Genomic DNA, 61161 nt, shown 5'->3' with positions numbered 1-61161 from the left:
ACTACACCTTTCTCTTTCAGAATGCTGAAAATTTCTTTATCTTTTGATTACGTATTTTACTGTTTATATTTAAGTTTGTATCGAGGATGTATCCTTATAGCCAAATAATATGAGTTCGTATTGAGCGCTTAAGTTTGAATTAACCACATAATAATAATAATAATGATGATAATAATAATAATAATAATAATAATAATAATAATAATAATAATAGTCGCCCTCGGTGGTGCAGGCGGTATAGCGCTGGTCTTCTTTGCCCGAGGTTACGGGTTCGATCTCGGCCCAAGTCGATGGCATTTAAGTGTGTTTAAATGCGACAGGCTCATGTCACTAGATTTAATGGTATGTACAAGAACACCTGCGGGACAAAATTCCGGCACACCGGCTCCGCTGATATAACCTCGGCAATTGCGAGCGTCGTTAGATAAAAAATTTTAAATATTTAATAATAATAATAATAATAATAATAATAATAATAATAATAATAATAATAATAATAATAATAATAGCTGCTGCCAAGAAGTCAAGAGAAGGATAGCAATGGCAAAGGAAGCTTTTAATAGTAAAAGGAGCATCTTCTGCGGACCGCTGAAAAGAACTAAGAAAAAGACTACTGAAGTGCTTTGTGTGTAATGTACCATTGTATGGAGCAGAAACATGGACATTACGACGAAGTGAAGAGAAACGATTAGAAGCATTTGAAATGTGGATATGGAGAAGAATGGAGCGTGTGAAATGGACAAACAGAATAAGAAATGAAGCTGTGTTGGAAAGAGTGGGTGAAGAAAGAATGTTACTGAAACTGATCAGGAAGAGGAAAAGGAATTGGCTGGGTCACTGATTGAGAAGAAACCGCATACTGAAGGATGCACTGGAACGGGAGAAGAGTTCGGGGCACAACATTCACAATGAAAATTAAACATAACGTAACATAAACACAGACGTTTGCGGCCAGGTTATCAAATGCGATCATTCACAATGATTCACATAAACACTGACATTAACATTGCAGCTAGACGTTAACATGAAAGTTTGCGAACTCCAAACTTCCATGCTTATGCTTACGTGATTTGCAAACAGTAAGTTACACAATCGTGGAGCGCTGAAGTATACGACAGAATATGAGGAAATGGCGTCGCTGTTATGTTTCCATGGTTACCAAGTATCTTTGCGGTTATGTTTACGTCCCCATCATGAATGGTGTGATTTTACCGTAATGTTTACATTCTTAAGTTAACGTTTACGTTATGTTTCATTTTCATTGTGAATGATCCTTTAAGAGGAAGGCAGAAAATAGGAAAGATTGGAGAATGCTGGGTTTACAGTGAAAGACCTGTCCTTGGGAATAATAATAATAATAATAATAATAATAATAATAATAATAATAATAATAATAATAATAATAACAATAATAATAATAATAATAAAATATTTAATATTTTGCTTCGTTCCATTCCCACTCTGAGTACACCCTAATGTTTTCGAACGATAACTGGACGTTGATAATAAGAGGAAGTCCTTGATAATTCGATAATATTCCACAGAATTACCGCGTTGGAAAAGACACGGCAATCTCAAGACAAGGGACAACTTCAAGCCAAAATGGCAAGTAAATCTCCACTCCCATTCTAGAAATTCAGCATGCATTCGTTGATTTATAGTCAAACACGCTATCGCCTCAGCCACAGAAGAGCATGATGATATAAATAATCACCAGGATCATTGTAGCAAATATGTCGCTCATAAATTTGTTTGTATTACGCAATGCCATGACAACGAGCCTTGAAGCCGAAATGAAAAATGTGCTCCATTTTAAGAGCAGCCATCCCGCGTTATCTCAACATGGAAGTCACATTTAAACAGCTGAACGTCGCAGATAACTGACCTGTCCGTATTCTGGAGTGACGCAACCCTGACATTTGGAATCCTCGGCTTCCATACATTATTACAAGAGATTTAGTCCTTCCACTCGCCGACTTCAGAATGTACGTCGGTTAACACGTTCACCGAGAAACTGTAGAATATTTAACTATGAGAACTACAACAGCTTATGACAGACGAGAGTCCGAGAAACAGACAAAAAACTGAACTTCTCATCTCCAGTCTTCCACATTTCTTCCTTCTGTAGGTTTCTCTTCAAGCAATTATTTTTTTATATTCTTCAGCACTTTGTTCAATTTTATTCACACCTTATCCTCTTTACATATGAGACTTTTTTTAGCTATGTTCCTTCCTCTCTTTATCATACATACATACATACATACATACATACATACATACATACATACATACATACATACATACATACATACGTGTTCTGTCCCAGGGCAGGTCTTTCACTGCAAACCCGCATTCTCCAATCTTTCCTATTTTCTGCCTTCCTCTTAGTCTTCGCATATGATTCATATATCTTTAAGTGGTCTATCATCTGATATCTTCTTCTATCCCGAACTGTTCACCCGTTCACCATTCCTTTCAATGCATCCTTCAGTAGGCAGTTTCTTCCTTTTTCTCTTGATCAGTTTCAGAATCATTCTTTCTTCACCCATTCTTTCCAACACAGCTTCGTTTCTTATTCTGTCTGTCCACTTCACATGTACCATTTTTCTTCATATCCTCATTTCGTCCACATCTATGGAGTAACGGTTAGCACGTCTGGCCGCGAAACAAGGTGGCCCGGGTTCGATTCCCGGTCGGGGCAAGTTACCTGGTTGAGGTTTTTTCCGGGGTTTTCCCTCAACCCAATATGAGCAAATGCTGGGTAACTTTCGGTGCTGGACCTCGGGCTCATTTCACCGGCATTATCACCTTCATCTCATTCAGACGCTAAATAACCTAAGCTGTTGATAAAGCGTCCTAAAATAACCTACTAAAATAAAATAAATATCCACATTTCAAATGCTTCTATTCGCTTGTCTTCACGTCGTAATGTCCATGTTTATGCCCCCTTACAATGCCACACTCTACACAAAGCACTTCTTCCTTAGATCTTTCTCTAGAGGTATGCAGAAGATGCCCCTTTTTTCTATTAAAAGGTTCTTTTGCCATTGCTATCGTCCTTTTGCCTTCTTAAAGCTTCCTTTGACATTGGTATCGTCCTTTTGCCTTCTTAAAGCTTCCTTTGACATTGCTATCGTCCTTTTGCCTTCTTAAAGCTTCCTTTGACATTGCTATCGTCCTTTTGCCTTCTTAAAGCTTCCTTTGACATTGCTATCGTCCTTTTGCCTTCTTAAAGCTTCCTTTGACATTGCTATCGTCCTTTTGCCTTCTTAAAGCTTCCTTTGACATTGCTGTCGTCCTTTTGCCTTCTTAAAGCTTCCTTTGACATTGCTATCGTCCTTTTGCCTTCTTAAAGCTTCCTTTGACATTGCTGTCGTCCTTTTGCCTTCTTAAAGCTTCCTTTGACATTGCTATCGTCCTTTTGCCTTCTTAAAGCTTCCTTTGACATTGTTATCGTCCTTTTGCCTTCTTAAAGCTTCCTTTGACATTGCTGTCGTCCTTTTGCCTTCTTAAAGCTTCCTTTGACATTGCTATCGTCCTTTTGCCTTCTTAAAGCTTCCTTTGGCATTGCTGTCGTCCTTTTGCCTTCTTAAAGCTTCCTTTGACATTGCTATCGTCCTTTTGCCTTCTTAAAGCTTCCTTTGACATTGCTATCGTCCTTTTGCCTTCTTAAAGCTTCCTTTGACATTGCTATCGTCCTTTTGCCTTCTTAAAGCTTCCTTTGACATTGCTATCGTCCTTTTGCCTTCTTAAAGCTTCCTTTGACATTGCTATCGTCCTTTTGCCTTCTTAAAGCTTCCTTTGACATTGCTATCGTCCTTTTGCCTTCTTAAAGCTTCCTTTGACATTGCTATCGTCCTTTTGCCTTCTTAAAGCTTCCTTTGACATTGCTATCGTCCTTTTGCCTTCTTAAAGCTTCCTTTGACATTGCTGTCGTCCTTTTGCCTTCTTAAAGCTTCCTTTGACATTGCTATCGTCCTTTTGCCTTCTTAAAGCTTCCTTTGACATTGCTGTCGTCCTTTTGCCTTCTTAAAGCTTCCTTTGACATTGCTATCGTCCTTTTGCCTTCTTAAAGCTTCCTTTGACATTGCTATCGTCCTTTTGCCTTCTTAAAGCTTCCTTTGACATAGCTATCGTCCTTTTGCCTTCTTGGCAGCAGCTCATGTTATTGTTTATAGTACACCCCAAGTATAAACTACACTTTGGACACTGCCCGCTACTAAAGACGATGTTCAGTATCGGAGACGCCCTCGGTCTGTCCCAATTGTGCCCAAGAGTGGCCTTGGAGTGCCAGCCTCCAACTCCTCTGTTATCGATAGTTGTGGTAGGAAAACAATGGAGACCTCTGTTACTGACGAAAGTGAAAGAGAATAAAAGCAAAGCAGAGACAGAAACCAGGCGCCCGTGTGAGGCAATCAAATAAAGCGCGTGCGAGTTAATCATCCGAGGACCCTCCGTACAAATTGTCTCTGGTCGAGCAAGTCTGATGTTCGGCCACCAGAACAGCTTCATAACCTGAGACCACGCGCTGTGACATACTGCCATCGTAGGATGCCTTCGTACAAGGCCCAACTTTCTCTTTAACACCTATGTACCGTAAAAGAGGGAAATACCTTGTACGGCACATCACGTGATCCCACACATATTCTTAACTTGTGACTATCTTAAATGACTAACTCGAAATTCAAGAAGTTACACTATCCATGCTCCTCTAGTTGGTCTATTCCCCTCGTACTGCTTCACTTCTACTGGGTGTAACAGAACTATTCCTACAATGAATAATTTAATGTTTTCCGTGACATCTTTCGCCAAAATGACTCCCTACGGAGAATGTTACATACTAAAATTATTTATCTTGAACCATTCAAAATATATGCCACATTATATAAGCATTTTACTAGCTAGCTAGTGAGTACAAATTAAACTTATAAAACAAAAATATTTCTAGCCACTACCGTAAGAGCCAGGCTCGTGTACGGTGTGGTCTTAGCCAATAATATAACATAAAATTTACAAGGACAGTTTACTAAATACAGTAAGTAACTTAATTCAAACCAATAAATAACAAACAAGAGCAAGAATAAAGAAGAAAGAGAAAAAGAGAGAAAAACACATTTAATATAAATTGACAATCAGACAGAAGCCAGTGACATTCAATAAAAACATGAATATAGTAGACAGAAATAAAAGGTAAAAAAAAAAATACATTTGTTGATATTATATATCATGCATAATTTTATAAATTTCTTTTTTAAAAGCTTCAATTTTAAAATATTTCAAATTTGGAAAATGGTTTGTAATTTTATTATAAAGTCTTGGGCCGAAACTAGCACCATGTTTAAGAGCTGCACTTGTATGACATTTAGGCTCAATTAATAGGAAAGTAGACTTTTGTCTTCGAGTACGATATTCATGTCGATTAGATTGATGTTTTATTTGATTTCTGAAGTAATAAGTTAGTAAACTATATTTATAAATTTCTTCATTGGTTAATATATTAAAATCTGTATAAATTAAATTTGTTGGGTAATCCATATTTTTCGTCAGACAAGTTTTTATTAATCTTCTGTGTAATAAAATTAATGGATTAAGTACAGATGATGCTACTCCACCCCAATTTATTATAGCCTACCATATTGTATTAAGGATTGTACCAAAGCTAAAAATATTATTCTCAATGCCTCCTTAGTGATAAATACATATATTTGTATATTTATGGGATAAAATAATTATAATCGATTGAAAATTATAATTTTAGTTTACAATATAGCCAGATGTTTAACTTTAATTTGATACCTCAAGAAAGTCTTTTGCCCAATTGGAAGTCTACATTTTGTCCGTCGGAAGGATAATAAATGTCGGAAAATGTGGAATAGGAGAAAACAGACACTGAAGATGGCGCAAGATATAGAAAATATAGTGCGCTGACATTATAAATACCGAGATAATTATGAAATTATTAAGATAATTGATACAAGTTACATATTTTTTAAAACTAGAAGAAACGAGCTTCTAGATGAGGAAAAAACATTTACCAAAATTTTGATGAAATCTGATATTTCTAAAGTCGATGTACACCTTAAATAAAGTTATTAGCATTCATAGACGGAGTTGTGTCAGTATTTTGCGAAAACGTGTCCTTTCGGTCCCAGAGACCTTCGAAAAATAACGTTATTCAACGTTAAAAATGCAATAGAAAATTACAACTTCCACGTCCAAAGTAAATCCCGAAACCAGAGACTATCAACTGCTTCAAGAAGTTTAGCAACACCAGATCAGAGTCAATGATTGTCAGTTGAATGCAGTGTCAGGGCGATAAGCATCATTTCACAAGCAACAAACTTGATATTCAGGTCAGGTATGATAGTTCTGTACTGACTTATTCTCATAGCAATAATATTTCTTGTATTGAATGTTATTACACAATATCAATTAGAATATATTAAAAGAGAAACGAAACCCCATGCCAGGTTGAGATACGAGATTAAATTCGGAGCATGCGTACTTTGGCATGTTGACTACTTCCCGATTCGAAGCTGAACCTGATATTGGCTTGAGAACAGGACTTCCTGGAAACAAGCGTCGAACCAAGGTATAAGTCCTGCGAATCTGTGGTATATCTTAGTTGTGAGTTAAGTTCAAAGCAAATTACGATTGCTTTATTGTACAGCAGTGATTTCTAGCTTTTAAAGTCTGCATAAATTCTCTCGATTTCCGTGCATAACTTGATCTGCTTCACGAATGAACACAAAATTTACTAGTTTTACAACAATATACTTGGGTCTAATGGAAGGTGAATGGAGAAAGTTACACAACGCAGAAATGCACGCATTGTATTCTTCAACTGACATAGCCTAATTAGGAACATTAAATACAGACGTTTGAGATGGGGAGGGCATGTACCACGTATGGGCGAATTCAGAAATGCATATAGAATGTTAGTTGGGAGACTGAAGGGAAAAAGGCCTTTGGGAGGCCGAGACGTAGTTGGGAGGATAATATTAAAATGGATTTGAGGGAGCTGGGATATGATGATAGAGACTGGATTAATCTTGCACAGGATAGGGACCGATGACGGGCTTATGTAAAGGTGGCAATGAACCTCCGGGTTCCTTAAAAGCCATTTGTAAGTAAGTAAGTATATTTGTTGCCATGCTGGGACTTAAGTATACGTACTTCCATTTCTAATTAATTTTCTTAGACTACTTCTTCTACTCCAAGGATATACTATTAGCACAGTCTAGTATATACAGTCATGAAGCTTGAGTTGTTGAGGGTACTAGGAACAATAGACTGTGCCGGTACTAATTTTAATTTAATTTTAGTTATTTATTTAATACTTTACACTTGAGCTACTTTAGGCATTGCAGCCCGAAAGAGCAGAAGCTCGTGCTCGGGCTCAGTTCAGATCAATTATACAAAATATATCACAAAATTAAGAGAGTTCATTGAGCACAATAACATTAATAAATAGTAAAACACATACAGCATGTAATAATAGGGTCTATATACAAATAGAAAATACAAAAGTACATAAATATTAGAGTATCAATTTTTAACTCAATTAGCTTAAACAATTAAATAATTTATCTAATTTGTTTCTTAAATCTATGTGTGTTAAGTGTACTTAACTCACTAGTTCGCATTGTCTATGATGAGGCGATATTAGCGATCCTAGTTGTTAGCAACTATCTATGGATGCGTATTCTCTACGTATTGAGCTTCGTGACTGTATATACTAGACCAGTGGTCGTCAGCACTCGCTGAAATGGGTAAAGGGTAAGCGGAGCCGTCCCGTGTGCTCCGTCGTGCAGCAGGAAGAGGTAGAGAGCATACCCGCTAGAAAATACGAGTGCACCATAGTGCAGTGTGTTGTTCGCTGGTAAGAGACTTAAAAAAAATTAAGGACGTAGCTTTAAAAATGTCGAAAATAGAAATTTCACCCATCACCCTCCTTAAGAAGTGTATTACTTCCCACGTAATCTAATTCGAAATAAGAAATAGCCATTCTGCCGATATCAACCTAAGATTCAAGATGTTTTCAAGTAGTACCCTAACATTAATGCTTCACTCACTTCAAAAGTTTTGATGTCTGCTACTTTTAATCTATTTAATTTCTTGGCCTATGACTTTTGGCACTGAAATGCACAAAATGGCATGATATCTCTACCAAATTTCGTTGTAATTCTATCATACGTTCAGGAGATATTAAGAAGAAACGTAGAGACATGATTTAATAACCTATCTTTTTTTTCTCGCTTCTTTTTTCTGGAAGTAAAATGAGCTCATAACAAAGAATCCGGAAATTTCAAAGGAGTACTTGGCTAACATTGTTGACTCGACAGAACGCGCAGGTGGTCAACGCAGACTTCAATATTGTCTCTCACCTCGAGATGTCGACATCCTCACCTACCCACATTCACAATCAACTCCAGTTTTTGTTTCGCAAGTCAGCGTACGGTGTCAACGCACGCGAGAGGGCGTTGCTGTGCAGCGCGATTTATTCCACTGCAATCAGGGGCGCGCAACGCACAGCACATGACGCGTGCAACCCAGTCCGAAGGCTACGCGAGTCTCGCTGACGGAGAATGGAGGATCAAAACCCAGGTGATTTTGTTAGATTCGCCTCGAATAAAGCTACTCTGAAGCAGAATTTTGTTTCTTATTTCGACTAGCTTGATTAGCTTCCTGATTAAGAGGTCCCGGGTTCGATTCCCAAGTATCATAATCTATGACTCTTCGCCCCGTTTTTAGGCCATGGCCTCCCAAATTCTTCCTCTCCATTCTTCTCTATCCCTTCCTGCCACCTTTCAGTTCCGCAATCACAGCAAACTGGTAGTATCTTCTTCAACCATTTCCTCCCATCTATTCCGTGGTCTTCCAACAGGACTTTTTCCTCCATATTGCCCCTCTAAAGTTCTCCTTGGTATCCTTCCCTTCTCCATCCTGACTATGTGTCCTGCCCGTTGCAGTCTCCTGATCCGTATGAAAGTTGATGAAGCTATATCGTTGTATAAGGTGTATAATTCATGATTATATCGCATTCTCCATTTTCCTTCCCTTACTACAGGTCCAAATATCCTCAACACCTTTCTTTCGAAGTTGTCAACTACAGTACGATTATTTAGTCCTGGCAGTCGCCGACAATGTGCGCCTGCGTCAGGCGAGTCCATTAAGTTACGCCAAGGGGTGTTCGGGTTAGTCAGTCGCTTGCATTCAGAGCGATCGGATGTCAAGCGTGCGGTATAGCGGTATATTTTCAGTACAGTTAGGCTGTACTGCATTTCTTTACTGACCGTTCGCCCTTATCTCTACTCCGGAGCTCTCCCCACTACTCCTGTTACTTCCCCTCTTTCGCGTCGTCGAACTGTCAGGACTAAATAATCGGTCTATACATTCTGTGATTTTTTTTTTTTTTGGTGAAAGTCCAATTTTCACTTCCATATATAATTACTATTCGTACCCGTGCGCCCCGCTGCACCCGTTAGAAATAAATATAAAGTAATTACATAATTAAAATAGGACATTTGATCCAGGGAACATTCGTGTTTGATAGAAGGATAAATCGTTTAATATGTTACTTAATTTAAATTGCATCCAAATAATTAAAATGCGATCATTTTGGTCCAGAGACCACTCATTGGTGCAATGACAATTCCTTTAACATGTTTCTAATTTTTATTACATGCAACAATAGTTTAATGAACATTGACATCATTTAGATTTAATGTTTATACTTTATTTTACTTGTTATAGGTTTCCATTGAATTATGGTAATAACTTAATTTTAACCCTTGTTTTCTACGTATTCAGTAAATGGCGTTTGGCTCACTATGGTTCTGAACCCTTCGAATAACTTAAATTATATTATATAATATTACATTACATATATTATATTATATTATATTATATTATATTATATTATATTATATTATATTATATTATATTATATTATATTATATTATAGGCCTATTATATTATATTATTTCAGAAGTTACTGTAATAACATTATAGCATTATGTCCATCTAGAGAAACTACACTTTCCAATGGTGAAATAATAATTAATTATACAAATCGGTTAATTTAGCTTCCGATATTACTTCATATAAACACAGAAACATTCTCTGTAGGCTATCTTTCATAGCTTTCGATTGTTGCTGTCCAAGGCCCCTTATAGACGAAGTCATTTTTTTTATTTCATTATACTGCCTTAGATGGCAGTTATTTTAATTTTAAAACTCATTTATCTCATTAATATCAGTCCTATCAAAATTTTTCAAGGAGTAAAATTTATCGAAAATTATTTTTAAAGAAACTTCTGTTATGTAATATTTTTCACAAAAATCAATAATAAGCGAGATATTTCGATTTATTTAATTCAGGCCCCCTTATAACCACCCTTTTAAATAATGTATTTTGAATGCGATATAGCCTAAAATCTAAGTTACAACGAACTTAATTTATATTCCAATTTTCATCGAAATCCGTTCATCCATTATCGCGTGAAAAGGTAACAAACATACAGACAGACAGACATACAAACAAAAATTTCAAAAAAGCGATTTTCGGTTTCAGGGTGGTTAATTATTAGGACCAATTATTTTTGGAAAATCGAAAATTACCAGAAAATTTTCGGCTACAGATTTATTATTAGGCTAGTATAGATACTACGGATCATTGTTTTACATACGTAGTTCAATTCGACTTCTCCAATTGGCTCCACGATACCTAATTAGACGGACTCCCAAGTATGCCGAAGATTAATTTCGAGAGCATAGGGTCAGGAGCGGGATGGACCTAGCCTCGACAAGTGGCGAACCCCGATTAAAAAGCCGAGTAATGACTTCAGTGAGCACTGGAAACACTGACCATGCAGCGGCCGTTTCTGCCTGTAGTTACGCAGTTGAAAACTACTGTACATGGCAGATGCTCGGCCTTGACCTCCTGTGTAGCTCTTGTACCAAGAAGTTTAGTATACTATTCCTATATCTCTCGAACTCCTATATGATTGCGGTAATTTCTAATGTAGAACCACGTTTTTCTCCTCGACTGATATAGAGAAGTAACTTAGGAAATGACTGTTACAAAAAAAATGCAATCCCCCTTCTTCTCCATACATTCCTTATCCTCTCCTCCTATCTCCCTTGCTTTTCTTGTATTCCTCTTGTCCTTTTCTTCTACTTTGTGTCTTTTTTCCTTGTTCTCCTTGTCTTCCCATTGTTTTCTTTGTATTCTCCTTGCTTCCGTTGTACTTCCCTTGTTCATCTTGTATTTCTCTTGCTCTCCTTGCAATCCCTTTGCTTCCGTTGTATTTCTTATATTGCCCTTCTCTTCCCCTTGTTCTCCTTGCCTTCATAATATTATCCATGTATTTCCGTTGTTCTTCTTGTATTCCTTTTCTTCCCTTTTTCTCCTTGTCTTTCCTTGTTCTCTTTGTATTTACCGTGTTCTTCTTGTATTACTTTTGCTTTTCTTGTATTCATCTTTTTTTTCCTTCTCTTCTCCTTGTTCTCCTTGTATTCGCCTTGCTTTCCTTGTATTTCCCAAGTTCTCGTATTCCAGTTATTTTTATTCCCCTTGTTCTTCTTCTCTTCCCCTTTTCTATTTTTATTCCCTTCCTTCTCTTTCTATTCCCTTTGTTCTTCTTGCATTCTCCTTCTTCTCCTTGTATTCCAATTGCTAAGCTTGTACTCTACTTGTTCTCTTTGTATCCCAGTTGTTATCCTTGTATTCTCCTTGTAGTCCATAAATTTCCCTTGTTATTATTATATTTCCCTTGTTCTTATATTCTTTTATTCTTTCTGTTCTCCTTATACTAGGCCTAACTCTTTACTCTTTGTACTCCACTTGTTCTTCTTGTATTCCCCTTGTTCTCCTTGCATTCCAATTCCTCTTCTTGTATCCTAGTTGTTATCCTTGCACTGTCCTTGTTCTCCTTGAATTCCCTTGTCTTCTTGTACCCTAATTGTTATCCTTGCATTTCCCTTGTTCTCCTTGAATTCCCTTGTCTCCTTGTATTTCAGTTGTTATCCTTACATTCCCTTTGTACTCCCCTTGTTATCCTTGTATTCCACTTGTTCTTCTTGTATTCTCTTGCTCTCCTATATCTCCTATCCTAGCAATCCTATCCTATCTCCTATCCTAGCAATTCCTGCCCATAGAACATCCCACTATTCATCCTCTTTTACTGTCTCAGTCCCCCGTGAATGGAATTCTCTACCTCAGAAGATTAGGGGCTGCCAGACAATAACCACTTTCAAGAAAAGGCTAAACGATTTCTTCCGGGCGCAGTCAAATTGAAGTTATAATTGTGATCGAGTTTAATAATTTAATTTAATTTAGGTATGACTGTCATTACTATTATTATTATTATTATTATTACATAATTATTTTATTGGTGTTGTGAAGATGAAAAGAATTGTCATTGTATTATATTAATTATGTATTATATTGTCTTGTATTGTAGTATTGTATTGCTTTGAATTGTATTGTATTAATTATGTTATATTCACAGCATTGTAGTAATTTTCTATCATACTGGTTGAGTGGAAGAGAAGGCCGAATGGCCTTAACTCTGCCAGTTAAAATAAACCATTATAAACCATTATTATTATATTCCCCTTGTCGTCCTTGTAGGCTATTCTCCATGCTCTCCTTGTAACCCACTTTCATTTCATTTGTTCCCCTTTTTATCCTTTGTACTCCTAGAATATTCAGAAGTAAGAGTACGTAATTGATTAATAAACTATTTAATATTCAGTAATAACCAAAATGCTGGTGCACAAAAAAGTATGTTGCTATAATATGGAGCGGAACCCTGGATATCAAGCAGACAAGAAGAAAACTATTAATAACTGAGATGGTTTTTTGGAGGAGGAACTCTAGAAAATCATGGATAAAGTTAGAAATACAAAAATTAGAGTAATTATAATAATAATAATAATAATAATAATAATAATAATGATTTATTTTAGCTGGCAGAGTTAAGGCCGTAAGGCCTTCTCTTCCACACAACCAGCAAAAAGTGTATATACATATGCATGAACTTACAAAGAATTCAACAATTTGATTTAGATGAGAGTTACATGTATACAAGAGTTATTTACGAATTAAACAGCAAAATACTATGAACTATTAATTAAACACTGAAATAAACTGTGTAGCAGAATTAAACTAAAATACATAGAATGTTAATATATTTCAAATTATATTAGATAATAGAAAGAGATAATTATGAGACAATTTTGAAAATGCAGCACAATCAGGATGATGTCTAAAGAAAAAAAGCAACAGTGTAGTCTGTATTATTTTAAATCAGTTTGATTGGAGTGAAATGCTAATAAGGTTATCTTTTAAGCTGTTCTTAAAGGTGTTTGTTGTCTTGCAGCCCCTAATACTTTATGTTAAAAGAAGTTATTTTAGAGGGGATAGGAGAAAGAACATTAAAAGGTCCTTGAACATGTGAAAAGCATGATAAGTGACAGAATATCAAAGAAGATTCAGGACTGGGAAGCAGAGGACAACAGAAGACGGGGAAGATCTAAGAAACAATCTAGCGTATGAATGGAGTCAGAAGAAGTATAGATTATAGAGGGTGACGGAAGAAGACACGAAGAGCAAGAACTTAGGGAGAAACAACTGCTAATTGGATACAGAAGAATTACTGTGCTGTAGAAATCTCCTAAATAAAAAGTATTATTATTATTATTATTATTATAATTATTATTATTATTACTTACTTATTTACTTACTGGCTTTTAAAGAACCCGGAGGTTCATTGCCGCCCTCACATAAGCCCGCCATTGGTCCCTATCCTGAGCAAGATTAATCCAGTCTCTACCATCATATCCCACTTCCCTCAAATCCATTATAATATTATCTTCCCACCTACGTCTCGGCCTTCCCAAAGGTCTTTTTCCCTCCGGCCTCCCAACTAACACTCTATATGCATTTCTGGAATTATTATTATTATTATTATTATTATTATTATTATTATTATTATTATTATTATTATTATTAAGAATAACAGTGTTTGGAATTGAACGGGTTACATCAGCTGCTTGTCTATACGGATGACGTGAATATGTTAGGAGAAAATCCACAAACGATTAAGAAAAAAAAAAACGGAAATTCTGCTTGAAGCAAGTAAAAAGATAGGTTTGGAAATAAATCCCGAAAATACTAAGTATATGATTATGTCTCGTGACCAGAATATTGTACGAAATGGAAATATTAAAAATTGGAGATTTATCTTTCGAAGAGGAGGAAAAATTCAAATATCTTGGAGCAACAGTAACAAATATAAATGATACTCGAGACGAAATTAAACGCAGAATAAATATGGGAAATGCTTGTTATTATTTGGTTGAGAAGCTTTTGTCATCTAGTCTCCTGTCAAAAAATCTGAAAGTTAGAATTTATAAAACACTTATATTACCGGTTGTTCTGTACGGTTGTGAAATTTGGACTCTCACTTTGAGAGAGGAACAGAGATTAAGGGTGTTTGAGAATAAGGTTCTTAGGAAAATATTTGAGGCTAAGAGGATGAAGTTACAGGAGAATGGAGAAAGTTACACAACGCAGAACTGCACGCATTGTATTCTTCACCTGACATAATTAGGAACATTAAATCCAGACGTTTGAGATGGGCAGGGCATGTAGCACGTATGGGCGAATCCAGAAATGCATATAGAGTGTTAGTTGGGAGACCGGAGGAAAAAGACGTTTTGGGAGGCCGAAAAGTAGACGGGAGGATAATATTAAAATGGATTTGAGGAAGGTGGGATATGATGGTAGAGACTGGATTAATCTTGTACAGGATAGGGACCGATGGCGGGTTTGTGAACCTGTGGGTTACTTAAAAGCCATATGTATTATTATTATTATTATTATTATTATTATTATTATATTTCTTTCCAGTCATTTACATTCGTAATTGCTTAAACAAAAATTATACTTTTCGGTAAAGTAAACTGTGAAAGTTGTGAACAATGTATACGTACATGTGTCACTACAGGACTCTCATTGACATTCAAACGTTTTAACTTTCTTCTTTTTTGTTGTCAGTACACAACAGTTGTTGAAATAGTAAACATGGGTGCTGGTGCAAATAACATGTTTCTGTTTGATTTTGCATGTCAAACACGTCAACTTTCCGCTTTTGTCGTTTGCTATTATCATATATTTTTATGTTAGAATAGAATGGCAAACTTTAGTTCCGAAACGTCATACAGGCTACATCACGTTTGATATCCAAATCAGTCCACTCTACTAGCATCCAATAATAATAATAATAATAATAATAATAATAATAATAATAATAATAATAATAATAATCTCTTCTATCATTTTTCCTGTCTGCTTTTCTATTCTTTCCCTCCTACCCTCTCCTATTTTTTCCTCCTCTCTGAAAGACGCACACACACTCTTTATGCCTCTCTCTCTCTCTCTATCTCTCGGCCTTACTCTTCCCCACTCTTTATCATCTTTCCTTTCTCTTTCCTATTCTAACGTTCTCTCTCTCTTTCTATATCCCTCTCCCATCCTATTTCTCTTTCCTATTCTACTTTCCTCTCACTTCCATTCTTTCTTATCTATTTTCTCTCCTATCCTTTCTCTTACATTTTCTCTCTCTTATTCTTTCCCTCTCAACCTCCCTCTCCTTCTGCATCTCTAGAAGTCTTTCTCTAACTCTCCTATCGTTTATCTTTTACATCCTCTCTCATATTTCTCTCTCCTATTCTCTTTTTCTTATCTTCTCTTTCTCATATCCTTCCTCTCTTATTTTCTCTCGCTCTTTATCTTTCTCATATCCCTTCACGCTTACCTTCTTTCTCTTCTATCACTTCTCTCTTACCTTCTCTCTTCTATCCATTCTCTCTTATCTTCTCTTTCTCATACCTCTTCACTCTTACCTCCTCTTCCTCATACCCCTTCACTCTTACTTTCTCTCTTCTCTCTCCTATCCATTCTCTCCTATCTTCTCTTCCTCATACCCCTTCACTCTTACTTTCTCTCTTCTCTCTCCTATCTTCTCTTTCTCATACCCCTTCACTGTAGTGAATACCTCAGAAAGTGACCTCAGTGTCTAAAGTTTAGAATAGTTGTTTCCCCTTTCTTTGGATTAAAAGTCACTGGTTCTATATTGTAAGGTAATATATTTGACGTTATTGTGTGTTTGGAACATTTCAAGTGAAGTATCGTTTTAGTGTGACAGACATTTATGAAGACGAATGGAAAACTGACAGACTACGAGAAACAATTCTAAGGAGCATTCACATGTTTTGAAAAGTATTTCAGCTTTTGTACAGAAACCTTGAAAAGGCTTTGAAAGTAACTTAAATGGTAATTCAAGCTGCCTCACAGCTCACAGGTGGGGCTGGGCTAGTCATAACTTATCGGGATTTGTATGCCCTAATTGTTGTCACAATTCTTATGTTTTGAAGGGAACATGTCCCATGTCACATAACTCAACGCGTGAGGGACGCTAACGAAACAGGTGTTCCCCCTCAATGGCTGTTGTTCCCTATAAAAGTTTTGACTCGCCCCGACCCCTAGCTCATTTGTGACTTCTTGTTTCCGCGCTCACTTGCGTATTCTGTGTTTCTTCGCTCATTTGTGACTTCTTGTTTCCGCGCTCACTTGCGTATCACTTGCGTATTCTGTGTTTCTTCGCTCATTTGTGACTTCTTGTTTCCGCGCTCACTTGCGTATTCTGCGCTAGTCGACGCTAACATTTTGTAACTTTGTATTTGTTTTCATTTAAGACTTAAATTCTGTGACTAAGCTTCAGCTATCATTTCGGCCTGATATCATTAGAACCGTTAATAAACGTGAGCTAGCACAGTAATCCTTCTATTTATTTCTTCAACTCAACTCAACTCATCTTCCAACACCTGGGGTCGTCGCCGGTACATCGAGAATTACGTACAACCTACGTCTTCGAAGGAAGTCCGTCGATCCTGGGACTGCAGCCTGGGACACGACATCACTCTTACCTTCTCTTTCTCATACCCCTTCACTCTTACTTTCTCTCTTCTCTCTCCTATCTTCTCTTTCTCATACCCCTTCACTCTTACCTTCTCTTTCTCATACCCCTTCACTCTTACTTTCTCTCTTCTCTCTCCTATCTTCTCTTTCTCATACCCCTTCACTCTTACTTTCTCTCTTCTCTCTCCTATCTTCTCTTTCTCATACCCCTTCACTCTTACTTTCTCTCTTCTCTCTCCTATCTTCTCTTTCTCATACCCCTTCACTCTTACTTTCTCTCTTCTCTCTCCTATCTTCTCTTTCTCATACCCCTTCACTCTTACTTTCTCTCTTCTCTCTCCTATCTTCTCTTTCTCATACCCCTTCACTCTTACTTTCTCTCTTCTCTCTCCTATCTTCTCTGTCTCATACCCCTTCACTCTTACTTTCTCTCTTCTCTCTCCTATCCCTTCTCTCCTATCTTCTCTTTCTCATAGCCCTTCACTCTTACTTTCTCTCTTCTCTCTCCTATCCATTCTCTCTTATCTTCTCTTTCTCATACCCCTTCACTCTTACCTTCTCTCTTCTTTCTCCTATCCATTCTCTTATCTTCTCTTTCTCATACCCCTTCACTCTTACCTTCTCTCTTCTTTCTCCTATCCATTCTCTTATCTTCTCTTTCTCATAGCCCTTCACTCTTACCTTCTCTCTTCTCTCTCCTATCCATTCTCTCTTATCTTCTCTTTCTCATACCCCTTCACTCTTCTCTCTCCTATCCATTCTCTCTTATCTTCTCTTTCCTGTTCTTTCTCTTTTCCATCCCCTCTCTCTTATCCTTTCTCCCATCCTGTCTCTTATTTTCTCTCTTCTATGCTATTTCTTTTCTTTCTCTCTCCCATCCTCTCTTTTATCTTTTCTATTTCCTCTCTCGCCTATTTTTTTCTTTCTCTCTCTTCTCCTTATCCTGTACTTCCTTCTTTTCAACCTCTCCCCTCTCTACTGCTTTCACATTTCCCTTCCCCTCTATCCTTTCTACATACTCGTAGCACACAAACCATATCAACAAGCACAAGCAGTGCCTATTTCAATGCAAAAATTAGTCTTCCAGACCGGACAACTTGCCGCCGTAGTCATCAGCACACACGTACTTAATTGCATAACGATATTCACTTGTCTTTTACAGAAATTAGTTGCAGCCATGGCAACGCTCTACACCGCACAAGGCTAAATCTTTCCACTTCAATTCCAGAGCAGTGAGACAGTAATCCAGTTGGTTGCATGGAGCACTCAGAGCGACAGACCGTTCCGCTGTCGCGCGGGGTAATTGCCAGCACTGGGTCAAGGTACAGCTGGGGGAATGCGATCCCAGGCGGGGTGCGGACTCGGAAAGGTCAACGCGGCAGTTTCGGAATGCTGCCCGCTATCAGATCCATTTCACTTCCCAGCTACTGCTTAGAACATGGACACAGCATGGTCTGTCAGGTGCTCGACTTACTACTTTCTACAGAGCGTTCAGATCGGTACCCGGTCTGGAACACGCGCATATGGACATGCTTGTATGGCCGGCGTAAACTGTCATCATCGATCCGTAACCTCCCCAGCGCGCATTCCATAACGCGAGTCATAGGCAGGATGCCTTAAGGTAAGCGTTCACTACATCGTATCGCACTGCTCGTACGAATCGCAAGCAACGGATATTTTAAGTGCAGTGCGTTCACTGTAACGGCTCCACCTCATCGCCTCATCGGATACCCCTATCAGCTGTTTAAAACATGACGTCGTACGATATTGACATTACTGAAAGCAAAGGAGTTGAGGTTAGGTCTATTAATTACGTCTGTTAGCGAATAAGAATTTGTAATTGCTTCATGCGTCTTAATTGAAGAGGAAGAAAATAAAAAATATTGGTTACATAATATATTTGCAAGAAATGACTTGATTACTGTAATGGGAACGCCTCAAATTTTATAATTCTTCGCAATTTTCTACACGCGAAATAAGTTTTCCGTCTGCCATTTTGGCGCGACACTGAACATGGCACAACATAATAGTAACAGTTGAGCAATTAAAATTGATTTATTAAAGAAGGCCATGATCGCACGAATCGGAAAAGTTGCCCATCCGAGAAACGTGGACGGATTTGCCGTGAGGCGATGCGTGCGATACGATGTAGTGAACGCGGTTACATAACAATTACAGCAAAGATAGTCTTTTTCCGATCCGTGCGATTCGTCCGATGCGTACGATACGATGTAGTGAACGCTTACCTTTAGACCACGACGCCACGGCGTGAGACTAACTGAACTGTATAGGTAGCCTACAATAGGTATGTTAGTGCGAATTATAAAAGGGGGGGGGGAGCTAGGGAACATGCGTGGATGCGCAAATACTTAAGAAAAAGTGTGTGTTGAAATATTAGAATTTTATGGTTCTTGAAAAATTACATTGAAAATTAACAATAGCGATGATGTTATACACGAGGTAATATATATGTTATAGAGGATGTTAAAAAAACATTCAATATTTGGAGAAGTGGCAAAAAAACAAGGAAAAAATGTCCGATAAACATGGGTTCTTCATTCCAATTTTACTTTTCATTCAATTCATATTTCGCGCTGTTATGTAGGGAAAAAAAGTGTGTGGTAGACTTGTATATTAAAGATATTGAGAGTACTATCATACCCATGCTGTACTTTGATATTTGTTTTCTCGATTTTCCAATTTTCAACATTTTGTAACATTCAAAATGCTCTAATGAATACAGTTTTATCCAATCTCAGTGAAATTTTGCACAGAAGTCCACAAAAGCATGTGAAGTAAACTGACACATGTGTTTTCTCCTGCTATTGAAAGTATTCAAATCGTCATGTGTTGACGATAAGTTTTATAAAATTGAAAATTAATTGAAAAGGTAAATATTTTTTTTTATCGAAAAGTGATTATAAAAATAAGAAAAGCATGTGTCATATTTTACATACATCAGGAATAAATTAAATATAAATTTAAAGAAAAATTATGTAAACTTTGAAAATTCATATTATTGTGGTGTACCGAAGTACATATGATATTTCCGTGCAGAAATTGTTATATGATGAGGAATGGAAGGAGCGAAGAAAAAAAAAAAGAAAAATAAGAGGTGGACTTAAACTGAGAGGATTCAATCCAGTATTGGAAGTGGAATTCGGTATGGCTTAGCGGATAAAGCGTCAGCACATAGAGCTGAAAACCAGTGGCGGATCCTGCATATTTCTTAAGCGGAGGAAAGAAGTTAACTGCGCAAAATGACACCTTGAGAGGAACATGCTACAAATTAGCCCACATGCATACATGTAAGACCAGGTAGTGTTAGGGTTGGCCTTCCCTTCTGTATAGCAATAATCTGTTTTTGTAAACTGAATATCCTAAATTGTCCAAAATATGTTTTCACTTCCATTCATTGTTGAATAATTGCACAAATTAACAATTACAAGGAAATTCACAACCTCACAGCATTTTCGCGTACACTACAGCATCACATGTGTTGGAAGAGACCAGCTACTAACACGTAACCGGAGCCGTTTTACTGAAGTGGGAATGAAAAATAATCTGTTAGGAAAGCGAGAACACTGCATCCACCCACGTGGTCTGTGTTGCCACATGTATATTTTACAAGTTCAGTATCACATGCTTTTGAAGAATGTCAGTTCTTGTAAAGTCATACTACCATTATTGTTCAAAGCTGCCGGTGGCCGATTAATTTTTTTATGTTAAAAATAATGTAGTTTGGAGTATTTTCACTTTCAAATATATTTGTATAAACTGACAACTTGGCTGTTGTCCTGTCTAGTAGACAATGAATTGAATTTCTGGCGCCAAAAAGCTCTGTGATATTAAAGTAGAACTACTTCCTCTTTGTTTTATATAAATCCAACTTCAACTTTCAGATATCCTCGAAAGTTTCAAACCATGAATAGTAGCTTATATAAATTGCAATGAATAATATATTTTGATTCATAATTTTAAAAAAGTTTATATGGTGTCTTTCATAGCGTTGCATTAAAACTGTTTTTATTGTGCCTCCTCCTAGATGTGTTATAGTCTGGTTGAATGCAGCATCGTTAGATGGCAGCAGTAGCGAGCTTGCTGCACGACCAGTCGGTTTCTATTTTGTGCCCATGCACTGATTCAGAGGATCTCCTCCCTCTCCGTTCATTTACTTGCTTTAAAACTCTGCTTCTTTCTCTGGCCGCTAGTGCGCTGTTGTCTATGTGTGTTAACTGCAGTAAAGGAGGAATGAATTGACATTCCTCCACACAAACAATCTAGCATCTTTCTCACAGTTTTCTAGCAGCACATGAGTGCACGTCGTTTAAAACTCGATCAACCGAGGTTTTCTTATAGCTGTGAACTTAAAAATTATCGAATCTTCCTCGAATTTCAAGGCATATTTCTCCATTTGGTATTTATTTTCAAAAGAAGAAAAATGTGAGGAGGACGTCCTGCCTTCCCTCCCCCATGGAACCGCCACTGCTGAAAACTCATGTTCAAGTCCCGTGCTGGAGAGAATTTTTCTCTGCTCCATCCATCACATAATGCAGAATTCCTGCACGGAAATATATGAAGAGCTTTTTTTCAAAACTGAACATGTCCAAAAATTACGAAATTGTGTTTTAAATCGATTATGGTAGATCTATCTGACATTTAACTTGATGTTTTAAATCGATTATGGTAGATCTATCTGACATTTAACTTGATGTTTTAAATCGATTATGGTAGATCTATCTGACATTTAACTTGATGTTTTAAATCGATTATGGTAGATCTATCTGACATTTAACTTGATGTTTTAAATCGATTATGGTAGATCTATCTGACATTTAACTTGATGTTTTAAATCGATTATGGTAGATCTATCTAACATTTAACTTGATGTTTTAAATCGATTATGGTAGATCTATCTGATATTTAATTTGATGTAAATTTATTTTTCAAAGAAATTGAATATATCCCATTGAAACAGCATTGTGAATATTGATTTTTGCATCAAAGCTGAAGATATCCATCCAGTTCATTTCTTCCAGACATTTTTTCTCGAAACTGAACATCTCCAATAATTACTATATTGTTTAATAGACTTTTTAAAAGCAAAATAGCACATGTCCAACTTAGTTGTAACAGATGCTTAAATTTCACGCTATTTTCAACTGTTGTCAATGAGCGATCAAGATCATTTTGGAGCATTTGAACCTTCCAACAATGAGCTACAAAAATGTAATTATTTCAGCAGTCTGCGGCATCGCGTTTCGGCGAATTCCAGTCAGCTTGCACTGCATTATGAAGTATTGCTGTTATTAAAACTATTATAATGGATGTTTCTGTTTGAGAAACGAGCAGTGGATCAAAAAGAAGGGAAGATCAAAATCTTTGGTAGCACAGAAGAAAAAAATGAGAAGTACGGAAATCCTGATTCTCAACTAATTCAGTTAAAGCAGAAACCGAGACCATGCTCGCACAATAGTAAGGCTTTCAGATGCAACGTATTAACATCAAGTGGCCTGATAAAGAACAGGAATAAGTTGTAGTCAGATCAGGGAAAACACACCGAGACGTAGCTCTTCTGCATTTTATACCAGCTTGTGACACACAGAGGGAGTAACCAAGGAAAGAAACAAAACGAAAAACTATGTTAAGGGGAGTTGGTCATTATCGCATGCAAAATAATGGTAAAAATTGCCTATCTTCAAGCAGTCATAAATATAATACTATTTATCAGAGGTCTTTCATTTTTGTTAGCTATGTGTGTATACATATTAAGCTTTAAAATGAAAAAGAATAGTTACTCTAGAGTAAATCTTTATCCTCAAATTAATTTTTTTAATTAAGCACAATTTTTTTTATAAATTCGCTACATGTCTGTGATTAGGTACACTCTATTCACTTATTATAGCACATATTGAATTGAAAATTTGACCACTTACTGCTAATAGATACTCAAACATACCCTACTAAAATTATTCATGTGTCTGTAATTTTATGGGCATAGGGCTTATAGCAATCATCACCGTCAATAAATTTAAAAAAAAATTGAAGATTAGTATAAGCCCTATGCCCATAATATTACAGATATTTTAATAATTTTAGTAGGGTATGTTTTAGTATCTATTAGCAGTAAGTGGCCAAAATTTTAATTCAATGTGTGCTATGATAAGTGAATAGAGTGTACCTAATCACAGGTATGTACTGAATTTTTATAAAAAATATGTTTAAATTCAAAAATTAATTTAAGGGTAAGATTTACACTAGATTAACCATTCTTCTTTCATTTTAAAGCTTAATGTGTAAACATATATCACTAAAAAATGAAAGAGCTGTGATAAGTACTATTACATTTATGACTGCTTGAAGATAGGCTATTTTTACCATTACTTTGCATGCGATAACGTCCAATTCCCCTTAAATATTGTTTTACGTTCGACTGCACATGGAATGGTTGGTACTTGTAAGAACTTATTTTGTTTATGAATAGGAATATCGAAGACAAGACTCTTGCGTGTAGAAAAAGTAGTGAATAGTGGAGAAATTCCCAAGGAGAAAAGAGGAAGTGACAAAATGTCCATGGCTCACATATCTAAATAGCCTGGTAACGGAACTATTTTTGTTCTCCTTGTACGGAGGAGAGACCTGAAAGCTTATACTGCAGCCTGAGACTTATTGTGCTTAGTACTCCTATTATTGTGAATGATTGGGTAACCGAACGGCCGCACTCTTGTAAACGTACAGCACACTACACTGTGAACTTAACCCGGACTATTGTATAGATGATGATGATGATGATGATGATGATGATGATGATGATGGTATGTCAATTAATGATGGCGAAATGAGTTTAAGGTCCAACGCCGAAAATAACCCAGCAATTCTGCTTCAATTGGTTGAGGGAAAACCCCGGGAAAATCCCAATCCGGTAATTTGTCCCAACCAGGATTTGAACCAGAGCCCGCTCGTTTCATAGCCAAACGTGCTGACCATTACATTAGGACAAATACTGAATCCCACAAAAATTCCCCAGTTTTCCAAATGTTACAGTTATACAATAAATTACATCCTCATCCGAATGTTGATATTTTCAATATGAATTTCTCTAGATACAGAATTATTTGTTATCATATTTTACAGAATATTGTTGTTAGTTAATTTGAAGCTACTTTCACACCTTATTTCAATTTCTCTTTTTTCCTTTCCCTTTTTTCTATTATGTTTCAGTTTTTCATAAGTGTATGTTTCCTTTTCCTTGTTTATGTTTATCAATTAATTTGTTAGTCGTGAACATTGTAATTGGGCTTTGCCTGTTATGTTCATCAACAAATGAATAAATAAATTACTCCACAACGGTGGACCAACTGAACTCTTACTTATTTTTGTAAAAGAATGTCATTATAATGTGTTCAATGTGAAATATCATTCAGTAACACGAATTAGGCCTACTATTAATAATTAATAATGAGTGTGATGAAGAAGAGTGATTTGTGAGTGTCTGATGGATGACTGTGGCTTACATATCTAAAAGAATACCCTGGAACTGAAGTCTTATTTAATTTTATAAAAGAATGTCAATATAAAGTGTTCATTGTGCAAAGTCATTAATTAATTCTAATTACTATTAATAATTAAATTATTGTTATAATAAGGCTAAGAGGGATGAAGTTACAGGAGAATGGAGAAAGTTACACAACGCAGAGCTGCACGCATTGTATCCTTCACCTGACATAATTAGGAACATAAAATCCAGACGTTTGAGATGGGCAGGGCATGTGGCACATATGGGCGAATCCAGAAATGCATACAGAGTGTCAGTTGGGAGACCAGAGGGGAAAAGACCTTTAGGGAGGCCGAGACGTAGATGGGAAGATAATATTAAAATGGATTTGAGGGAGGTGGGATATGATGGTAGGGACTGGATTATCTTGCTCAGGATAGGGACCAATGGCGGGATTATGTGAGGGCGGCAATGAACCTCCGGGTTCCTTAAAAGCCAGTAAGTAATAACTACATTACGTTCAAATTTTATTTTTAACAAAACTAAACATATCCATATTTTTATAGCAAAGCTGAACATGTCCAAATGTTTTCTTGCAATTACGGGAGTACCGTTGGTCTCAGTCTTCTTAAATTCATGTAACATATCATGTTCTCTATATTATACTTTCATTTTGTAAAAACAAAAATCAAAATACTTCTTTGTTTCAGAAGATATAAGTTTTTGGCTTCTCCTGAAAAATTTAGTCAAGTGGACATGTTTAGTTTTGAAAAAAAGCTCTTCATATATACTTCAGTACACCACGATAATATGATATGCGTAAATAATCACAGTGATTTAAGACAGCGCTCATTCCATCAGATCCTGGCCACTTAGTCACTTGTAATGAGTGCACCTCTGCACATAGTGTGTTGGACATTGTGCCACTGTCATACATCTGTGACACAGTGCATGAGGGTTGGCCACTAAAGGGAAACTGAGAGGTGGAACTTAAACTGAGAGGATTCAATCTGGCATTGGAACTGGAATCCGGTGTGGCTTAGTGGATAAAGCGTCAGCACATAGAGCTGGAAACCTGGGTTCGAGTCCTGGTGCTGGAGAGAATTTTTCTCTGCTCCACCCATCCTTCATTTGAAAATTCAGACAATTATAATTCAATATTAAAAAGAGATAAACAAAAATTAACAAGTACAGTAGCGTGCAAATTAATCCGAACACAACATATTTTTACATTTTCTGTCATTGTTGGCCTCACAGCTGCTCATACCGCTTTAATTGACATCTGTAGTACGTGTAATTCCATTGTTGAAGGTCTGTCATTATTTTTTTTATAATATGTGACATTTTGCCTGTCGTTTTGTACTTATAAGCATTTCAGTTGTGTTGAAGACTTAATACTGCAATCCTGTGTACATTCTGTAGTCTTCACAAATGGATACAACTCCACGAAAACGGTCTAAAATTGTAACATTAGTAGAGCATTCTTCTATGACACAGAGGCAAATTGCTGCAGAATGTCACATCGGTTTGGCTACTGTTAATTCGAACATAAAACGATACAGGGAGACTGGATTCATCACACCCCAGAAAAAAGGAAACTGTGGCCGGAAAAGGAAGACTTCACCTGCAGATGATCATTTAATTGTCAGGAAAAGTAAATTAAATCCTAGACTAACTGCTGTCGACTTAACCCGCGAGTTAATGGCTACCACTGGGGCGAATATTCACGTCACAACTGTGCAGCGTAGGCTTTTGGAAGCTGGACAAAGGGCTCGTAAGCCTATTAACAAGCAACTGCTAACCCCTGTTATGTGCAAAAACCGCTTAATGTGGGCAAAATTACATCAACACTGGACAGTGAATGACTCGAATAATGTACTTTTTTCCGATGAGTCTCATTTCGAGGTCCACGGCAACCGTGTTTCTTACGTACGGAAAGGATCCGAAAAAGTAACAGCAGCTCATCTGCAACAAGCACCCAAATACCCCCTAAAGTAATGTTTTGGGGTTGTTTTACACATGAAGGGCCTGGAGCATTAATACCTATCAAGGGAATGATGAATTCTGACAAATATATTCACTTATTGGAAACCAGAATCGTACCTCAGCTGCAAAAATCATTTCCAGATGGCAGAGGTGTGTTCCAACAAGACCTGGCACCATGTCATACGTCTCGAAAAACTACAGAATTCTTCAACAAGAAGAATATTCAGGTACTTCCCTGGCCAGGCAACTCACCCGTCATCAACCCCATTGAGAACTTGTGGTCAATTTGCAAAAGAAGAATGCAAAAAATGGTTCTACAAAGGAGAAGAAGATTTCTGCCCTCATTGGTGTATGGATTCGCGATGAAGAAATGAAGAATATTTGTGGGAAATTAGTGGAATCCATGCCAAATCATCTCAGAGCTGTTATTAGGAACAAGGGAGGCCACATAGATTACTGAGGTATGTCTTAGATCCTTTTTTTTTTATCCCGTTTGAGTGTTTTTGCATAGTAATTACGTTGTTCGGATTAATTTGCATGCTACTGTAAAATAATTAGAATATTCCATGTCCACATTGCAAGAAATAATGTGGTAAAAGTTTCAGATTAATTGGTGTAAAAATGTAGACGTTGAAAATTTCACAGATTCATAGTCTTAATTGGAGCTTGCAGAACATAGTCTTACTATATCATTTTGTGACTTGCTATTAAAAGAGTTTAATTATTAAAATACGGTAAATTAATAAACATGATTTTATTACAACTAATAATGCACAAAACACAGCACAAGTTTCCACAAATCAGTCTTACAATTAGATTCTGTATAAGAGGTACATCGATACATTTTCTTTCTACAACAATTATTCTAAAATATTAAAACTGACAATTTTGCTGTAACTTTATTCCAGATAGTATATTCCACAGAAATCCATAGTAGGTACTGTATGTTTAACATTTGGCTTAGAAGAGCAGTTCTCTTCAAATTTACACTTTTCAAAGAGCTGTTTTTAGATACTATCCAAATAAACAATTATTTTAATATTGCTTTCAACGAGGTGTACAAAATTTGAATCATATACATAAAGTTTACATTATTGTAATCTAACATTTCATATAACAACAAAACAATGATAGCAATAAGATTGTGATGGGCAGGTCATGTAGAAGAATGCAACAGGATGGCATTCACAGGAGTCATGAAATGTAGACCAGATGCATGGGATGGTCCAACTCAGTATAGCAGACGATATGAAGAGATTTTGGGTCAAGAATTTGTGGATTGTAGCCAGAAATTCAGAGTCCTGAAGGAAGTCATAGAGCTCATGAGTTACAGATGATGATCTGTAACATTCACACTAGAAGTGGAATTACAATAGTAGACATCAGTACAAATATTATTGATAAATTGCTGTAGTAACATTTCTTATATTTTCTAGTTTCACATTTAAATACATACGAGCAATAACTATAACATAATTTGAAGAAATAAACAAAATTAGAATGTATTTGAAGAATTCTTAATTCTTAGAAGGTACAACAAAATCACTACTTGAAATTTCTACTGCTCTAAATAATTTCGTAATTTATAATTATTTATAATTTATTTAGAGAATAATTATTTGTAAGGTTGAAAGTTGCCTTCTTTATACTTGTTTCACACTTGTTACTGTAATGTTTCTAGAATCTCTACAAAATATAAAAGTAATACAATTAAAAAAAATTATAAATAAAAAAGAAAAGAATACATTGCTAAAGTGACAAAAAATAAATTAAAAAAATCATACCATTATAAATACGTTTCATTCTCGAACTTAATTCTGCAAATAAATTTCTTTGACGCGAGAAAAAAATATACTGCCCATATCAAAACTGTCCCAGTATTTTCCCCCCAGTTTTCAAGTCCTAGAGTCTGTCACATTATTTTTTATACTGAAGTTCAAAATTAGATATGGTAATTTGCTCTTTTATTCGTTGTATCACATGTAATTTGGTCTATAACTAACTTTCACTTTTGTTGGAATTTAAATTATTCTCTATGTATAAATTAGTTTCGTTTCTGATCTCTCCATATGTACTTCTCTCTCAAAAATCACCATTAGTGATTTCTGATTAATTCTTGCTTTATCCTACTTTATTACCAAATTTCATACAAATGGCTATTGCCAGAGATCTACATAATTTCAGTTTTCTTGGGCCAAATGTTTTGGACAGTTATAAAATTTTAGCACTTCTGTAATTTGTTGCTAATTTATTTATCAGTATTGTAATTTATTTTACCGTTATGGATTTCTTACAAATAATTTTTCTGCATTATTTCACGAATATCTAGTGCATTCGAAAAAAATATATATATATTTTTCGGTTTCAATGAGAAATTTTAACTCCCTTCACGGAATTGCAACTATGCACGATTCTGTTCACTTTTTTTTTTTTTTTGGAATGAGTATATTGTATTCGACTTATGTTGCATTTGTTTAATACAGTTGCAAATATTTTTGAAGTTACTACTAATTAAAATCTGAAAACATTATTATTTCACTATCTTAGTATTTTGTACTATTCATAGTATTTCCTTAATTCTACTTCAATTAGAGTATCTTTCTTCTCTTATTAAATTTACAACATAAAGATAGAATGTTAAGCAAATATTTTCAGCAGTACGAAAACACTCAGACATATTGATAATACCATATCCCATGTATAAAGACATTTCTTCCACTTACAAAAATGTTAAATTAAATAAATTAATGCAATTTAAGTATCGCCTATGACATTTTTATAACTGTAAAGCAATACCAATTCATTGAGTAGTGTACATTCTAAATTAGAGAAAACCGCGATATCTGATTAAATTCCTGTTTCATTTTACTTCACATTCAATAACAATAAATGCTATGTGAACAAACTTGTTAAATTATCAATTATTACATGAAATCACAAATGTTTTAACAAATCCTTTAGAAGAAATATATTTAAATATGCACGTCTCGAGAACTTAAGTTAAATTCTTAAATATTAGGACACACTCCATTATTGCAACACCTTTCTTCACAATGATATTTTATAAATACGTAATAAATACTATATTATAAAATCAACTTATTTACCAGTAGAAATTAAATAAAATTTTTAATAAATGATTTAACAGTGTTTCTTAAATCCTACTTTAGTAAGAATACTGTATTTTCTTATTACCTATTGCTTTTTTTAAATTTATTTTCACGATAAAACTTTTTTTATATGACAATAGTGCTTGAGAAATGTTTGGCCATTAGAAAAATCTATTTACATAAAAGTTTAAATTACAAAAATACTTCATTAAGGAACAATCTTAAGCACTTAAAACATACAATACAATGCTCTTTCAAGTTTGAAACGTTTCCGACTTCATGGCATAATCATCTCATCTTAAAACACTATAAACTCTGGTACCGGTAATTTACAAATTAGATTTTAACAAGATTTTACAATCAACAAGGATAATAAGTTACCAGTAAGTTAAGAATTCATGTGAAATTAATTACTAATATTATAAAAAATAATCACAATAAAAGTTCTCAATAACAGAATAAATTAAACAACTTCATAATAATTAAATTCATGTAAAAATAATAGTAGATAAATGCAGTTTTCAGTCTTACATTTTGCGCCAACTATCAACTAATTTTTTCTCTTCATCAGACAATGTATTCTTCTTCTCAACTGTAGTATTTAATGAACCAATTTAGAGGCATCATCATCTTATTCTCCAGTTGGATCCTGTACAGTTTCCAACTCAAATAACTTCACATTGTTGCAACTCTCAGAAAGAACTGCAATCACATAACGCACACCACAAACTGCCATCTTCGAAGCCCCACCAGTATAGCCAACAGGCAACATTGCTCCTTCCTCAAGGAATGCACTGGCATCAACACGAGGTGCTGACGTCACAATGTACTGGTTAGTAACAGCAACTGATGATGTAGCAGCTACAGCAGATTTCATGGGAATCTGTACAAATACAACAGTGCCATCTTCTTTCCTTTCCAATAAAGCTGATAAAATATCATTTGAATAAAACTCAAGATCCGAAACTTTCATACACGAAGAATCAGACGTCGCTTCAGTTGGTTTTTCACCTTTAATTGTTGAAGAACTAAAATAAAAATTGACGCATTTCACATTTACCTCGCCTGTTTCCTTTGATACCACAGTTTTCATTGGTACTTCCATCAGATAAAATCCTTCAGCTGGAGATGCAGAATTCAGAAAAGCAAAGAGGAATTTCTTATCTTCCAACACATTTACATGAGTAAGTCTTAAATCATCAGTATGAGGAATTTCTGAACATTTTATGATGTTTGTAACCATGAATGAATCATTTGCAGCAACTTCCGGTTGGCAGAACACATTATCAATTGCCTTCTTGAAATGATTGCATTGTTGTATAAGCGACATTTTTCTGCAATGGGGAATTATGGACGAGCAACTTTCAAACTGAGAGTTTTCTGCAACAAAATTCGACCAGAGACTGGAAACAGAATCTGGTAAGTAGTCTAAATCTTTATCTTCAAAATACTGACCGAGATATTGCAAGTTAAATTTTGATTTTGTGCCAGTAGATGTTGATGGTTCACTTTCTTGCTTACTGGAAGCACCACTTTCTTCCTGCCTCGAAGAGAAGTTTTCTTCCTGTCTCGAAGAGCAGCTTGCTTCCTGCTTTGAAGAGCAGCTTGCTTCCTGCTTTGAAGAGCAACTTTCTTCCTGCTTTGAAGAGCAACTTTCTTCCTGCTTTGAAGAGCAACTTTCTTCCTGCCTCAAAGAGAAGTTTTCTTCCTGCTTTGAAGAGCAACTTTCTTCCTGCTTTGAAGAGCAATTTTCTTCCTGCTTTGAAGAGCAACTTTCTTCCTGCTTTGAAGAGCAACTTTCTTCCTGCCTCGAAGAGCAGCTTTCTTCCTGCTTTGAAGAGCAACTTTCTTCCTGCTTTGAAGAGCAACTTTCTTCCTGCTTTGAAGAGCAACTTTCTTCCTGCTTTGTAGTTAAACCATCCAACTTTTCTAAGAATGAGGTTAAAATTTGCAAGTCCCTTGCTGATATAGTTTCTTCTTTCTCTGAAGTCTTCTGACGTTTACCTCTACGTATCAGATGTTTAATTTGCCCATGTAACCATCCAAAAAATACATTGTATTCTTCTAGCGATCTATTTATTATATTTTGTACTTCAACGGTTTTCACAAGAAATGCGCCTACAGCTCTGAATGATTCACTAATTATATCTTCTTCGAAACCTAATATCCCAAATTTGTGCTCACACCGTGCCGTGCCTAGAAGTTCTGAAAGACACAAAGCCAAATCTTGACCAGCAGCGTGTAAATCAAAGGCCATCAACTTCTGAATTTTGAGGTAATTTGTTCGGACAGAATGATTAAGTCTCTTAAGATTATTTTCTGCAAGTTCATCAAGTAGGAATAATTCAAAATCTTTTGAAGCTGTTCCAAAAGCCAAAAGGTCTAAGAAGTCTGCAGAAACTGTACCTTGTGGAACTCTCGATGCATATCCAGAAAGCTTAGCTTCTATTTCTATTAATACGTCCTTCCACATCTCTCTTATTTCCTTCATTCGGCGAGATATAAAATCGACGAAGTTCATAATCTGTGCAAAGCTTAAGGCTACCACATAAAGTTCAGCAGCGTGATTTGTGAACACAGTATTTTTCACAACTAATGCAGTCAATTCTCTCCTTTCTTTCTTAGATTGATCCTTCTCTTTCAAGCAAGACAATACAACAAATAAAGTGCTTAAATCTTCAGATATACCTACATCTAGTATGCTACTAATTTCATTATGAAAATGTTCATTTATTTTCAGGACTCCACATGGAAAAACTCCAAAAACTCTGAAATGAATTCTCCCTGAATTATCTGCTACTATTAACATATTTATACACAGTTGCTCATTTATCTTTCTTGTGTCTTTGAAGTCCCTCATTTTAACATTTTTCATATATTTGAAATCCTTTAGTGAGCTTGAGAAGCCAAGCAGAAAGCTACTTGTTGAATCTTCATATTTGTATTTTCTCTTTTCAGGTTTTTTAGGATCAGGCTTATACCCCTCTTCCACCCATTTTATGCACGTGATCTTCGCCTCAACGTGAAATTTATCAATAATTTCACCTTTGCCAGCATCGACCAGCACTACATCACCTGCAAAATTACAGATTTTTATATTATTACACTAAATATGAGAGCTCAAATGTGCACAGCATGACAGAGAATACACCGTGATTGAATTTGAGGTATAACACACGAGTATGGAGACAGCTTCAGCAGTACGAATGTTGCTATTTTGAAAAAATGCGATCTTGAATGAAGACATATTTTGTTAACGTTATTTTAATTTAAAATTAATTAAATTGTAAATTTAATATTAATTGTAATTTTATTCTTCATATTATAGTTCTAATCGGAATTGAATGGGTTACATCAGCTGCTTGTCTATGCAGATGACATGAATATGTTAGGAGAAAATCCATGAACGATTAGGGAAAACACGGGAATTTTAGTGACAGCAAGTAAAGAGATAGGTTTGGAAGTAAATCCCGAAAAGACAAAGTATATGATTATGTCTCGTGACGAGAATATTGTACGAAATGGAAATATAAAAATTGGAAATTTATCTTTTGAAGAGGTGGAGAAGTTCAAATACCTGGGAGCAACAGTAACAAATATAAATGATACTCGGGAGGAAATTAAACACAGAATAAATATGGGAAATGCCTGTTATTATTCGGTTGAGAAACCTTTATCATCCAGTCTGCTGTCAAAAAATCTGAAAGTTAGAATTTATAAAACAGTTATATTACCAGTTGTTCTGTATGGTTGTGAAACTTGGACTCTCACTTTGAGAGAGAGGAACATAGGTTAAGGGTGTTTGAGAATAAGGTGCTTAGGAAAATATTTGGGGCTAAGAGGGATGAAGTTACAGGAGAATGGAGAAAGTTACACAACACAGAACTGCACGCATTGTATTCTTCACCTGACATAATTAGGAACATTAAATCCAGACGTATGAGATGGGCAGGATATGCAGCACGTATGGGCGAATCCAGAAATGCATATAGAGTGTTAGTTGGGAGGCCGGAGCGAAAAAGACCTTTAGGGACACCGAGACGTAGGTGGGAGGATAATATTAAAATGGATTTCAGGGAGGTGTGATATGATGGTAGAGAATGGATTAATCTTGCTCAGGATAGGGACCAATGGCGGGCTTATGTGAGGGCGGCAATGAACCTCCAGGTTCCTTGAAAGCCAGTAAGTAAGTATTATAGTTGTAATCCCCTGGTAGAGGGGTAGAGAAGGCCTGACGGCCTTATCTCTACCAGGTTAAATAAATAAATACTAATACTAATACTAATAAATGGGAAATGATGTGCAGTTTTGTGCGAAGCAACACAACAATGCGAAATCTACATAAAATAATTGTAGGTATGTATTTTAATACAATAATCATCGAATTTACAAAATAAGGCAAAATACTGTGAAAAGCTTTATGTACCAGATTTCAAGTATTTAAACCACTTCACATGGAATCCCTAACTGACATATGAGGGGTTCACAACCAGAATGGACCAAGTCCTTCTGGAATAATTTTGAGATATTGAGTCTTAAAGTTCCTCGCTCATGCTTAGCAACCTTCACCTTCCATAGGAGATGCTGCCCTCTGTGGAGTAACAAATGAGTTACGGACTTTGTTTGTTATGGCAATAAATAAATCTAAGTTTTCTTCATCCGAGATTGTATTAATCAACATACTGACCACTAGTGAACTTGGTCCCCTCTGGTTGTGAGCCCCTCATGTACTGAGCAGGTTTTGCGATCACACTTTTCAATTCCAGAAGTATATCGAAATATGTCTGCATCTTCCTGGAAGTAATGTTCAGTGAAGAAAATGTTTTTTCTTCTATGAACAGGATGAGGAGATCCAAAAGATCCAGAATGAGTTTAGAAACTATTCGAGCCATATTTGGTATCTTAACTCACTTCAACATGACCTAACAGAAATTTGCTGCAAAATTGGGATCCAGGGAAGACCTACTTAAAAAAATTAATCTTTTGAAAATACCAGTAGTTTAAGTGGTACCAGTAGTTAAGTGAAATGAATATTTTCAATGTGCAAATAGAACGAGTAGTATATTTTAATTCTTTAAGGTGTGTAAAACAATGTAAGTGAATGATAAACCAACACAAATGTTAAAGATAGTTTTTTCATATATCGATATGTCCCCAAAAATAGTGAAAAAAATCGGGTAACCTTATATTAGATGTAATACCCGCAAAATTGGGTTTTGCGTCAAATTTGAAGACTTCATAACAATTTCAAAAAAAAAAAAAAAAACACACACACACATTTCCATTATGCGAGGCAAAATCTGTCACTTACTTTAAGCTTAACTGTCAAAGTGTAGAATAGCGTTTTTTTTTTTTTTAATTGAACTGAATAATTTGTCAATTTTCTATATAAAATTCTGCCGGTTCCTTAGTCTCCTGCATTTTCTTCAAAAAAACTTGGTAACACCAAAATGTGATCTGGGAATGTGATCTGAAAGAAGTCTGTAGAACCAAGGCGTGATTTCAAATGGTATTTTAATTATTAATTAATAGGGGGTAGATGTGATGAAATGTCATTTTTCTTTTAACTTCAAAATGGTATCCTTTAATAAAGTAATTCATTTTATGTTGTAACAAACAAAATACTGTATTTCACCAGCAATAGACCTTCGACAGACTGTCAACAATAGTAATGTACATCGAAAGGAACTAAACCTACAGTTATTGCACCATTTCAAACTGTGAAGGCGTCAATAAAGAGCACATGCATATTTTGATGATTAATAAAGAAAATGACAGGTATGAGCAGTATGGGGTGAAGATAATGGTTATCGGAAGAAAAATAAAGGGGTAAAAGTGCGAATTCTAAATGAGGCAGTAGAGCAAGTGGACAGCTTCAAATACTTGGGGTATACTGTAAACAGTAACTTGAGTTACTGCCAGGAAGTCAAAAGGAGGATAGCAATGGTAAAGGAAGCTTTTAATAGAAAAAGGAGCATCTTCTGCGGACCTCTGTTTTATGTGAAGTGTGACATTTTATGAGCAGAACATTGGCATTATGACGAAGTGAAGCGACTAGAATCATTTGAAATGTGGATATGGAGATGAATGGAAAGTGTGAAATGAACAGACAAAACGAGAAATGAAGTTTTGTTGGAAAGAGTGGATGAAGAAAGAGTGATGCTGAAACTGATCAGAAAGAGGAAAAAGAATTTGCTGGGTCACTGGTTGGGAAGAAACTGTCTTCTGAAGAATGCACTGGAAGGAATGGTGAATGGGAGAAGAATTCGGGACAGAAAAAGACATGAGGTAATACACGGCATTAAGATATATGGATTATATGAGGAAACTAAGAGAAAGGCAGAAAATAAGATTGGAGGTTACTGGACCTGCAGTGAAAGACCTGCCCTTGGACAGAAAGGAATGAATGAATGAATGAATGAATGAATGAATGAATGAATGAATGAATGAATGAATAAAAAGGAAGGTCTTTTGAAAAACTAAAAATTTGTTTGCTGATAGAGAACTAAGACGTAAAAATGAGGACATGTCCACGAAAAAAAGGGAGTCTGGTCATTCTCCTCAGAATTGCTTTTATTTCTACTTCAATTCTCACTGTAAAACATTACATCTATAAATTCTTCAAAACTGTGTACCGGTATTCTATTAAAAACACAAACTGCAAGCAAAAGGTGAACAATAAATTCTAGTTCATGTTGGTCCAAACCTCACCTTTGCTGTAGCCTATTGCAAACACATTTCCATCAGGCCTCCAGGCCAATCCCGTCACTTCAGTTTCTTCCGAGGGTGGTGGAAAGGTCCAGATTTTCTTCCAACTCAAGTTATACACCATAACCTCACCTGCAAGAAAACATGCAGATTTATTACAAACCAGACGAGACAAAATATGAGGAATGATAACTTTAACTCCCCTTACCACTTGCAGAGTTCGAAATAGACCAAATTTTCCCTCCTTTATTGCTACTTAACTATTGACTCCATATCTATCCTATGGAGAGAGACCGAGGGTTTTTCGACATGGTCTTTTTTATTTTTAATAGGTTATTTTACGACGCTTTATCAACAGCTTAGGTTATTTAGCGTCTGACTGAGATAAAGGTGATAATGCTGGTGAAATGAGTCCGGGGTCCAACACCGAAAGTTACCCAGCATTTGCTCAAATTGTGTTTAGGGAAAACCCCGGAAAAAACCTCAACCAGGTAACTTGCCCCAACTGGGAATCGAACCCGGGCCACCTGGTTTCGCAGCTAGACGTGCTAACAGTTACTCCACAGGCGTGGACGACATGGTCTTACCGCATTGTTTTAGCTTACAATTCAAATAAATTGTCTAGAATGGAAAATTTTTCCAAGACATTTTTCAAAAAAGAAAAAAAGATTAATTGTGAAGCTTGGGCACGCCAAGATGGAGTATATTACTGGCCACTGAACGAATATTGCAGACTGTTCTTCCTGCAGTACGATCTACTTCCACTAGATGGCTCCCAACACAAGTAGCTGGGTTGCCAATACATGCAAACGAAATGATACTAAACGTGAAGAATGATGCTACAGGTGGAAGGTTAGGTTAGGTTTCATTAGGTGTGTAGTATTATTACTATGTTGGTGACACTGAAACCCACTATGAAATTAACGAAATATGGCTGCATTCTTCATTCACAGACGACGATTTTCGTATATAAGTAAAGTACCTATTTAGGGAGGGTTGAGCGGGCCCACAGCTCTCCAAGTGATCACATCTATTTGTACTAATGAATACCTTCATTTTATAGTTTATTTCAGCGATTTTGAAAAAGGTAAAAAGTGGCGTTTCTGTAATTCACAAACACCAAAAAAAAAATTCCAAGATATTCAAGTACTAATTTAGCAATGGTACCTCAAAATAAAAAACCTGGACCTACTGAACAGTGTATCGCTTGCTGTGCACCGCATGGTGGAGCACCACCACACTTCAGTGTCGACACAAGAGCGTAACTAACGATCGACTATAGAAACACTGGATTGGACGAGCAGGACCTGTTGCGTGGCCAGCGCGTTCGCCTGATTTAACACACCTCGATTTTTTTCTTTGGGATGTGTCATGAATATGGTCTACATAACTCCAGTTGCCACCAGGGCTCAGCTGATTGACCGAATAAATGCTGCATTTAACGTCGAACAGAATCCTGCCATGCTGGACAGAGTTGGGTGATCGTTGCTGCGACTGTATGAAGCATGTAATGAGGCACAGGGGCAACTGTTTGAACACCTATTGTGAGGACATGCCTTTCAATAAAATGATATTTCTGTACAATTGTTTGTATTCAATTCCAAACCTTATGGTAGAGTTCCTTCACCTGCACATAACTCGCACGACATGTATGGGAGTAGAATCAACTCTGGATATAGTGAACTCGGTTATAGTGAACCTAAATCGTTGGTCCCGACCTGCATACATTAAAGAGTACATTAATATTTCAGTTTATAGTGAACCCTCGCTTCGGTTATAGTCAACCTAAAACTACTGTCATCCTCTGAGGAGTTTAGTGCTGAGAGGAATGCGGTTCCATCTAGTCTAGCGCGGTATTGGAGTGGGAGGGGACAGTGACAGCGGCAGTCTGGAAGGAAGTACAATCATACTAAAAACATTCGCCCAATTTACGAGAGCAGTATGCCTATTAGTTTTCTAACGTATTTTTGGCGAGATAGAGATACAACCATTTGTACTTAAGTGTTCAGAGAAGGAAAGTATTGTAGAAAATTTTATTTATTTATTATTTATTTATTCATTACTTATTTATTATTTATTTTGGTGAAGTTAAGGCCATCACACCATCAGAAATACAAATACAATAAAATAAATAAAAAGAAAAATCATAATACAACTACAATAATATAAATGAAAAGAAGAATCATACTATAAAATTTAGTGATTAGTAGAATCGAATTAAATTTGTAAAGTAATCAATTTAAATACAGTATACTGTACTGCTGAACTCACTTGAGAAGTATAACTACCTGATTTTGTATTTTAAGATATCACCAACAAATGATTTTCGCATGACATTATAGGAATCTGTTTTTCACGATACCAATCACAAATATTCTAAAATTCCAATAGAATAAAACCAAAAATTTTCCACAGCATGTTTCCTTAAAAATGATTTGTAACGGTGAAATATTTAATGAGTAATTCATATAATATTAACATAGCTAACATCAGGGAGAAGACTGAAGAATGCATATTTTTGGACGATTAATACTTCCCACTCCGCTCGGCTTGGCTTGGCCGTAGCAACAAAAGAATCTACCTGCAACCCCCCCGCACTGATGGCAAGAATACCTAAGGTCCCAGTGCTAAACTCATCGGAGGAAGACAGTAGAACTTCCCCAAGAAAATGTAATTTTAAAATTACCAAAATAGTAATTTAGGAAACCCTTTCTCCTGTAAACTTCCAACAATATGTTCAGAACAAAATCTCAAACCTTCTACTCGTTAAATGCATTGAAAGAGGTTATTACAAGAATAGGAAGAGAAAGAGTTTTCTTTTGTAAAAGGGAGTAGAGTGATGACCAAAGGGTAAATACAAGAAGGATTACAGTATAGTGGTCCTCAACCCTTTCTCCCGCATCTTTGTAAAAGTGAACCCAGGGAAATTCCAAGGCTGAGTACACAGTAGCATACCTCTAATGGGAAGAGGTGCGAAATCGGTCAGTGCCTACTACCTACATGGCCAGATTAGATTCAAGTTTCGAACTGTGAACATTAGGATGTCGAAGTGTACAGTGTTTAAGTTGGAAGATAAAGAGAACATTAATAAGCTACTGATATTGAACGTGGTCTGTCCCAAACGTGTATTAATACTGTATGTACAGGAACGTCAGTAATATAAAAAACAGACACTTCGGTTTTAGTGAACCTCGGATATAGTGAACTAAATATGCTGGGTCCGCAGAAGTTCACTGTAACCGAAGTTGACTGTATATGTCCCCTAACAAAAAATTATCCTCTCTACATGGCCTATCATCCCTATCAGTTTGTCAGTGAAGTCCTGTTACAACCTGTAGACGCAAATAAAAATATCGAACTTTTATTTTAAATCCCGAACATCCTTACAATCCCAACCACGCTCACAATAACAATCACGAACAGCATAAACGTTTCACGCAATTCTGTGGATTACATGAATCCGTCAATCACTTTTTAAATAAATGAACTCCATTTTTTTTTTACCAGTAATGACTTTTTTTGTAAACTTTAACTAAGTTCCAGAGCTTTCCAAGTGTTATGACATTTAATAACCTCATATTTCAGCAAAATGTACCGGTACATAACTGAAAATTAATTATCAAAAAGGCTACATACGAAGTTCGTACAGAATTAAGACAATTTGAAATGTTACCACTCACCTTCAATACTGGACAGAAGAATTAAATCTCTTTTGCTCGACCAAGCCATCATGCCTACTTTTACTGCAACACATCGATTCACGTGCATTTGCATTCGAGTTGTAGCCATTTTGACCTTTTCCTAAAATAAATTTAAATTTTAATAAATCACCTTTATTTTTCGTAAATGCCTAACAAGACTTCCTCACGAAATAAACATTATTATAGGAGAGATTTGGTAAACAGAAATGGCTAACACCAAGTCGCGTACAACTTAAATACGATAGGTACAAGTTTAAGTACCATTATAATCTGCCTACACTTGCTAAGAAGCTATTCCAACACTCAGTATATAACCACTTACCTCCATCGCCGAACTGTGTGGCCTTCTCAAAAAATAAGGGAGTTAGAAGATTGGACAATATACTGTAGCCAATAACGAAATAGATACGGGTTAGACAATTGTTTCGGAAGGGAGCAGACGAACTTTAAGGCTAAATATAGGCTATAGATAACGAGATTAATTTAAATTTATAGAAAAGGATTAACGTAATAAAAATAATTTTATTAACTGTTATTTACAAATTAAAATATCTTGTAGATCGTCTGTTCAAAACTAATGTGTATTTAATTTTAAGTTTGTAGAAGATAAAATAAAAAATCTCTATTGGGTTTTCTTAGTTTAAAAATTAAACCTACGGTAATATTTACTACAGAAGATAAATAATAAATACACTAATAAAATTATAAAATAAATCAACTACACTATAAAGTAGGATTAACGTTACTTTAGACTTCTGACAGCTTGCTAACCGCGTAGCTTACGGACGTTAATCACGTTCGTTACGAGTTGTCATAGCAACCAATGTTAACCTTGGAAGAAGCAACGTTAATTTATTATAGCATACATATGCTAATATCATATAAATATTTTAATTTATTATAGATTTAAATCAGAGAATTGTCTCAAATTTTGAATATTATTTCGAAAAAAAAAATCTACATTTAATTTTTAAATAGGTGATAAGACGAAATGAGATGATACTGGTGTTGGTAAAACGATAGAAGGAAATGGGAGTACCTCGAGAAAACTCTCTGCAATGTTTTTGTCCACCACACCTGCCAGGATGGAAGGTCAGAGTCTAGACTTGAGCCATAGATGAGGCTATTCATTCATTTATATCACTGAAAACCCAGCATTCTCCAGTCTTTCCTATTTTCTGTCTTCCTCTTTGTCTCCTCATATGATCCAATATATCTTAATGTCGTCTATCATCTGATATCTTCTTCTATCCCGAACTCATCTCCCATTCACCATTCCTTCCAGTGCATTCTTCAGAAGACAGTTTCTTCTCAACCAGTGACCCAGCCAATTCTTTTTCCTCTTTCTGATCAGTTTCAGCATCATTCTTTCTTCATCCACTTTTTCCAACACAGCTTCGTTTCTTACTCTGTCCATTTCACACGCTCCATCCTTCTTCATATCCACATTTCAAATGCTTCTCTTCACTTCGTCGTAAAGTCCATGTTTCTGCCCCATACAATGCTACACTCCACACAAAGCACTTCACCAGTCGCTTAGTTCTTTCTCCAGAGGTACGCAGAATATACTCCTTTTTTCTATTAAAAACTTCCTTTGCCATTGCTATTCTTCTTTTGACTTCCTGACAGCAGCTCATGTTACTGCTCATAGTACACCTCGAGTATTTGAAGCTGTACACTTGTTCTACTGCCTCATTTAGAATTCGCAAGTTTACCTTCTTTAGTTTTCTTCCTATGACCATGGTCTTCGTCTTGTTGGCATTTATCTTCATTCCATACTGCTCACAGCTGTCATTTAGCTCTAGTAGCATATCCCTTACTATTATTTCCTCTTCTGCTAACAACACCATATCACCGGCAAATCTTTTACACTTTATTCTTCTTCCTCCTACTATCACTCCTCCCATGTTCTGAAAAGAGTTCTTCACTAAATTCTCCAAGTAGATGATGACTAGGGTAGGTGATAAAGGCCATCCTTGTCGTATTTCTCTCCCTATTTCACTTCCTTCTGACATTTCTTCTATCCTTTGACTTGTTCCATATAAAGGTTATTGAACAGCCTCCTCTCTTTCCAATCTACGCCAATTTTCTTCAGGATCCCAATCAGTTTATTCCAATCCACTCTATCAAATGCCTTTTCTAAGTCCACAAATACCACATACACTTCTTTATTCTTCTCTAGGTATCTTTCACTGATTGTTCGTAGCAGTCCAACTGCAACTCTCATATCTTTTCACTTCCTAAAGCCAAACTGCTCTTCCATCTTAGAATATAAACATCGATGTGCCCTATTATATTCGATATCTTTTCCGGCTATCCTAGGTTCCTACATTTGGCTTGATATCTTAATATTTACTTTAGAATTCTGTTTGATTTTATCCTTCAAATGTAATCTTTTAAATTCTTCAAACATTTTGTATTTATCTTTAAACTGGTTCAACTTCCTGTTTTTCTAAGATTTTCTTATTTATTTTGTGGTCCAAGAGGTGAACCTAGCAATTTTTCTACTGAATTTCGTATCTGCTTTCTTTTTCTCATGTCTTCTCAATTGTTTTTTTTTAGTTGGTTATTTAATGATGCTGTATCAACTAATCGGTTATTCAGTGATCAAATTAGTCATAGCGAGATTGTATTTGGAGAGATGAGGCTGAGAATTCACCTTATAACTGTGGGAAACGTCGGAAAAAAAACTAAACCATGTAATCAGCCCATGCAGGAATCGAACCAGCGCCCAAGCAAAACTCTGGATTGGAAGGCAAGCGCTTTAGCCAATTGGCTCTTAACGTTAAAGCCACACTTTGTATACTATACTGCCATTCACACTCATAAGCAGATCACTTAGTGACAAAAATCATCACTCTTGATGTCTGACTGCTAACATTGCAGCAATGGTTTGACAGAAAAGCAGGTAATGTTGAATTCCTCTTATGACATAAACAGTACTCACCATATCATAGCAGTTTCTGGAAATTTTCTGTATGTGTAGATGACCATAACTGGTACCTCCTTAAGAAGTTTCTGGGAGGTAATAAGAGAAATTTCTCTCCATTTTTTAGTTCTTACTTACTTATGGCTTTTAGAGAACTCGGAGGTTCATTGTCGCCCTCACATAAGCCCGCCATCGGTTCCTATCCTGAGCAAGATTAATCCAGTCTCTATCATCATATCCCACCTCCATCAAATCCATTTTAATATTATCCTTCCATCTACATCTCGGCTTCCCCAAAGGTCTTTTTTCCCCCGGCCTCCCAACTAACACTCTATATGCATTTCTGGATTTGCCCATATGTACTATATGCCCTGCTCAACTCAAACGTCTGGATTTAATGTTCCTGATTATGACAGGTGAAGAATACAATTTTTGCATTGTGTAAATTATGTAGTAGCGTGAGCATTTATAACTATGATATCTCACCATCTACCCTTAAGTACTAAATATGATAACCTGTCACTGATAAATTCGATTTTTTTTCTGCAGATTTTATTCTTTTATGAATAAAGAACCCTGTTCCTAATTGGTGATTATTGTTTCCTTCCCCATAATACAACAAGTAATCTCCTATTTGTGATATGCCATTCCCATCTAACCTGTACACCCACAAAGTCTATTCTATATCTAGTTAGTTCCTTTGCTGCTAATGTTACTCGTCCTGTTCCATATAGACTCGTGACATCCCAAATATCAAATCTCATAACCTTATTTTTTAGTTCTACGAATTACAAATCATGAGATTTAAAACATCATCTAATTTCTCTTATATCAATACAGACATTTTCCATTTTTTACTGTGAAACAGTCTTATGTTGGAGGTACAAGAGAGAAAAAAATTGTAATATTTTTACATGATGGGTTTGCTCTGCGGTAGCTGAATGGTCAGACCTTCAGACTGTTACACAGGCGGCCCAGGTTCGATTCCCGGTCAGGTCTGGAATTTTTTCACTGAATTGTGGCGGACAAGGTCGCAGTTGCAGTTTTCCCCAGGGTTCTCCAGTTTTCCCCCAAGATTAGGCACTTACATCATTCCGTCCACACCTGTGGAGTAACAGTTAGTGTGTTTGGCAGCGAAACCAGGTGGTCCGGATTCGATTCCAGGTCGGGGAAAGTTACCTGGTTGAGGTCTTTCCCTCAACCCAATATGAGCAAATGCTGGGTAACTTTCGGTGTTGGACACCAGACTCATTTCACCAGCATTACCACCCTCCTCTCATTCAGACGCTAAATAACCTAAGATGTTGATGAAGCGCTGTAAAATAACCTACTACAAAAAATACATCATTCCGTCACCATTTCTCCATTTCATATCATTCTGTAGCATTCCACGAACGCCGTCTGGTGATGCATGGAGGGTGCTGGCCTAGGGACGAGTGGGGTTGCCTGGTCGAAACGTGGGCACCCACAGAGAACCTTAGTGTGGTTAGCCGGTGTGGGTTGGGGAATGCGTCACCAGAGGGTCAGCGCAATAGATCTAAACAGGTCGTAGTGCTGGGCCATAGTGCCCCCCTCCGTTAAATTCAATTCAATACATGATGGGTTTACTGTGATGTCACTCGAAGTGAAAGATAATTTCGTGACTCGTGGTTTTCCACACAATAGTCATGAAAATACTAAGTATTATGGTTATGTATAGGGGAGAGTCGGGTAGTATCGGACAGTGTGTTTCTTTCATCTACCTTCATATGGTAGTACCTGAATGACATGGTTACGTTTCTCTATGCGACATCACAGAAACGTAACCATGTCAATCAGGTACTATCATCGTGTGGTAGATGAAAGAAACTCACTGTCCGATATCCGATACTACCCGACTCTCCCCTATACGTACATGAATGTCAAATAAACTGCAGTAGAGTATTAAAGTACACCATTTGACACAGAAAATGGTCGCTCTCCTGTAGCGTGAATTGTGTCATTCAGGTTGACGTGTGATTCACACAGGGAAATATTAAGCATCAAGGTCCAAGTATGAAGTCAAATTGTAACAGCAATGTTTCTGTATGTCACGAAACGACATATTCCCTACAAAGCCTTTATGGCTTAGCGATAGAGCTCTTTCTTCTATTACCAAAGACCAGACTTTGAATCTCTCTATATAAAACACACGCATGGAAACACAGTGTACACAATGATTCCCAAGCTATTCTGAGGTGAGACTTAGTCTCTGAACAATGACCAATATCCGTGTCAAAGAGTGTACATTTCCAGGATGGTAATCTCTGTCGCTGTTACAGTAGAGAGAACAAAACACTTGCACATGTCCTGGGGTAACTAGCAACTGCGAAAATTTGTAATGAACAATTCAGGTATATATCTGATGGAACCAAACTAGTATAAACCCAAGGAATTACAAATACTGTACAAAAATATGCTTTTAATATAATATTCAGGGTTCACAGTACAAAAAGATAATGAAGAAAAAGTACAACATATGACAGCACAATACAAATTGTTCATTTAAATATACATAAGTAGATGAAAACTTAAATTATAATTTTCTGAATAATTAAAGAATAAGGTGTGTGGATAAGCTTCAGGGCTTCTACCGCGTTGTCTTGGTGTTATTGGCTGACGTTTCGACTGCTGTGTTGTGGCCATCTTCAGAGCAATTGTTGGATAAGGAAATAGTCTGCCAGCTCTTATATATATATAGTAGTCTCGATGGGGGGGAGTACTTGCTATGATAGGTCGTAGGTTCTCCTTCTGGCATCTGATTGGTCCTACGTGGTCCAATCCGGTTGAGGTCTGTATGAAGGGGAGTATTCATATTAAATACTGGCCCTCATAAGGTCCGAAGTATTTAATATGAATACTCTCCTTCATACAGACCTCAACCAGATTGGACAACGTAGGACCAATCAGATGCCAGAAGGAGAACCTACGACCTATCATAGCAAGTACTCCCCCCCATCGAGACTACTATATATATAAGAGCTGGCAGACTATTTCCTTATCCAACAACTGCTCTGAAGATGGCCACAACACAGCAGTCGAAATGTCAGCCAATAACACCAAGACAATGCAGTAGAAGCCCTGAAGCTTATCCACACACCATGTTCACCAGCCGCGGAAGCCTACGCAAACAATTAAAGAATAACTTTGACACATTGTAAGCGCCCAGTATGGCAAAAGGAGTAAGTGTAGTTGCCATACAAAGACTTCACACAGAATACTGCCAAACTGCTTGTCTAGGTTATGTATGCTCTTATATGCTTTTCTGTGGAAACAGAAATAATGTAATTCTTCAGGTAAAGAAATGAAAAGTTTAATGCTGAGAGTTGAATCAATCAGAGGAATGACTCTTGTGAGAGTGGAGTAAGACAAATTCAACTCTGCAAAAACAAAAGATCAATAGTAAGTCGCCTACTAAGATTATAAGTTAAAAACCAAATTTCTGAATTAAGAATAGTTGCATATTTAATTACTAAATCAGAAGTCTACAATCCAAATCCTTAAATAACAACTTACTAGCCAAAACATATTTTTAGAATCAGAAAATATAAGATACTTGTAAAAATAGCAGGCTACAGTGAAGTTATGATACTTGTAGAAACTCTTGAAACATTTTTTGTTTCTGATTTTTGCTGTACCTAGCCGAATCAAACTGAAGTAGATTATAGAGAAAGTCGCTAGGTACCTCTAGTCATAGTTCTGATTTAATTTATTACGAAGTGTGGGTTCTGTGAACAAAACAATTTTTGTGGTACCAAAAGTAAATATTTCGTTCACTGTTATATGTTTTCTAACACGAAACCAAATTGTATTTGTAACTATTAGTCAAGTATAGTGTGTTCTCTATCATCTGGTGAGTAAATACATATGTTAATTTCCAAGATTTATTCTCATCTCTAGTTTAGGCAGCCATATTTGTTTAAACGTGCACCCTCTTGCACCTTGGAACACAAAACATTTTGTACCACGCAACATGTTCCAAAGTACATGATACTGTCGGTTTTTGTTTTTCTTTTGCTTCAAGACCATGCCATGAAGTAAGTCTGGAGTTAAGAGGACCCCAATTGATCCGGATGCCTTGAAGAAAGCTCAATCATAGATTTTATAATTATTGAGAGTTTTTACAACTATATTTCCACCTATATTCCCTGTGTTTCAATGTTCCAAGATACAAGAGAGTATGATCAAAGATACACATCTTTAAATCTGCGAAACAGGAAAATACCTGTAGGAAGTTGTAAAGGAATCTTCAATAATTATTTCAAGCATTTTTTTCATTTAAAAAATTTCACTTCTCAAAATTAAAAATAAATAAATAAATAAAATGTGAAAAGTGATTCAAGGTACATCAGTCTCCCCTATAGTTCTTTATAAATGTCATGAGACTTAAGAAAAATTGATTCTTGTCTCAGCCTTCTCTCTACAGGCATTCTAATCTTACTGGCTGTGATATCACATACTGTACTAGACTGATAACAGTATCATTTTCAGTGCTTCTATGAAATAATAAGACCTATTCTTTTTTCTGATACCCATGCAAAGAGATTAGCTAAATATTATACAGTTGCAGTTGTTAAAGATTGTCTCATTTTAATAAGTATATAACAAATTATAGAGAAAACTGATATGTATCAAGACATGATAAATTTACAGTGTCAACTGCCAATGGTTTTCACTTTTGAAGAAAGGGAATCGCTGGAGAACGAACCTCTTCCAGGCTAGCAGGAGTTTCTGCTCAACTCAACTGTTTCTGAAAGCATCATAGTGCATGGTCATTATTCGCTAGAGTCATAAACATCTGCATATGCTCAGAATTTCCAAAACAACTGGTTGTTACTTCACAGCAATGAGTGTTGAATATGAAGCAGTTTATTACCTTCAAATCGATCTATGTGATCCAGAAATCTTCCTATTCACTAGCATTAGTACCAGCACAATTTCTTCCTCTTGCTAAAGCTAAAAATAGTCTTAAAAATGTTTGAGTGGCAATAGTAATATTCAATGCAGTATGACAAGCCAACTGAACAAAGGTTTCATTGGTATAAATTTCAGCATGTTTTCAAGGGGCTCTATAAATGTTAGTGTTGTTGAAGAGAAGAGGAATATACAGGGAGAACTGTAAGTAATGTCATTAATTTCAGGGGGTTATTCTTTGAGATATTTCAAAACAAAAATGTTTCATACAATTTTGCTCGTTTTAGCTTCCTTTTCCAGATAAAAATTGTTTTATATGAAACATTTGATAGCGTGTTTTGGGAAAGCCATTGATTTAATTCCCAATATGCTCAGTCAATTTAAGAGAGCAGTGTATTATGATAATAAATGACAGAAATAATTTTAGTTTTGTCCTTTAAATGTCCAGAAATTTGATCCGAACAAATTTAACACTGAACAATTCTTTTGCAGAACGAAAAATTACATTTGTTTGGATCAAATTTCTGCATATTTAAAGGACAAAACTAAAATTCTTTCAATCAGTTATTATCATAAATTAAAATCACCACACAAAGTATAATAAAATAAACGAAAACAGTAACAAACAGTTAAACCCGTAGAAAAAAAAAAAACAAAAAAAAAAAACCAAAGATATTTACATATCTTAAAGATACTGCTCTCTTAAAATGACTGAGTATATTGGGAATTCAATCAATAGTTTTCCCAAAATACGCTATGAAATGTTTGATAAAAAGCAATTTTTATCTCGAAAAGGAAGCAAAAACGAGCAAAATTTTATTAAACTGTTTTGTTTGAAATATCTAAAATAATATGTGTATGTGTATCTAATGTCTACCCACTTCACCTGCGTGATTCGGGTTACACATACTGCGGACAGATGGCAGGACTGTGACCCATTTTCAAGTTACACACCACTTCGATGGGTCACATTATGCATGATGTGTATCTGTCAACAGTTATGTCATGTTTATATTAGGACGAGTGTATGTGTAAGTGTTCCTAAGTGTAGTGTAGGGAATGGGTGAGGATGATTATGGTGAGGAAGGGAGAAGGGAAAACCCAGTGCTGATACATAGCCTATCCTGTCAAATAGCACCAAGGGGACTGCCAGGCTTAACATCCCCATTTGACAGACTAATCACTATCAACAGTGACATACATAGGCCTTCTCTTCATATGCACTGCGGAGAGATTTGAGATTTAACCCAGGCATATTGGTGCACAATTCAGTGATTAGATGTTGTGCACCACCATCTCTCCTAGTTCTGAGGTAGAAATTTTACATGAAATAGGTATCTGAAATAATAACTCCCTGAAATTAATGACATGACTTATGATTCATCCTGTATACTCATTCACTTACTCGTAACAAATATGGTCTCATTATTTCATGGATGCACTAATATTTAGAGCAGGATAATAAATCCTGCTCATCAAATATCTCTGATAACTTTCATGTAATGTGTGGTTTCCATTTGTCTGTAACCCTGGTTGCAATAAATATTGTAAAATTCAGTCTTTACATTATTCAGCGGTACTTTCAGCTTCTTCTACAAGTTTCTCAGATTCATTTCCATCCAAACTCTTGCTGACATCTAACATGCTACTGTCACTGTCCCTGAGGTTTGTAGCAGTTGCATCCATTGCTTCCTCATCCTCTTCCTCCTCTTCTACTTCCATCTCAAATAACCTCACCTTGCGACGACTTTCAGACAAAACCACTGCAACTTTACGAGTTCCACTGACAGCAAACTTGGAAGCTACCATATTCTCCACTGGTCGCAGTGCCCCTGCTTCTAGAAGGGCACTGGCTTCTACTCTAGGAGCACAGCTAAGAATCTGCTGTCCAGGTACGGAAACGGGCATTGTGGCTTCCAGAGCAACTCTCATAGGAAACTGTACAAAAACTGCAACCCTGCTTTCTCCGTTCTGTTCCAGAAGAACTGACAGTACATCCTGTAAATAAAACTGAACATCCAGAACTTTCATAGGAGAAGACCAAGATGCCCCATCCCCTCGTCCGTTATCTTCACCATTTGCTGTCGTAGGGTTGAAATAGAAGTACACACACGTGGCCGATATCTCATCTCCTGATTTTTTCACTTTATCTGTCGGTATTTCTACTAGGTAAAACCCTTCAGCTGGGGAGACAGAATCTAAGAAAGCCAGAAGTAGTTTCTTATCATCCATTACGTTGATGTGAGTTAATCTTGGATCACCGATATCAGGTATATCTGAGCACTTTATAATGTTCGACACTTTAAACAACTTCCCAATAGAAGCTTCAGGCTCGCTAAACACATTGTCAATAGCTTTTTTCAGGTGGTTATGCTGTTGAACCAAAGACATGTTCTTGAAGTGGGGAATTATCGATGGGTGGTTTGCTAAAGAGCTGTTCTCCTCTACTAACTTAGCCCATGGGTTGTTACTTGTGTCTGGAGGAATAACCAAGTCTTGATCAACTAGGTACTGCCCAAGTCTTTCTAAATTGAACCTTGGTTTTCTAGAACTCCCGCTAGCTACTTCTTCATCTTGTTTTGTACTACATCCGTCAAAATTATACAAGAACTCAGCTATGAAAGCCAAGTCCTGCTGTGTGATTTTGGTAATTTCTGTAGGAACCCTCTCATCTGTTAGACGTAAAATCACAACATAGAGCCATCTGAAAAACACTTTATAATTCTTCATAGAATTGTCTATGACTTGCTGTACTTCAGTTGCTTTCACAAGAAATGAACCAGCAGCTGTAAGCGATTTAGCTACTGTTTCTTCCTGTAAACCCAACATCTGGTACCGGTCAGTACGTCGAGCCATGCCTCGAAGCTCAGCCAGATGGTATGCCAAGCTCTGTCCCACAGAATGAAGATGCTTCAAAACAAGCTTTTGGATGTTGGAATAACTCAACTCTATGGAATGACCGAGTTTTTTGAGACCCTTTTCTGTAAGATCCTGAAGCAGGAACATCTCTAACTCATCAGAAGGTATTCCGAACATAAGAAGATCCAAGAAATCAGCAGAAACAGAGCCTTCAGGTACTGTTGCAGCATAGGAAGCAAGTTTAGAATCCATTTCTAATAAAATATTTTCCCAAGCTTCTGTAATGGAGTGCATAGTGTGGGCCAAGTAACCCAGAAGACTGACAATATGGCCGTGTTTCAGAGCAAGGGCGTGAAGTTCAGGTGCACGAATTGAGAGAACAGGGGTGTCCAACAATACAATAGACAGTTCTCTCTTTCCTTCCTTGACTTCATCCCCTTCTTTCCAGCAAGACAACACAACGAAAAGTACATTCAAGTCTTCAGATACATCAGCATCTAGAATACTACACAACTTACCACCGGCGTGATCATTCATGTTAACAACTCCACATGGAAATAAACCAAATATACTGAGATGTAGTTTTCCAGTGCTTACTCCAACGAGCAGAATATTTAAATGAGTTTGATCCTTTATCTTTTTGGCATCTTCCAGATTCTCCTCGATGCATTTGTTGACAGATCCAAAGCTACGAGACAGTGATGGCAGTTTTGGTAAGAAGTTGCTTGTTGTATCTTGGATTGGGTACTTGCTTGTGCTATCTTTCTGCTTGTGAAGGAAACCAGACTTAGTATCGGTCTGATCTTTCTCTTGCACCCAGTTAATACATGTGATCTCACCATCAACATGGGTAGTGTGCAAGGTCTCTTTATTCTCTACATCAATCAATAAAATATCACCTGAAACAAAAACAAAAAACAATCATAAACAAAGCAGCAAAGCTGGCAATGTTGGATAGAGATACATGGCTAGCTTAATCAACGTCTGTTAAAATTCAACAATCTTTGAAGTCAACTATTTAACAATTAATTTAACGAAACGAGCATTATATTAACCCAGATTTTCCCACCGTCCTTTTTTTAAGAACAGTTGCAGTGCCTTCGGATATTATGTCATTATTGGTGTTAGGGACATTTTATAAGTTGTGCGATAATGTTGGTAGTATTTGTTAGCTTTAGAAAATATACATTCCTTGTTTCAGTTTATTTCAACATCATTTAACCGATTTTTGAGAATAACTAATGTGCTACTGTATTTTTATTACAAAAAAATTTTTGGGCTTATCTGGGTTAACCTCTGTTAACTTAACATCACACTTGTATGTTAAAAGATTTAACAAATTTTAATTTTTTTAAGATGATGGCAAGACAACATATCAGTAGAACTCTGGTTTTAGGCGACCTTCATTTAACGTTTTTCCGTATTCAACATTAAATTTTCTCGGTCCCAATAATTACATATGATTAATGGATTGTTATATTCGATTTAAAGTTATTCTTTTTTATGTGAAACTCGCATTTTACATTAAAAATTGAAATATTTTTTTTTTTAAATCTAGACCAATGCAAAAGTAATTGCATTTTAATTACACATGTAAAATACAAATTTATTGAAGAGTCAATGATTTGATAATACTATTGTCTTTGCTGCCACGTGTTAATGGGCATTGTTGGTAGAATTGTCTGAACAATCCTCCAGGCTAGGTCATATGGACTCGCTAACCAATAACTGTGGTCCTCTGAACAGTTTGGGAGCTATGTGAAAGTGATCTAACTGCGTTACTCACTTACAAAATGGCTTTTAAGGAACCTGAAGGTTCATTGCCACCCTCACATAAGCCCGCCATTGGTCCTTATCCTGTGCAAAATTAATCCAGTCTCTATCATCATATCCCACTTTCCTCAAATCCATTTTAATATTATCCTCCCATCTACGTCTCGGCCTGCCTGCATTTCTGGATTCGACCATATGTGCTACAAGCCCTGCCCATCTCAAACGTCTGGATTTAATGTTTCTAATTATGTCAGGTGAAGAATACAATGCATGCAGTTCCGTGTTGTATAACTTTCTTCATTCTCCTGTAACTTCATCCCTCTTAGCCCCAAATATTTTCCTAAGAACCTTATTCTCAAACACCCTTAATTTCTGTTCCTCTCTCAAAGTGAGAGTCCAAGTTTCACAACCATACAGAACAACCGGTAATATAGGCCTAACTGTTTTATAACCTACATTAAAATGACTTTACTTTCTGCTACTCTGCCCTACACTGGACAGTAAGAGAGTCAATGGCTCTATTGTCAAGAACTCAGCATTAGTTAACAACAATTTCAATTTAACTTTGAAAGATACAGTACAGTACCCTTATCAAGTACTCAAAATTTATTTAATGTTAAAATACTACATTGTAAAATTATAATACAGTACTTTAATTTTGAAATCTTGTCTCTTTAAAGGCGTAAAATTAAGAAAACTGCTCTTCAATGACTGGTCAGTGCCTAGGGAGAAGGATGATCCTAAAAGGAGGTAAAAAATATATTTGTATGGGTTTTTATATTGATTTTGAAATGTGATCCAGGTAACACAGGGGTTTTCTCCGGGAACTTCGGTTTCCCTGTGGCATCCCAACAAATCTCCATCATCTCATTTCATTGTAGGAGTAGCATAGACCAGTCTCCTATGGCGCACCCTGGGCAACGACTCTGTCGGTAAATTGGTCTACACAACTGACTTCATATGGGTGAGTGACGAACAGTCAAATACTTGCCACTAGTAAAAAAAATATATATATTTGTTCTAAGAAAAATTGGTTTCTAAGAGAGCTGATCTCTTAATACGAGTGGTCTTTCAGAGAGGTTTCGCTGTAATTCATAACAAATGTGCTGCAATGATACTTACTGTTGCTATAAGCAATAGCAATGACTTTCCCATCAGGTCTCCAGGCCATCCCCTTCACATCAATGCCTTCTGAAGGTGGTGGCAAGGACCATACCTTCTGCCAAGTCAGGCGATGAAGAGCTACTTCCCCTGTGAACAAAATGTAATGCATTATTCTGTGTGGTGCCAAACCTCAATACTCAGACACTAACGCCAACTTCTGGGATTATTTTGGTTACATGCTTTGTGAAGCTTTCGCCATATGCGTCCCATATAATTGGGTGTCCTGTAAAAGATCCCACTAGAGCACTTTATTATACAAGCAGAACAATCCGCCATGTTGAATCCCACAGTCAAGGCAACATGATAGTTTAAATATCAGATTATGGGTAAGGACAAGATTATGTATGCAAGGAGTTAGCAAAACATACATTTTTCGTTGTATTTACATATTAATTACATGTTAATATTGAACACAGGAAATAATAATGTATGCATGTAGTGAAATGTTACTAATATTGAAAGTGTCGACTAAGTTAGCGTACAATCAGAAAAATTGAAATGATAGGAGGAGAGGAAGTATTTCAATGTAAGTTTACAAATGACGGTTGAATTGACTTACAAAAATAGTGCCTAACGGAAAATTTATCGGGGTAAAAGTGAGCAAATAAACATGTGATTCAGTGACTAATGGAGAAATACGGGATAAGAGTGATGATAGAAGTGAGAAGAAGTAGAAATGATTGTAAATTAGAGATGAAAGTGAATGATTATGATTAAGTGATGTTAGTAAAAGTTAGTTTAAAATTAGGGAAAGTTTAGACAATAGGAAGTACTCCAATATAAGTAAACAATAAAAGTGGTGACGTGTTCATTAGATAGAAGGGAAAATTTTAAGGTGAGGTTAAAGAGCAAATTCAGGGTATATATCTGTGGTGTTCGAGTAAAGAGATATAAGTCAATTTTTTGTGCAGATGGAATTTTGTTCCCCAGATGAACATACAAGTTAAATTATACAAGTGGGTGTGCAAAAATCAAAGAATACTAACAGTTGATGTGTTTTATTTGTGTAGAAAATTATTTGTAACAAGGGTTCCAAGTTTAATTTTCATTTATCTCCGAACTCATTTTTATGACTTATCTCCCTTTACCCAAACACCACAGATATTATCGTAATAGGGGTAGCAAAGGTAAAATAAGATGACTGCACACGTCGATGGAAGTTTGTATATGTTATTGTAATTAGAAGGTGATGGGGAGCATGAATACAGAAATGTGGTGGCGACCCATTACTAAATAAGAGTTGTATAAATAAATACTATATCATATCATATATATGTATGTATGTATGTATGTATGTATCTAATGCTTAACCACTTCACTTTACGTGATCCGAGTTTCGCAATATTGCAGATAGATGACAGGACTGTGACCCATTTTCTAGTTGCACACCACTTTGGTGGGCCATGCTGTACATGATGTGTATCTGTGGAGAGTTATGTCGTGTACTAGGGTGAGTGTATGTATAAGTGTAGTAATGAGTGACGATGATGAAAATGAGGAAGGGAGAAGGGGAAACCCGATGTCAGCATGTAGCCTTGTATTTGTCTATCAGATCTAGAACTATATAGGTCATTCGTTATCTCGTGAAACCAAATAGGCCTACATGTGTGTGCATTAGCTTAGAGTAAGAACCGAATGATGAAGATAAATGAGCTAGGTAGCTACAAGTGGAAGCACAGCTAGGGAAGAAAGCTTTCCAGTCCACTTTCTTCTTCCCCTCATGCGCAAATAGGTTTCATGAGATATCAAATGGCCTGCAACAAGGTAAAGAGTTATGTTATGATACATGCTCATTAAAGTTACGTCAGTTACCTTGCTATAAATTTCACTGTAAAAACGAAGAAGGCCTACTGGGTTTCTGCAATTGTACATCTATGCGCCATCAAACAATGCCAAAGCTAAGATAGTATTTGAATAAAAGAATTATTAAAATGGGATTTAATTCAGAGCCATGGTATATAAATCACATTCTCTTTCCAACAGACATGTGTTCTGCTACTGATTTTATTATTATAAAACAAAGTTCAAAGGTAATCTTTTATTTCCCCTATATTTACTATATTAATATGCATTTATTTATATAGCCTACTGTTCCATTAATTACTGAAGGCGTGAGATCCTGTGACAGTACACAGAAGTCTAAGGCCAACCAGTTCACGACTACCCTCAAGTTAACACACTTCAGCAGAGGTGAACGATCACCCCACCAGAAGGGGGAAATGTCTGGTTAACACGATGATTCCCACAGTCGTTATAGCTAGCTTTAGAAATTGGATTTCGCTACCCACTGTAGCTGCCTATATCGGTACATAAAGTACTCTAAGCCTCATCAGAAATTTCTACAATCCTTTATTGGCTCTTCCCTCAGAGACTAAGTGAAAATATGCAGAAATAAGAACACAGTTAAAAAACCTTTAATTTTATTGCTATGAACGTACACCTACAATGGAAGAACATGGTTAAAAAAACAATTTACAGGCCTACACTGTACACCAAAAGAGGTTACTGAAATGTGGACTGACAACTAAATCTGTAACTAAATTATTTCGTCGGACGTCGAACAGATAAAATGGCCTAAACGCTGATGAACAAAATCGTTTCGTGGTTAATTAGGTATCTGTCAGAGAAACTAGCGCACAGGTACTTCTGGTGATTTTGGAGGTGAAAATCATATATAATGAAGAAATTTAAATTATGGCTTATTTAACGACGCTCGCAACTGCCGAGGTTATATCAGCATCGCCGGTGTGCCAGACTTTTGTCCCATAGGAGTTCTTTTACATGCCAGTAAATTTACTGACATCAGCCTGTCGCATTTAAGCACACTTAAATGCCATCGACCTGGGCCGGGATCGAACCCGCAATCTCGACCATAGAAGGCCAGCGCTACAATGACTATGCTACCCAGGCCGATTATATAATGAAGATATTTTACGTGAGAACAAATAACATATTTGGCTTCACTGAGAAACAAGAGAAGTCTGGAAGGCTGTAAGCTTAGTTGTAAACACTCTCGATACGCCCAGAAACTTATGGAAACAATGAAATAGGCTAAGTTACCAAACACAAATTTATCTGTACCATCAGCTACAGAATGCTACGGTAATATAGGTACTTGAGTCGTTGCACATTCCCAAGAAGATCCGTAATGTAGTGGATTACAAACGGGGATACGGTAATTAGCAAGGGACCGAATACATTTCAGAACACGGATATTTTCCTTTTCCTCTTACTCCAAAATTCCAACCTTGTGCACATAAAATAAATTATTGGCACTGAAAAGAGCCTTTACGTAAGCATGATTATGCGCATTCGATAAACACAGGCAAATCTGCTCTTTTATTATTTTAAGATAATTGTTGTCAGTGGGGTATCCGTATACTGAAGTTTTCCCAAAAAATACATAGACCTAGGCTAAAAATCATGCACTACTGCAGTAAAGTTATAATCAAGTCATATAGGTACCTCTAACATTGGAGAGTGCCAGTAAGTCCATCTTATTGGACCACACCATGAGCTCCACTTTGGTTGCCACATGTCGTTCTTCTAATTGCCGCATTGCATTTGAAGATGTCATCTCTTTCAGTTTCTAGAAGTCGAGTCCCTCTTACAACAGAACAAAATTAACAAGATTATAATTTAAATTTCTCGTTTACATTTCTTCAATATAATTTTGGCTTCCGTGATTCTTCTGTTCGTGGTTAATGTCATACTAAAACACAATATACTTGCAATATAAGTATATAAATCAATTAAATTCTATGAAAGATGTAAATATTTGGATATATCGCACATTAAATGCAAAATACTAGTACTGTCTATTCCACAATCAACACAACACACCATAGCTCTAGCCGGTAAACAAAACAAATGAACAACAGTCGATAACAATTGCTACCAACGTCTGTCTGATATGCGCTACCAACATATCGCACGCCAGAAAGTCTCAAGTCGCATCGAGCTCACTGGTCACAAGACAGAGTCCGTGGATATCCACGGACTCTGTCACAAGAGTCCAGCTCCTGCCCTCTCTTATCGATATAAGAAACCATTGAACCGGTTACGATTCAGTAATAAAATTATTGTATTTCAATTAACTCTGTTAATATTCCACTTTATCTGCTTGAAAGTCTGTAAATAATATAAAATAATATATCTTCTTTTCCATTGTCCTGCAAATATTTTTGTGCGAGATCGTGCGTATTTGCTTGGCTTCCGCACAAAGTCTAAAATTCCACATTCAGTATTCCCAACCTTACACACACAACAATTTCCCTCTTCTTACCGCTTAAGTGACATATTGATTTTACTGCTTTAGGCTTTTAACATATTATTTTTAGAGACGTTCAATATATAAATAATTATAAATTGGAAACTTACCACTGCAATTTCACCTAAATTCCACTGTTAATTATTGTTTTTAAATATTTGCAAAAATTAAGTAAACTCTACAACTCCACTAAAGTTACTGCATTTGTGATGCAAGTAACATTAAGGAAGCCGTGAAAAAATCAACAAGATTCCAGATGTCGATGTTATTACTGCAATATGTTATATAAATAATATTGTTAAGATATTAAAATGAAAAATAAATCATTACATAATCTTACCGTTTGTTTTAAGTTCGCATTTATAGACTGGGGGGGAAAAAAAAAGACAGACGTATATCACGGCCTGCTGGAGTATAGTAAACACAGAAAACATTTTAAAGCAACAATGTTGAAGATAGATATTTTTGTTTTGCTAATTTGCCGTCATTGAACAGAAACCAAGATGGAGATTTCATTGCAACTAATTAGAAATTCCTTTTTCAGGTATGTAATAAACGATCTTCGCACAAAATAATGTACGATACACGAGCGGTATGTTTTCTTTCAATTCTCGGAAATTAAAAAAGCTCAACTACGTTTCGCTTTTTCAAACTTTTCCTCGAACATGAAAACTTCAACATACCGCTTTGTAATGCATATTACTATTCTATTACCGGTAGTACTAACTCTGCCCTTACCACCTTTTCCAACTCATATATTCTTTACTAGAATTTAAAAATTGAATTGCATTTTGCGTGAATAATAATTAGGGCCTATATTGTACTGGTACCGGTACGTATCTAGTGTAAAAATTTCAGCATATTCTATACCAGTTCCTACTGATCTACAGTACTGAAATAAATAAATAAATAAATAATGGATAAACAAATAGATGAACAGATGGATGAATAATAAATAATCACATTCAGAAATAGGTACCTCAAGGCTCTATACTAGTAGATCCAGTGGCGCACAGTAATATTCAAAACACTTCTTTTTAAAGGGACTGTACCAGTATAATGGAATAATAAACATATAGTACCGAGAACATAAAAATTTCAAAATACTGGTATGTTTGTTTGTTTGTTTTTTTTTTTTCAAATCTGTTACAACCATAATTAATCAATGAAATCCTGCACGTTATCAGAATTGATATTATTCAAAAGTTTTCTGAAAATTCCAAATTGAAACTTTTGAGTGTGCTTGATCATACACAATTTACCACCTTTGGAAATTCGCTCCCTGAAGAAATACTGTTAAACCTAGAAGAAAACTATGAAGCTTATTTTGATTTACTGTATTATCAACAGTGTAGTCTGTCTCGTTCTATGCACTTTCGTCTTTTATGTAATCACGGCCAAGCTTCGGCCCGGTAAATATCCTTATAACTTATGCTATGAGGAAATTATAAACAAAATTTGAAAATTCAACTCAAACATTCATCAATAAGATCTATTTCCAGGAACGCAACTCTCATATATAACGAAAGCAGACTACTGAATTTTAATCATTTAAAAAATCGCATCCCTATGACAAAATGTCACGCGACTGGTGAAGAGGTTACGAAAGCCTGCTGAAGCCATTGAGAGACAGGTATTAGATTAAAATTCTCAAGAAGATGGAAAAGGAGGAAGTCGAAGAGGGACATGGAAGAAATCGGTAAATGAAGAGCTGGAGAGTTCTGTGAGAACATGGAGGGAAATTAAGCCAATTATATCATACGGAGGTCTCTCATTGACGACCAATGCTCCTCTAAGGAGTAAAGTAACTATACTACTACTACTACTACTACTACTACTACTACTACTAATAATAATAATAATAATAATAACAACAATAATAATTACGTTGATGCTGAAACAAAGCTAAAAATATTCTCTCCCTCAATTTTAAGCATATCCTTCATTTGTGTTTATCTTCCTAATGCCTCATTGCTCCTTGTACTGGTTTCTCTTGTTGACTCCACACAAAATATTGTAAGGAGAATATTTCTGTAAAAAAAACTTCACACGACATCAAATTAACACTTGAGAAAACAAAAGTTGAATTCATTGAATTGAATTATTGCCATGAATAACAAACTCGTTAGAATGTAGGTAGGTAGATGGGCAGACAGACAGAAAGGAAGGAAAGAAAAATAACTGGATTTATCCTGTTTTAGCCAAAGAAGGATGCTTGCACTCAGTGAAATTAAACATGTCGCTTTCTTTGTGTATGTACTGAAAACAAATTTAAAATAATATGTAAACATGTACAGCCAGTATTGCTACCAGCTTACAATGAACATTCTGATTGACGTATAGTGAAAATTTTTCTCGTTCAGTGTTCTGCATTAGATACATCAGTACCAGGAAGCCGGTAGAGTGAAGAAAGGGAAGATCTCTGGTCAACTATCTATATATCGAGGTAATTTCGAATTATTCTACAAGCATTTCTTAGGAGGTCCAGAAAGTCTGTGCCTTGAGTGATAAACTTTCTCGTTCTTAAAAGCACGACGTACTGCACAAAACATCTGAAGTTCAGTGCATTGGACAGCTACTTCAACAGGACGATGAGGCACGTTGTAACTTTGCTTGTCTTAAAGATCGCATAATAATAGCTGCGAAAGAAATTGCTTCTAAAATCTGTAATAAGGTTCGAGCATATTCAAAAATCGTTTGGATACGAAGGGAGCAAATGTTGAAATTATTAGTTTGATGCATAAGTTCGTATCGTTTTTGTTCGTCATCACGATACTACGTTGTTAGGAGATTGTTTATCGCTTGTCATTTATCATTTGTTATTTGGAGTGTTGTGCTTGTAACTATGCCTTGAATTTTGAGAAATATAGTTTGTGCTATTTGTGAACTAAAGAAAATAGAATGTCGAGAAAAAAAGAACGCTTCCAACAAATTCTTTTGTTTGAGTTTAACAGAGGAATAAAGGCTGCTCGAAACATTTGTGCCATGTGCGAAAAGAATGCCATCGGAGAAAGCACTGCAAGAAAATGGTTCTGTCGTTCCAGCACACACCATTCTGTACAAAAATTACTGTCCATCTATAGAAGATGATGTTATGCGTCTGGTGGGACAAAGAAGGCGTCATGTACTCAGAGTTTCTTCCCAGGAAAGTAACTATAACTGCTGACATTTATTGCCAACAATTTAGCTGCCTTACGGCCGCAACTGAAGAAAAACGACTGCAAAACTGCATCAAATGTTGCTG

The 61161-nt window shown here is 36.2% G+C and overlaps 2 protein-coding genes across 2 annotated transcripts; both read right to left on the bottom strand.

Moving 5' to 3' along the window:
* Positions 1-27209: 27209 nt before the first annotated feature.
* LOC138704622 (uncharacterized) lies at positions 27210-43340 on the bottom strand. The gene is made up of 3 exons (XM_069832706.1): positions 39970-43340; positions 36293-36421; positions 27210-32656 (listed from the first exon to the last, which is right to left on the bottom strand). Exons 1-3 carry the CDS (start codon positions 40076-40078, stop codon positions 30213-30215), a joined length of 2682 nt encoding a protein of 893 aa, XP_069688807.1. The 5' UTR covers positions 40079-43340; the 3' UTR covers positions 27210-30212.
* Positions 43341-45341: 2001 nt separating this feature from the next.
* Positions 45342-57518, bottom strand: LOC138704623 (anaphase-promoting complex subunit 4-like). Its single transcript, XM_069832707.1, has 3 exons — positions 57113-57518; positions 53606-53734; positions 45342-51609 (listed from the first exon to the last, which is right to left on the bottom strand). The coding sequence occupies exons 1-3, from the start codon at positions 57222-57224 to the stop codon at positions 49418-49420; spliced, it is 2433 nt and encodes an 810-aa protein (XP_069688808.1). The 5' UTR covers positions 57225-57518; the 3' UTR covers positions 45342-49417.
* Between the last annotated feature and the right edge of the window lie 3643 nt (positions 57519-61161).

Source organism: Periplaneta americana, chromosome 8, assembly GCF_040183065.1.
Source record: "Periplaneta americana isolate PAMFEO1 chromosome 8, P.americana_PAMFEO1_priV1, whole genome shotgun sequence".
NCBI lineage: Eukaryota > Metazoa > Arthropoda > Insecta > Blattodea > Blattidae > Periplaneta > Periplaneta americana.
The sequence above is the reverse complement of the archived record's forward strand: the minus strand, read 5'-3'. Positions and strand labels throughout refer to the sequence as shown.

What these genes read in the sequence shown, in the direction of transcription:
- LOC138704623 (XM_069832707.1), bottom strand. Translation starts at nt 57,224, where the DNA reads ATGACATCTTCAAATGCAATGCGGCAATTAGAAGAACGACATGTGGCA. An exon ending in GGCACTCTCCAATGTTAGAG is followed by an intron (nt 53,735 to 57,112) that starts GTACCTATATGA and finishes TTTTGTTCACAG; the next exon opens with GGGAAGTAGCTCTTCATCGC. An exon ending in TGCTATTGCTTATAGCAACA is followed by an intron (nt 51,610 to 53,605) that starts GTAAGTATCATT and finishes TTTTTGTTTCAG; the next exon opens with GTGATATTTTATTGATTGAT.
- LOC138704622 (XM_069832706.1), bottom strand. Translation starts at nt 40,078, where the DNA reads ATGGCTACAACTCGAATGCAAATGCACGTGAATCGATGTGTTGCAGTA. An exon ending in TCTTCTGTCCAGTATTGAAG is followed by an intron (nt 36,422 to 39,969) that starts GTGAGTGGTAAC and finishes GTTTTCTTGCAG; the next exon opens with GTGAGGTTATGGTGTATAAC. An exon ending in TGCAATAGGCTACAGCAAAG is followed by an intron (nt 32,657 to 36,292) that starts GTGAGGTTTGGA and finishes GTAATTTTGCAG; the next exon opens with GTGATGTAGTGCTGGTCGAT.